Source organism: Erigeron canadensis, chromosome 1 (assembly GCF_010389155.1).
Source record: "Erigeron canadensis isolate Cc75 chromosome 1, C_canadensis_v1, whole genome shotgun sequence".
Lineage (NCBI taxonomy): Eukaryota > Viridiplantae > Streptophyta > Magnoliopsida > Asterales > Asteraceae > Erigeron > Erigeron canadensis.
The window spans coordinates 41,971,177-42,043,265 of NC_057761.1; the positions used below are offsets into that span (position 1 = coordinate 41,971,177).

Here is a 72,089-nt window from a genome sequence, read left to right on the forward strand (position 1 = left end):
CTGCGCAGCTTGGGTCTTCTGTTTAATAGCTGCTGCGCAGCTTGTCTTGATTCCAGGTTTGACTTTCGTTGACTTTCACCAAACTTCATCCAAACGACCCGGAAATCATCCGTAAGCACTTATTTCACTCAAAGAATGTCGTTTTCTTCCGAAATACGCTCAAGTATCTGCTACTAACCTGAAACACTAACAAATACCATAAACGCAACAAATGTATATAAAACGACTCATTAAAGATGCTAACTTAACTATATAAGCCGTGGGAAATGGGTATAAAATACGACATATCAGGTGGGTTAGCTTGGGGTGGGTCAGCTTGGGCTGAGTCAGCTTGGGGTGGGTCAGCTTGAGGTGGGCTGAGTCAGCTTGGGTTGGGTCAGCTTACTAACATAGTGCATAACTAATTATCTTTATTTAAGTGTTTAACAACAAATTCATCAAAATCAAAATAATCATGTTTTTTGTTTTGTGCATCCATCTTGGATGCATATTTATCAAAATAATGCATCCAACAAAAAACGTAATTTTTTGATTTGATGAATCAATGTGTTGTTAAACACTTAAATAATAATTAGTTATGCACTATGTTAGTTTTATGGACTTTTAATGCATCAAAATGATATTTTTAAGGTGTTCTCACCATTCTTATTTGATTGTTTTCATATATATATATATATATATCACATAAAATCCAAAAAAATGCAAATGATTCAAGTCGGAACCTTCTACTGTTCTACATCTACGTACATATATGATGAATTGACCACCTTTTGCGGTCCAAAGTGTGATTAGCTAGCAATTAATTTCATGATTTTGATCGTATGTATAGTTTTGTGACTTTGTCATATACGACTTTAGCTTCATTTTTTTATTACCATTACCATACTATTTTCAATCTTAATTGTATCATTTGAGTGTCAGGTTGGTTTAAATTTTTAGTACTTGAAAATTTGCATTTAAAAAATTAGGATAAGAGAAGTTCATGTGACTTTAAATTGTGATCAAATTTAATTCAAAATTCTTTTCTTTAAATCTTGAGTTAATTGCAAGATTGGTCCCTGTGGTTTACACCAATTAGCAAGGGGGGTCCATTTTCAACTATCGTTGCAAGGGGGGTCCCTGTTTTGAGAATTTTTTGCAAATTAAGTCCAATTTTGACAGAATCGTTATCAAAGGGCGTTAACTGGCCACGTGAGCCCCACGTGCAGGGGTATTCTCGTATTTTGCCAGACAGTTGTCCACCACACCCACCTTTTCCCCCCTTTTTATATCCCTAAAAACCCTAAATTATCCCAAACCATATAAGAACCGTAAATCTTTTCACTTTATATCATCAATCAAATGCAAAATTCTCATTGATAATCAGATCCATTTGCGTAACATCATCATGAACTAGGTATTTCGAGAACACGATAATACTCCTAATCTGGCTGCAATATATGGTTAGTGATTAAATTTATACCCTTTTTCCCTTTATTTAATTTTTGGGTGTATCTGTTTATACAAAAAAAGTAGTTGTTTGTTTATACTAAAATTCTGTTTAAATCTAAATTTTTATAGGTAAAACCACTACACACTTTACTTTAAAGATTCATCATGGAGGGTGGTTTACCAAGTCTCCAATGAGGAAATATATGAATGGCAAGGTCAACTATTTGATGCTGTGGATGGAGATCAGTTTTCAGTTCTGGAGCTAACTGATATGCTTAAAAAAATAGGGTATGTGAAAAAAATTCCTACTTGGTACCACTTTAAAGAACCTAAAGGTGATCTTGATTTAGGACTGCATTCTTTAGGCAGTGATGATGATGTTAGGCAATTATTGAAGTTTGTTCCAAAACACTTAATCATAGAAGTATATGTTGAATTATGGAAAAGTAATTTAGAGACTAATGATGATATTATTAAAGAAATACCAACAATTGATGTTAATGATGATACTATTAAAGAAATAGATGATCCTTTATCACAACCCTTTGTGCCTGCTAAAAAGATGGTCCCTAAGAAGAAGTTGTTTACTGAATCACAACCTGAATCACAACCTGGGATGGGTATAAATGAAACAATGCAACTTGAATCACAACCTGGGATGGGTACAAATGAGGTGAATGATGTTCTTGTCTTAACACCTTATGTGCCTAAGCCAGTTCAAACAACTCCTATTATGGCTACAAATGAGGTGAATGATGTTCTTAATGCTGGTGATACAACTATGAGTCATTTGATGAATGATGAGACCTTCATAGAGAACTTTGTAAATGTGGAAATTCAAAGTGAAGTTGGGCAGAAAACACAAAATGATGAAAGTGTTGTACATGAGGAAAATTATGAGCATGTAGGTACACATATTGAGGAAAGTGATGAGGAGGAGGATCATATGAATGAGGAAAACAATAATGATAGGGAGAGTAGTGACAGTGATAGAGAGAGTGAAGATTCAGATTTTATAATGGATGATGAACATAGGATTAATGATGTTGAAGTTGATATGACTGCCTTTAGGGATAACATAGATGGTGAAGTTGAATGGATAGAATCTAATCCAAATGCAGGAACTGGTAAAGAAAAGGAGATAGATGGTGATGTTGAAACTCTAAATTTTGATAATCTTGATAGTGAGACAGATGAGGGGGAGGATGATGCAGTTAGGAAACAAGCTTTGAAGAAGTTAAGACAAGAACATACCACCAATCGAGATAAGAAAGCACATTTTCATCTAGGGCAGATATTTGGGACTAAGGAAGAAATGAGAGACATGGTGTCCATGCATGCAATAGAAACTAGGAGGCAATTGAAAATTCTAAAAAATGATAAAAAAGATTCAGGGTTATATGTGAAGGGCATATTCCAGTTTTTGATAAACAAGTGCAGCCCAATTTGGATGGCCCAGGTGAACAAGTTCAGCCCAATGTAGATGGCCCAAGTGAGAAAGTGCAGTCCAATGTAGACTGTCCAACTGTGGATAAAGAAGGTGGTCCCAAAATGAAAAAAAAGGCCCCACCAAAGGAAACAGTGGGTCTTAAAAAGGTTGAAAGTCCAACTGGGGATAGGTGGGTAAAGAAAAAAACAATTGAAAAGGAATCTAGTCCTAGTGGGGAGGAAAAATGTCCTTGGTTATTGTATATTGGTAGACCAGATTCAGAGGCTACTTGGACTGTAAGAACTTATAAAGAAACACACAAGTGTCAACAATCAAGATAGATAAGAAAATACAATTCTGAATTTCTGGCAAAACATATTCAAGAGGACTTAAATCCAGATTCAAAGGTGCAAGCAAGCTATCTTAGAGACCAACTACAGAAGAAGTTTCAAGTAGGTGTCTCTAAATACAAGATCTATAGGGCTCATCATAAGGCAAAGGCAAGAATAATGGGTGATTTCACACAACAGTATGAGATGTTGAAGGACTATATCCTTGAATTGCAAGCATGCAACCCAGGGACTACTGTGAAGCTTAATTTTGAGAATAATTATGATGTTGACTCTAAAACAAGACAATTTAGAAGAATATATGTGTGTTTGGGTCCTTTGAAAGCTGGTTTTAAAGCAGGAAAAAGAGATTTATTAGGGTTGGATGGGTCTTTTATGAAGTCTCCTGCTACTGGGATGTTATTGACTGCAGTTGGTGTAGATCCTAACCATCAAACCTACCCACTTGCTTATGGCATTGTGGAGTCAGAAAACAGGGCTTCATGGACTTGGTTCCTTGAATGTCTTGGAGCAGATTTAGAGCTGGATCACATGTCCAACTTTACCTTCATAAGTGATAGGCAAAAGGTACACTTTCATAAAATAAAATTGAATTAATTGTATATTATGTACTAGGTACACTGTGTTGGTGAATTGAATTAATAACTTGAATTAATTACTTATTGATAGGGGATCATACCTGCAATTGCAACTTTATACCCATGTGCTGAGCATAGGTATTGCTTAAAGCACATTTATGACAACATGAAAGGCACATTCAGGGGACAGGTTTACAAGGACTTTCTTTGGAAGGCTGCAACAGCACCAATAGTTACTGAATTTACCAAAATTATGGAGGACTTGAAAAAAGTAAAGAAAGAAGCTTATGACTGGTTGAAGGAAATACCACCAAGGCATTGGGCAAGGTCTCATTTTAGTGGTATGATTCTTGTTACATTCTGTTTATTAGTTTAACTGTATAATCAGTGGTATGATACAAGGTATACTCTGTTTTGTTGTATTATAGGTAGGTCAAAGTGTGATATTCTGTAGAACAACATGTGCGAGGTGTATAACAGGCAGTTGATAAATGGTAGGGAGAAACCAATAATACTTTGTTTAGAGTTCATTTGAGAGTATTTAGTGAAGAGACTTGCTAAAGTGCAAAAGGCAATTGACAAGAGTACTGGCCCTTTAACACCAAAGGCAACTGAAATATTTGTTGCAATCCAGAAAGAAGCTACAAGATACAATGTATGGTTTGTTTACATACTTTTATATATAACTTGAGAAATATAACAGTTAATTTCATAATTTTATGTATTTGTGAATAACAGGCAACATTTAATGGAGATAACTTGTTTCAAGTAGTTGGGCCATGGATGGATCAACATGTGGTTAACATACAAGAGAGGACATTCTCCTGTAAAAGATGGGAGTTGACTGGCATGCCATGTAAACAGGCTGTGGCATCTATTTTCAACATGGCAGACAATCAAATGAAGGTACCAAGTCCAGAGTCATTTGTTCATCCTGTGTATTGGTTGAAGACTTGGAAAACTATGTATAGTTTCAAGATTGGTCCAATAAAAGGCAGACCACATTGGCCAAAGTCTGGGTGGCCCATCACAATTACACCACCCAATAAGAAGAATCCAATTGGAAGGCCCAAGAAGAATGAGTGCTACAGAGTTTCAAATCATCAAGGAAAATAAGATATCTAGGGCAGGAGCAAAACTTAAATGTGGAACTTGCAAACATGATGGCCACAATAAGAGAACATGTCCAAAAAACAAGACTGCAACTTCAAGTTCACAAGGTGTTGGACCACAAGCTACTTAGAAGCTAGTTTAAATTTTATGTCACTGTCTTTATGTTTTGGTACTTTTATGTATTAACTTTGATGTTAAGTATGCTGTTATTTTGGTCCTATATGGACTTGTCTTTTGGATGATGGTATTAATGATATTATGTACTTTCTTTTGAAATGAATTATGATGAAATTAGTGTAGGAAAGGCACAATTTTTGTAACATAAGTTGTTTATCACCATGACTATCTTTGTGTTTCGTGAATTATGAATAAATTACGTTTTTTGTAACCATAAGATTGTGCAGAAAATTAGTGTGGGATATTAGTGCAAGAAAAGGCACAAGATTGTGCAGGAATTTTGTGCAGAAATTAGCGCAAGAAAAGACACAATTTATATTTTCAAAACACTGCAATATTGGTGGTTTAGTTTGGCATAACCATTCAATACCATTGAATACCAAATGCACCATTTCAAACAACAATTTGAAACAACCTTTTCAAACAACCATTTTCATTAGTTTGCAGAAGTGCGAAAACATACATTTATTATAACAAAACTAATACAGAAACAACTGCAATTAAGCCTACAAATATACATACATTTAGCATTCAAACAACAATTTATACTTAAAAAACAGCCAAAAATACAGAACTACCTAAATTCCTCTTAATCAACCTACAAAGATAACCCATACAATGAAAAAGACCCAACTTATGACCAACATCCTTCTGTATCTTCTTGCTTGATTATCCTTTGCTCTAACACAATCTTCTTTCTTGTTCAAAGATTTTAACAAACCTGGAATTATTTCTTTAGCTCTTGCACACATTGGTGGATCATACCAATTGATAAACCCACAACTTGATCCCTGTTATAAACTGAAAAATCAAATTTTTTTAAATAAAAAAGTGGGTAAATACCATGTAAAAAACTTACCTTTCTACCACACGAATAAAATCTTCTACCATGATTGTTACATGTCCAGGAAGTGAGAATAACAGAATGAGAACCACACCGACATACCAACATTCTTTGATTTTGCATTTGGTTGTTGTAATTTAATTAATTTTGGGTTTAGGGTTCGTGTATGGGTTTTGGGGGAAAATTTAGGGTTTTAATTTTATAATTTGTTTACGGTTGGGATATAAAAAGGGGGAAAAAGGGTGGGTGTGGTGGACAACTGTCTGGCAAAATACGAGAATACCCCTGCACGTGGGGCTCACGTGGCCAGTTAACGCCCTTTGATAACGATTCTGTCAAAATTGGACTTAATTTGCAAAAAATTCTCAAAACAGGGACCCCCTTGCAACGATAGTTGAAAAGAGACCCCATTGCTAATTGATGTAAACCACAGGGACCAATCTTGCAATTAACTCTTAAATCTTTAATTCAAGAAGATTGTGATTATTCACAAATAGTAATTGATGTTTTGATAATATCAAAGGAGATGTCATATTTTAAAAGACAATAAGTCAATCAAGTTTTCATTTATCAATTTTGACGTTTTCTTAATATATCCTTATCATAAGGAAAATGATTAATCAATCTAACTCATATGTCTACAAATCAACATAAAACTTTAAGAATTTGATATGTGGATTCCACTAATTATCCTTTTTAATCATGCCCCCTGATTTTTCCACATGTCATCATCTTATGATTAGGTTAATTTGTAGACATACAAATTAGGTTGATTTATCATTATCTGACTTGCTATTTAATTGAACTACCTACGTATGTAGGCTGATGTGAACTATAGCCACACATAGCGTTTCTTTATCGTTAACGCGAATGACGGTTTGTTATTGTCGAAATTTCGTAACATGAAATATAAGTAGAGTATTCATTGTTCTACATTCAAGGGGTTGGACACCAACTTAGTAGAAAAAATTAAAGTACATTTTACTGGTTCTATTTATCCTTTTTTTTCAAGTCAAATTAGAATTACCGATGGTGTACTAGTTTATCCGATCATCTTCATTTCTCATCATAAAAAAACCCACCATAAAAAAAAAAAAAAACAAACCTTTTATCTAACATGAAACTTTAGATTTGTGTCACAGAGACTTGAACCATTTTTAATCTATCAGCGCGTTTATAATCCATTTTCCTTCTAGATTAATTATCACAAATTAAAAATATTAAAACACGTTACATATCTATTTGCGTAACGCATATTATTAACTAATTGAAAGTTTATAGGAGGAGCCAAAGAGTCAAAACTGAAAATTCAATGGCTACATAAATGCAAATTTCCCATTATTTTGTCAATATATATAAGCAAAGAAATAATAAAAAACACACAACTCAAACTCATGTATGTATGTGATTTCAGTTCTTTTAATCAAACACATCATCATTTCGCAATTCTCATTCTCCGCCGTCGCTGACACCGGAGCAGCCACCACCATCACCGCCACCAATCTTTATTACTCGTACTTAATTGGATAAATAAACACAAAATGAAGAAATCTCTATCTTCTTCATCTCATGATCAAACCATTTTACATGTACTGACCATAATCTTTTTTCTCATCATCTCCGTCACCACCACCGCTGGCGCCGGAGAAACATCCGTCACAACCTACCGCCCCCACCGCCGTAACCACTTCATTGATCACAATTCTTGCACCCCCATTTACAATCAAAAACACCCATCATCTCGTTTATGCAATTCCCACCACTCTCTGCCACTTCCACCACCGAAACTCCACCACCCACCGCCGCTGGTTGACGACGAAATCGATCCAAGATACGGCGTTTCGAAAAGATTAGTCCCTTCTGGACCCAACCCACTTCATAATTGACAAAACCCATGTCATTTCACTTTTCAAAATCCTATCTTTCAATCTTTTTAATCCATATCAAATTTCTTGATTAAAAGCATTACAATTAGTCCATTTTTCGCATTTCCCGGATATTCGTATGCGTTTCTTTTCAGACTGTTATTACTATTCCAGTTCTTGTTTTGTTGAATAATGATCAATATATGCAAAAACACAAGAATGGAAATATTGATGATTCGGGTCTACTTGTTAGTAGTAGTAGTACTAATAGCTATAAGAGTTGTACATTTCTATTTTGAATGTAAGGATGAAAGTACTAGAGGTTGGTATCAAGAGAAGTCCATGATTTGCATTAAAAGTTTTCAAGGTTTCATGCTCAAGGTACGTTACATGGTGATGCCAATATTGCCAATATTAATGCAAGTGTTTACATTTTTAGAAGAAGGGTAATATTGTCTTTTTCTTGTTGAATTTCTTAATGTAAATATACTCCGTGGTTACTATGGTTATGAATGGATGAATGAAGAGGTGAGTAATTTTTGACTCAATTTCACTTTTGTGTCCTTTCAAATACTGTATTATTTATATGTTTTTTTGGCCAGTTAATATAAATGGGCCGTATGTGTGTGAATTTATTGAAATGCCATGAAATGCATGATAGTATGATACTTACTATAGCACAATTGAAGTTTGCGTGTAAGCATTAAAAGATAGAAAAAAAAACTACGGATATATAGTTAAGTACGTTTTTTCAAATGTAAAAACTAGCTAGTTTGTATATGAGATGCTTAATTTCCTATTCACATATTGCAATTTGTATCCAAACATGCATTAAATTCAATGAGTTGTAGTTTTCACTTTTCACAAACAAATATACATATTACCAAATACCAACCCATTGAACCAATTTCTATTTAAATATAACCCTGTGGTTCTAGTGCACCAACAATAATTATGATGTGAAAATGGAAAAAAGGAAAGAAGCTTTTTAACAAGAAGAGTAATGATCATATGATCTTTAAAAGATTTTTCTAATATAATCCCGTGTGGTAACATTTAGACCAATTTAATTATTTTAAATAAAAAAAAGCATTAAAAAGGAAGAAGAAGAAGCGGATCTCACTTGTAAAATGACTAAATCTATCCATATATGTGATGTAGACCATTTCTAATTGGAACAATAATTTCTCTTTTACGGTAATAATTTTCATTATTTGACTAGTTAATATAGAGCTAGAGATTAGGTATTGTAATATAAGTATTAGAGTAAAATAAATAAAACATGATCTTGACCTTTAAATCATGATTAAATTGATGCATGAAAATTTTTGAACCAATTGATTCACGGTGATTTATAGTGAAGAAGAACTTATTGTTTTACTTTAATACTTGTTTTAATTTACCTAAAACCTATAGAGCTAATATAGAGTATAGATGGATAACGTTGACTAGAAAGTCAAATTTATTACCATGTCCTTTAACTTTCTAAAACTAACAACAATCATCCTTTATCATTATAAAAGATAGCCTTGCTTTCGCTTGTGCAAATGACAAATGTTTTAAGAAAAGTTTATTGTTGGTTTTTTAACTTTTGTAAAGCAACAAAATCATCCTTGCTCACTAAAGAAGGTGGCTTTATCGTTTTCCCACTCATTTAAAGGGAAGCTTATGTACCGTTAACAGCACAACCAATAATTTTAATAAGAAAAAATTTGGAGATGCCACATAAGATTTATCATATGTGGCAATGTTATAAGCTAATTTTAAATTGAAGATGCTTTGAAATCGTTCGGTTAACTACTGTCTTAATAATTATATAGATATAGATACGTAGAAATGTAGAATAAAATAGTTTATATATCACTTAAGACCATGATTTGATAATCATGATTTGTATCATAATAATATCCTCTTCACACCATCATATAAAACCAGAGATAATTAGAACCCAATAGCCGTCAACACTCTATATCTGCTAACATTCACTCTATTGTATGAGTACATTTATAGTATAATAAAATAATTATCTTTATGATTTTAAAAAAGTTTAATGTCTCAAAATGTAATGAACTAAACACAAATGTCTATATTGTGTAATGAATTACCTGGGTATTCATTTGTATATAATGAACTTCTTTTAAATCCCGGGAAGTAGATGCAAGTGAGTATATGTGACAATGATGAGCAAAAAAACAAACCAGAAAACCTAAAATCGGAAAAACAGAACTGTTAAAACTGAAAATCAAAAACCGAATAAAACCCATTGGTTTGGTTCTCTTTTTATAAAAACTAAACAAATCAGTTCTGAAAACTAAGCCAAAAAACCGAATCAAATTAAACCAAACTTTTCACCTACTTAGCATTTGGATAAAAATTAATTGTATGTTTTAGATGTAAATGCATAAAAAGAATTAAAAATTGTTTATTAATAATAATACTGATTTTAACACTTAAAAGATATAATTATTTAATAAAGGGCATGTGTATATTTTATTTATATTCATTTTATTCCTTAACAAGTGAACGTTGAATTTAAAAGTCAATAAGCGTTTAGTTTTTCTTTTATATATATAAAAACGAAGCCAAAACCAAAGACCGACCAAAATTCGAAACGAGAAAACAACAAACTTAACCAAACCAAAGCCGAATCCAACAGTTTTTGGTTAAGCCGAAAAGATCCGTTCGGTTTCGGTTGTAGGCCAAAACGACCCATGCTCACCATATGATAATCACGTAAGTTGTCACGTAACGTTGTTAGTTTGTAAGTATTTGGATAGTTGGATACATCCATTAGATAAAATTTAAAAATTCCTTATAACACTAAACATTTAAATACTTCATCACACAACATAAATATTCATACATATTCTCACATTTGAGAGACCTAAACCATTTTATAAAAAGGTAAATGATATATCCTTTCAAAGTTAACCTAAAACCCTCCTAAAAGTATACGATTTTGTGATATATAAATTTAACTAATTTTCTTTCATGATCTTATAATTTGTTTTGCTACTTGTCATCATTCGATAATTAAGATTTTTTAGGTTATTTAGTTAAAATGATTAAAAAAAGTTTAAAAAAAAACTTTGATTAGAAAAATGAATTAATGTGTGATGGCTGCAAGAGTTTGGCATGCGATTAGTAGGTGGTGTAACACAACACCGTTTTTCGTTTTCAATGTCAAATATCTACTTGAGTTCCATGATCAACACGGGAAAAGTTTGGCTGCAAGAGTTTGGCATGCGATTAGTAGGTGGTGCAACACAACACCGTTTTTCGTCTTCAATGTCAAAGATCTACTTGAGTTCCATGATCATCCCGGGAAGAGCTTGGCTGCAAGAGTCTGGCATGCGATTAGTAGGTGGTGCAACATAACACCGTTTTTCGTCTTCAATGTCAAAGATCTACTTGAGTTCTATGATCAACCCGGGAAAAGCAAAACCGGAAAGAAAGTCTTGAAAGGCATTGTCATTATTAGCTGCTAATCTACTTGGAAGCACAAAACGATATTATTTTCAACAACGCTTCAATTAACATACGGAAATTATTTAAAATATTAAGTTATTAGGTTTTTTACGGTACAAGATCGAGTAGTGGAAAACATAGAAGTATTACATGGGAAATTGGGGTAACTTTAATTTCATGTGAATTCCTTGTATTATTATACAGGATGAATGTGAATATAATACTATTACTTAAAAAAAAAAAAATTTATGAAAGAAAAAGAAAGAAAAGGAAAAAATAGAAAAGAGTAAACTGGAGTTATAAATGTGAGGAATTGGGATCCAATCCACCACCGACGATAACAGGTCAATTTACGCGGTTTTTTATCACTGCTGAAGTGCCGATTGCCACTTAACATCTGTGCCTCTACACACACACACACACACTCCCTCTGATCTGCAATAATGCTTCGTATTTCACTAATTCTACTACTCGTTTTCATAATTAATAATAACAGCATTCATGTCCACTGCAAGACCCTTAAAAGAGACGGTAATTTTCTCTATTTTATTTACCCCTTTTGCATTTTCAACCGATCCATTTTTATGTTATTACTGTTGTCCATATATATATGACCTAGATCCATAAGATTGTTGCTGGGTGTAAAGGGTAAGATTCAATATCTATCATGAATCTTGTAATCACTTTCCCATTAGTACTTATTAATATAGATGTATATATATATATACACTTTGATCTTAGCCAAAAGATATATATATGTCTGGGTATTAACATCACTTTGGGATAATTCAATGACTTTATGTTCTTGATTTTGTGATTTCACACAAATTCGAGAACTTGGCTAAGAAAAAGTTCCGAATTCGTCTTCATACATATTATACCCAAAATGCTGCCCACAAACGGTTTCCAGCGGTTACAAATGGTTATGGGTAGTTTCACGCTAGAGTCCCTGATCGGCATATAGTTACACCTAAAACCATTCAAAGGGTGCGATTGTGCGGGACTCTTTGACCCCCTGATATTTGGGTTTTAATAAAGGCATGCACTTTTTACCGTTTCACCCATTTCCAAGTTTAACTTAACTCCCACAATTCACTGTTATGTGTTTGTTGGTGAGAGTGTGATAATTAATGTGTACTGAGCGAGGTAATGAGATTGTTGATGATTGTATGCAGTGAAAGCTTTGAATGAAATAAAAGCATCACTTGGATGGAGAGTGGTGTATGCGTGGGTTGGAGATGATCCATGTGGAGATGGCGATTTACCTGCTTGGTCTGGTGTCAAATGCTCCACACTTGGTGATTATCGTGTTGTTACTGAACTGTAAGTCTTTTTATATGGTAAAGATTGAACACGGCTTATGTCATCCAATTTCTTATTTTCGCTTGTGCGCGTACTAATTATCTACATCTATTCTAATGTAAAATTGCAGAGAAGTTTACGCCGTGTCAATTGTTGGGCCTTTTCCTACTGCTGTAACCAATTTGCTAGATCTTACTAGGCTGTACGATTCTCCGACCTATTAGCTTACTACTTTCATGCTTCAATTTTTTGATTATGGGTGATGGGGAAGTTAATTTGTGGTCGTTGGTACTATCTTCTGAAATAGTAATCTGACTTGGATATGGGTTTTTATTGTGCTTATCTTTTGTTGACAGGGATCTTCACAACAATAAGTTGACTGGACCAATTCCACCACAAATTGGGCGTCTAAAGCGGCTTAGGATACTGTATTATGTTTTACTTTAATACCATAAATCATTTATTTGTTATGCTTTCACATTTAGCTAATGATTGACAGTTAAACTTTAAAGTCATTTCTTTGCTGATGTGTCTTGTTTCTTTACAGTAATTTGAGATGGAATAAGCTGCAGGATGTCATTCCTCCTGAAATTGGCGAACTAAAGAAGTTAACACACCTGTGAGTATTTTTTTATTATATGTTTATGGCATGGATAATTTTTTTTGCATAATATAGAAGATGAACGTATGGTTGAATTACTTCCTCATATGACTACAGATACTTGAGTTTCAATAGCTTCAAAGGGGAAATACCTAGGGAGCTTGCTAATCTTCCCGAGCTTCAATATCTTCATCTGCATCAAAATCGTTTCATTGGGCGTATTCCAGCAGAATTGGGCTCCTTGCAGAATCTTCGCCATTTGTACTTTCCATTTTTCACATTACCATTTTGTCTGTTAAAGTCCGCAAATATGAATCCTTCTGATTAGAGGTTGCATATTGGGTGGGTTGGGTAACATTTTTGGGTCAGGATGGGTAACTTTTTTAGATAGAGGTCAAATCGTCAAACTGTTGTGGGTTTGGTTGAGCAACCAACATGCTTTTTCCCTTGAATTTATAAACAGTTAATACATAAAGGTAATATAAAAAAAGGCTATTTAGTGAGATTCTAGTGTAACTTCTTTTTAAATAGATATAGATAAGAGGTTGTTAGCAGTAAATAAAACTTCAGGTCAGTTTCGACATGCTCACTGCATTAGATTTATGGACCCATTTTGATCCTAAGTTTTTAAGTGTTACAAAATATAACCCATATTGACCCATTTTTAAGTTAATGGCTCAAAATGTCGACCTATATCTCTGATGATCTGATTGATTGTGGTTCTAGGGATGTTGGTGACAATCATTTGGTTGGAACAATAAGGGAACTAATACGTTTAGAAGGATGTTTTCCTGCTCTGCGCAACCTGTATGTCCATTTTCATTTGCTAATTCAGAGTCAACCATCTCAACTCCTGTTTTCGTGTATTAGTGCTAATGTGCTATGTTTAAGATTTTACATGTATTTGCAGCTATTTAAATAACAACTATCTGACGGGAGGTATTCCTGCACAGCTTGCAAACTTGACGAAACTTGAAATTTTGTGAGTATTGAATATTTAAGATCTTTTCTGAAACTGGTTTTCACCTAGGAACTGGTATCGTATAAATTTTGCTAATTTTTTAATGTTGGTTTCAGGCATTTATCTTACAACAAAATGTCTGGGATAGTGCCATTTGGACTTGCTCATATTCCCAAACTAACTTACTTGTAAGTGTGTTCATTTTTTGTGATGTTTTGTGTAAAAGTATTCTGTTTTCAATCACTATTAAAGTTTTGCAAACTCATTACTTATCATTACAAAATTTTGACACAATTTATTTTAAAGATTCTGTCCCTGAGGTTTTTTGATTTTTGTGTCCAAATTCCAGGTACTTGGATCACAATCAGTTTAGTGGGAGAATTCCGGATGCCTTCTACAAGCATCCTTATTTGAAAGAATTGTAAGCTTACTCTCTTCTTTATCTGTACCATAGTTTACTCAAGTAATTGATGTATGCTTAAGATAACCTAGAGGTTTGAGCCTGAGCCTGATCCCAATACTCGTGGTTACTTAGTATGGCGGGGCATTTTGATTTATCTGCTAATGAACAAATCAGTTCTGGATATGTTTTATCTATCGGTCGAGCATGTAAAAATAAATAAAAGATGACTAAAATGGTAACATGTCAAGTGGGTCAAAGGAGATGAAAGTCACTTGAATTGTATTTTAATGTATACAACGCCAAAACACATATTCAAGGAAATATACTGTTATTGTATTTATTTAGTTTTCGTTATCGTATTCAACACCAACTATAATAAGGTAGCTTACAAAAAAAGGTTTGGGCAAGAATGTTTTAGGTCAATCCAATTGACTCAACCATACAAAGAATCATTGTTGTCTCACTCTCACACCTATTAACCAACCAGCCTGTACCATTTTGCCACCCCTATAGCCTAGTAATAATTCCAACAGGCGTGAAAAGTCATCACCTGTCATTTACTTGCATTATAATGAAATTGTCATATTCAAATGTCATGATTCTTGTTTCTCATTACTGTATATCACTATATTGCAGATACATTGAAGGAAATGCATTTAGGCCAGGTGTGAACCCAATTGGTATTCACAAAGTACTTGAACTTTCAGACTCAGATTTCCTGTTTTAATCAGCTTCATTACTCAATTTATCTACTGAATAGTTAGCTTACTATACACCACCACGAAAACAAGTATTTATCAGTGACTCTCCGTGATGATTCGAGAATTTTGGAGTATGTGTTCTTGTAATCTTGTGTAGCTCAGCATCCAATTCTTAAATGTTCCAAAGAATTCAACTGTATAATACATGTAATGCCTTTTTCAAGTTGTAAGGATTGGATCACTGCATTATTCAATACATCTCTTTTGTTTTCTTCTTGTCTTGTGGGTCGTTTAAAGTTTTAGATTTATTGTCAAATAGAAATAACAAAACTGTTTATGTTTCATATACAGAAAGTCTCAAGTAGCACCAACAGAATTCAGGTACCTAACCAAAACTAAATTAAATCAAAAATAATTTGAATCTATCTGCCACTAGACCAGAAAGATCAAATAACTTGCGCTTGATTTTGAACTCTAACACTGTCACATTCAAAGAGATACCTTTACTTTGATGGTTCATTGAGTTTCATTTCCTAACTATTCATCTCAGAATGAAAGGTAAATCGGGTTGCATGGTTTGTGCATTTGGATTTTTGATCATTTTAGCTGTCAAATACAGTGTCCAAATTGTGGTTACGGTGTTCTCCTGGGGCAATCTACATGCCTATTTAAATCTCCAAAAGGCATTGAATTTCTTCTATCTGTTAATTTTTTTACTCATCAGCTACAAAACTACATCAGCAGCATCAATGGAACTGCAACTTAGTACTTCATCCACCTCTCGGCCTCTCGGGTTTTCATCAACTCTCTAGTCTTTTGCAAGCTATCATGATCGTTTGTGCTCGAATATAAATTAGATACAAGTACATAAACCTCACTATAACTTTATAATTCTATTAATCTATTTGCTACCATTTGTATAAAGTTCTATCTCTATAGTCTTTATGACTCTGACAAGCACCTGATAAAGGTCGTCGTGCCACTGCTGCTCTTTTCCAACTGTTATTTTGACATGTTGGGTTATATAACTATTTATCAAATCAAATCACAAAGCACGCAACGGAAGACAAGATCTATGTAGTTTAATTAATTAACCAAAATATAGAATATGTACCTTAAATTGGAGAGAATTAAGCAAGAAACCTTAGTAAGAAGGTTTGAATTAAACCTCTCTACGATTGCACACACAACGTTGGAATGTATGTATGCTAGTACTTGATCACGAACCGAACAACCCTTTGTTCCTTGCTCTTGAATTTCGACCCAAACAAAAAAACAAAACCCTTTTCTTTTGTAGTAGTCGACCGAACCAAGAGAGAGAGAGAGAGAGACGAGATTTTTAGGGTTTTAGAAAACCTAATTAATTGTGTGTGGAAAACAATTAGGTTAGGTCTCTATAGATAGTGTTTAGGAAACTTGATGACCAAGTTTAGGGTTTTGAAACCCCTAGGTCGACCTTCCCCCCTCCTAGAACATTCTAGAGGGTTTCCTAATTGTTTCCTAATTTCAACTCTTCTCCGTTAAGTCCGTTAGTTTTTCGTGATCAAATTAATTAATAAATTACATTTAATATATTAATTAATTTATAGTTACATTTACGTTGAGATGTGACCTCGTAGGCTTAAATGCTTTTCGGACATACGTTTATTTTACGTGATCATATTCTAACATGACAATCGTTGAATTATATTATAGGGAAAAAAAACCCAAATAACGATTTGGACCAATTAACTTCTTCCCTATAAAAGGAAGAGTCGACGTCTTCACAACCAACGCCAAATACACACAACTATATACATTCACGATTTCGAAGCGTAAAATGTGGCTTGACCCTACTAGTTGTACAATCAAAACTAAATTTAAAAGTAAAATTCGTTAAATAAGTATAGGAATGCTCAGCGGTAAGGAAGTACTCTAATATGTTGTCGTGCCTTTGAGCTGACTATTAGTGGCTTTGAGGGAACTCTCTAGCGTGTACCCGATTTAAACAACATAATCTAGACTTTCCATATGATATTCTATGAGCACCAATGTTTTAAATAACAGTATTTTAATCATACCGGAGTTGTCCTCAGGAGGCCGGTATTACCTGGTATTTCGTAAATACCGACCGGTATTTTGTATGGCGTGGATATAATATATTTTCCTTAAAATTTAACATAATACCTGTAACAAATCTGTTGTTCTTAACATGAAATACATACATATGAGGTACTTTTGACCATATAACAAGATATAACCAGATTCATACTTTACTTTAATAAACTAACATATAAGTATATAACAAGATTCAATAAGATATATCTTAACAAAGTCTTATATTCCAGCAGAAGAAAATGAAACATTTAAAAAAAATTGGCCCGAGATTCATACTTTAATTTAACAAGATTTCAAAGAAATTCATAAAGAATGAGACTTAGTAAATAATTTAGCTAATTAAAGTAGATTTCGTATAAAATACCGGGGTACCATCCGGTATTCCGGGTAATACGCGGTATTTAAAACACTGATTTGCACTTGTAAAAGAAAAAGGTAAATATAGAAATGCCGTTAGAAAGAAGTGGTAAATTTTGGTAAAAAAACTATACTACTAAAATGGTATCAACAAGACACATGTGAATAGCATAGATAGATGAGGTAGAGACTAAAGAGTACTAGTAAAAGTAGAAGAGTGAGATGAGGAAGTTGAGATGGGTCCGGGACGGCGACGGGTTATGGGACATGGACGTTTCAACTCCGGTGACCCTCAACGGTGTGGCCCGGCCCATACCCGGTGACCCAATCCCATCGGTGCTTGGATTGTCAAGAGGAATTCGGTTATCAAGACCCAAACAAGTCGATTTCTTTCAGCGATTTATGTTCATGCCCTTCATTCCTTGTCACTCAACTCCTCCAAGTTCTCATAATAATAATAATAATGGCGGCGGCTTCTTTCTTCAACGTGTTATCACCCTACCTACTTTCTCCCTTGATCGCTGGTCTGTCTCTTTTATCCCCACCCCCCTTTCTCATTTTTTATTTTTCGAATTTTTCGTTATATAAATTGATATATTGATTGACAAAATTAGCTTGTTGCTCATAAATGTACTAGGAAAAACATTATTTAAGGTTATTAAAAGTATCATGTCATCATCTGTTCCTCGCACACTAAGAACGTGATTCATTGTGCATCTCTCCATCTTACATCACCACCAGACACGTAATACTAATGCGGGTCCCTGATCTTATAATTTAGAAGGGTTCCCGTAATACTACTGTATATGTTTGTTTTGAACCGATTACAAAACTAATGCAGGTTTGGAACGGTGCTTGGTCAATTCAATGTACAAAAGTTTGTATCTGGTATCAAGAAAAATGGATTCAGACAACCTACTGATCAATCTCCGTGGTTTCAAAGCATTGCCAGACATCTAAGCGACAAGTCTCTATATGCGGTTGATTTCTGTTCAGAGTTTTTCTTATCAAATGATGATTCCCTTCTTCTTAGCTTAGAATCTTACGGTGATGATGACTTCAAGACGTCACGAAAGAAGGCAGTTTTCCATCACAGGGTAAGCATTTCATCCGTCATGTTACGTGAAATGATTTATGCACATGTTTTTGTTCATCATGTTCACATTGTTTCCTGTGCAAATTGACCTCTTTGTATTGGTTTAGGGCTTTCACGTAATTCAACTGAAATGTTTACAAGTTTGAGAAAGTAGCATTGTTGTTGCAGTTCCCGCATCATAATCTAACTCTAGAAGCAGCTTCTCCTGGACTGTTTGTTGACAACGGTGGGAATTTCTGGGATGTCCCTTTGACAATGTCAATTGATCTAGCATCTGTTGCTTCTGAAAGTGGCCCAAGCTACCACGTTTGCATCAACCATAATGCTGGTCCTCCAAAACAATTTGGAAACCATCAAAATGGTGCAGTGACTGCCTCTTTACAGCCTGGTTTCTCTGCCACAGCTGCTTTGTCTTTTAAAAATGGAATCGACATATGGAGAAGTGAAGCACCAAAGTTGAAAATGGTGCAACCATATGATGTATTTCTCTCCAATCCTCATATATCAGCGTCAGGAATCGTTGGTAAGCAATACACGCACTACTCCCTCATTGAATTGCTGTTGCTGATGTGTTCTAATGTCAATGGTTTTGTATATATAGAATACGGTTTCTTGCTAAAGATTGATGGGCATATCCATTGAAAATAAAATTTGACTATCTAACACATGTCTTAGGCATTGCACCAGTTTAAACATGAATAGAAATCTAGATATAGACTCTAAAAACCAAGGGGTTGAAACTAACTTGGGTTTGGTGATCTAGAGCATAGGTTAAAGTGTCAAATCTTGCTTGAACCTTGGAAATCCATGATAGCAGTATAGCACCCCACATGAACCAGCTTTACAGAAATCATCAAACACTTTGCTTGAAGATCTTGCATGTTTGACCTATTCGACCTTCTTATTGACATCATCAGTGAAGTTGGTAGGCTTCATTAATGATAGTTGGAATGGACCCCAACTCACGCGCACCTACATTTGGAACTCTTTTAGACTTTTGGACCAAATTCGCAGAAATTTTGAGTGTCACATAACAGGGGTTACAGGTTCAAGCCATAGACCAACAATCTTGCTATACTAAGAAATCTATTGCATTGAGGACTGAGGAGGGAAATCATCTGTTGATTTTTTTCTAAACTCACTTATCAAAAACATTAAAACCCAGCTGAAAGTACCTTGGTTTCCATATCCATAGTAGAGCTGAAGCAAAACAACACTGTAATCAGCACTCTCAAAATACCAGCTGGAAATGACTATCAAGATCAATAGGAAAAATAGCTGTTAGCACTAATAGTCTAATACACACCACCGCTGGTACAAATGACCCATATTACCAGATGTGGACTTGGTCTCCAGCCCTGAACTGTCATTACCTTCTAGATTGACGAAGGTTTTACTCAAATAAATAAGGAAGAAACACCCTCCGATCCTAGTGAGCCATCTTTAAGAACTTAGTCCTACCCTCTTATTAGATTATCAAATAATGATATCCAATGATACCATATATGAGGAAATCATACATTAGTCGTTCATTCATAATTTGCATCTGAATACAATTAAGCAAATAAAACATGAATCCCCTTTTAGACTATATAGATATCCAAACATATACAATCGAGTCCATTTCATCCCAAACAGTGCTGATCAGTTGATGTGCTCCAATAGAATGCAGAACAAAAACCTAGTTTTCATCTCGTTCCTGTAGTTCACAGTTCACAGTTCACACGTTCTCTAAGAGACAATTACAATTTTTTTAAATCCAATCTCATGATCTAACACATTCTCGTGCAGGAGCTGTAATGACTGCGTGTTTTGGAGATAATGCGGTTAAAGCGGCACCAGGAGATCGCTTTAATGGTTCTAACCATAAAGGGTTTGGTCTTGGTGCAAGGAGGGGCAAATGTGCTATCTTAGCTGATTCATTTGCGACTGTGTCACTCTCAGCTCAGTATGGAACTTTTCAGAAGATGTTCCTTGATCTAACACGTGTTCAGGCTCTCCTCGATTTCCCTTCTGGTGCAACTTTTGTTTCAGGTGCTGCTCGTGTGACAAAAGATCTGTATGACAGCCGCACACCTGATCTGGATATAGTTCAAAAAATCTGCCCCAGTACGACCCTTTCATTTCAGCAGCAGGTACATAACTTAATTTTGCGATTGATATGTTGTGGGCCTTTTATATACTCCGCACGTATGTAAACATTGTAACTTATTTGGTGCATGCAGTTGCATCATTTTTTTGCATAACTAGGACATTATAATTCTAAAATGGTTGTGTCATGACGCTTGTGGGTACCCATTTTGAATATTCATATTACTCTGGTGCAGCTTGCCGGACCTTTCAGCTTCAGAGTGGATTCTGGTGTAGAATTAAGTCTTAAAAAGGATGACAGACTTGTGAAAGTGAAGGATCCTGTATTTGCTATAGAGTATGCATTACAAGTTCTTGGTTCTGCGAAAGCTGTGGCATGGTACTCACCGAGGCAGAAAGAGTTCATGATCGAGCTGCGTTTTTTTGAGAGCTGAATCATACAGTATCATGTCAACCCTACTGATATACTACTGTAGTTTCTTGTTTTCTTTTGACTGTCTAGTGAATGGCAAACTGTTGATCTGCATATTACTAGCAATTAGGGAAGTGATGACGGTTTGTGGAGCTTTAAATGAACACCCACATCATATTGATTGATGAATATGCCTTTTATTGGGCCACTGACTCACATATACACCTTTAAATAGCGGTTTCTGTTTATCTTGGAGTTGCGCCCCATAAATTACTAGAGAAACCAGAGAGCAGCTGAAAGCCATTACAGATATGTGTCTGAATGAGTGACATGAGCAGATTGAACTTGTCCGGATTTAAAATATGATAGGGGTCTTTATGGGTAATGTCTAATATATATGTACACCGAGTATAAATGATTGTGATAGCTTGCAAACGACTTGAAGTTGATGGGAACCGAGGTAGCCGAAAGAAGTACCGAGGTAAAGAAATGCATCTTTTGAGTGTATGCTACAGTCACAAACATGTGAAACCAACAAAGTGATAAGGCATGAATGCATGAATCCTACAGAATGAGTGATGATGACAAAAAAAAAACACCTTCCAGTTACTTGACCATGTTTAGCTTTGTAGAATCTCTTTCGTGTCCTTTTCTCCCATGAATAGTAAAAAAAAATTTGGTTATCATGTGCCCAATTTGAACCTTGCACGTTATCAGATGCTTAAAAATTGGGTTTAATGAGAATATTCCACCACAAACATACAACCTATGGTAAAACATATCAAACATTATACTTTTAAATTTCTAATTACTCTATAGAAGAGTTGATTTTATTTCAAATCTTTTATGACTTAGGAAAAGTAAATATTTACTCGGAGTAAGACTATCAAATATACCGTATGATCTTCTCATCTAAACCTTATTTATATCTATCGAATTTGAATACTATCCGAAAGATTCCTTGAAAGGTTTCTTCTAAGGCTCATAAACATTTCTTACAAGTTTAATACAAATCTTCTAGCTTGTCTCACACATTTATATGATTAACTTTGTGCTTGACTTAACTCAACCACACTATATTTTAGACTCTGAATAGATCATATATGAAGTATACTATTTATATAGAAAAAATGAATATGGTGCTGTTATGCATTCAAATTGGGTAAAAAATCTCTCATATACTAATATTTTAATATTTTAAATAAATATTTAGGGATTTTTCCCAAACATACCAACCTCATATTTGCTTACATCTATATATATCATAAACGAATATCAATGAAATTAAAGCATAACAAAGATGAAGGTCGATTCCGACGAGTGACAACATACATCTCGGCTCTCGCAGTCAAAAACCAAAGATAATTAGATAAAGACAACCAAGCTTGAGTTGTTTTTATTTTAATTTATAAAAATAAAACAATTTATTCATAGAATTTCACTCAAGCTCAAACCAAATAATTGTCAATTTCCTTCTCTCTCTCCATCTTCATAAACATCCCCAAATCTCTCTCGCCCATTTTCAGGTATCTATCTTTGCATATGTTTTTTTTTTATCTATCTATAATTCTATATCTATTCAATTGATATTTCAATTCATTTGTTCTTGATTTTTAATTATAACAATAACAAAAGTTTCTCAATTTCTGCTTCTTAGCTTCAAAACATATATATAGGATTATGATTACAATCTGATGTTAAAATCTTTATCATTTACTTAATCCACCCAAATTATTCAAATTTTGATGATTTTTATTATTAGAACTAATTTTAATTCTGCAAAAAGTTTGTTGATTATGATGTAATTATGCAATTTGCTCATAACCCTAATCTTCATTCATGATACAATGTGTAAAGTTTTAACCTTTTAGGGTTTTAAAGCTTGTAAGATAGTTTCTTGAAGTTGAATGAGAAAAATGAGATAATAATTGTAATTATTGTTGTAGTGGAGAGGAGGGAATTGGAGATTTGACAAGAGAATAAATGTACCGGCATATAGCGGAAAGCGAGTCCATGACTCGTGGTGGACAACCCAGTGATAGTGGAGATGTGGTGGTGACTCTTGATCAAGTACCTAGATGGAGTGATGGAGATTTTAGATATTCTTATGAGATTGAAGATCCTAGTATGCATTTTCCTGATCCGTTAGCTTCGTCTTCTGGGGTAGAGAATAGTGGCAAAGTTTCTAGGTTTCCGGTTAATCGTGATGTTAATTCCAAGATTTATCTCTGGAGAGGGAATCCGTGGAATCTTGAGGTCGATGCTGTTGTCAACTCCACAAATGAGGTAAGCGGTTAATAATGCTAAGGAAGATTCATGCATTTTTCTTTCACAAGGATAGTTATGTATGTGTATTTATTACTCTGTATACATATGTAACGAAACTAATAAGTTTGAGGTTTTGTATGAATGCTCAAATGGATTAAGAATGTTATCAATTGACATCTGTTTATCAATTACAGAACTTGGATGAAGCACATTGTAGTCCTGGTTTGCATGCTGCAGCTGGGCCTGGTCTTGCTGAAGAATGTGCGACATTGGTACCACACCCTTCCTCTTTTTAGTAATTATTTGAAATAAGAAGACATTCTTTGTAACAGATTGTTAATTTCAAAAGAATCATAGAACCCGATATTATAATCACATTTTTTAAAGTATAGGAGAAAAATGTCATGCAACTTTTATTGCCTCACAGGGTGGTTGCAGAACAGGGATGGCAAAAGTCACTAATGCATACGATCTTCCCGCAAGGTGAACTTTCATTTATTTTAGTTAAATTATTTACTCGTACTTTATATGTGTCTGCATTTATTGATAAGAGGTTTTGAAGTAAAATGAATTCATATAGCAGTGTGTATCTACCTAAAAAGGTAAATAACCAGCATAAGGTTAAATAATGCAAATTAATAAAGTATGTGTATGTACCATTGTACAATATATGGTTGTTAGAAAACAAAGTATTTTCTATAGTATATAAGATAGTAGCTCCATAATCTTTGCCGGCATACCAAATGATCCGTTCTGTATTCTTTTGTAGGAGGGTTATACATACAGTTGGACCTAAGTATGCTGTAAAATATCATACTGCAGCGGAAAATGCTTTGAGTCACTGCTATCGTTCTTGTCTAGAACTCCTCATTGAGAACGGGCTTCGAAGGTTGTTTCAAGCCCATAGACTGCGTACAGTTATTTTGTTTTATCCTGTTTCACCCAGTGTGTTCTATTTATGGTAGCATTTGATTCTTACCCCACCAAAATCTGTGAATGCAGTATTGCTATGGGTTGTATATACACAGAGGCAAAAAATTACCCTAGGGAACCAGCAGCCCACGTGGCAATAAGTAAGTAGCTTTTGAAGAACGTAATGTAGACAAAAACATGTAATTATGTATGTGCTTAGAGAAGTTGCGTATCATATATGTTATTTTATATCTTTGCGTATCTGATACTCGCACTCTACTGCTACCTTATCTTTGCCAATACTTATTTTATTAGGAACTGTGCGGCGGTTTCTTGAGAAACAAAAGGATGAAATTACTGGTGTAGTCTTTTGCTTAACAACAACAAATGATACTGAAATCTATAAGAGGTAAGCTGGTGGATGATTGTTGTTTACTTGTTTTCCATGTATAGTACAGGTGACAATTTTGACCTCTTTATCTATAATTAAGTTGATTTTAGGCTGTGCTTTATTTTAAACGGCTCAAATATAAAACTTAGCTAACAGGGGAACAGGTGAAAGTCGTGTAAGGTCTGTTTTTAATGCATACAATGTTCTAAGTTGGTTATTTCAACATGGATTGTAATTGTTTTACCATGTTTCTATAATCATAATTAACTCATTATTTTACAAAGGGTTTAGGACTTTAGGGTCTCCATATGTAATGAACTATACACGAATGTTTATGTTGTGTAATGAACTACTCGAGTATTCATTATATAATGAACTTTCAAATCCTGGTTATTGGATGTATCCTGATATATGTGGTAACCATATAAGCTGCCATGTCCAATGTCACGTTGTCAGTTTGCCAGTTTTTGATTGGCCGGGTACATCCAATAACCGGAATTTGAAAGTTTGTTACATACAATGGACACCCGAGTGGCGAGTAGTCCATTACACAACATAAACATTCGTTATATATTGAGACCCTAAACCCTTTTACAATAAGGCATACAAAAGTGTTTATCAATCAACTTGCTCTTTTGCTCCTTATTATGACCCATGTTGACCTGACCTTCTGACCCCGCCAGCATGCCACCTCTACTATATATGCAAGATGTGTTTTCAGTACATCTGTCCTTTTACAACTTACAGTAAATCTTTTTCTGATATGGCTTTGATGTAAACACGTATGACTTTATTTGTGTTACAAATAGATTACTTCCTCTGTACTTTCCCCGAGATAAAAAGGAGGAAGAGATTGCTATTTCAAAGCTTCCTGCTGATGTTGGAGATGAAAACGGTGAAACAGTAATAGACGAACGAAAAATCAGAATTAAGCCCTTGCCGAATATCAAGAAGAATATTCCTAAACCTCCACGAGCTTCCCTAGATGTTCCTGTTAGTGATCAAGGATTAGCTAGGCGGTTAGTGACCTGTAAATCTCAGTTATCTAGCACTTTAGAATCACAGCAAATATTTTTCATGTAGGCATGTACGGGGTGTTTGGATTTGTATTTCAGAACTGATTATATGAAGTTCCAGTATCTGGATAATTAAAGTCTGCTTTCATATCAAACTGCAACAAAAATGATTATTTAAAATAAATAGTTGTTTTTACTTCCCCTTCTTTTAGAGTAAATTTTTTTTTTTGTTTCACAAGAAGTTTATGCTTTTCACAAAAAAATTGATGTTTTGGTTATTTTATCTATTAATACTTCAAATAATCAGAAGTTGACAAAAACTAATGAATATCTGTTATTGGATTATTGCAATTTCAACAGCGGAATTGCATCCAAACACTTTTTCCTACAGCCAAGTACCTGATTCTATTTTATAATTTATAAGATGATCAATCATCAATGACAAAATGCACATCCAAACACCCGTTGAGGTTTGTACTTCATGTGACAAGAAATAGAGGTGGAACTACAAAATAATGAATTGGGAGTAAGGGACTTAAAAATTTGTTTTTATTTGTCTGACCTAATATCTATTATTCTCATTACAGGAACTCATCATATTTAGAATCGTATTTAGATCCTGCTTTTATGTCCATAATTAAAGATCCTGATCAGCGGCGTAAGGAACAATGGGAAAGAACTGCTCGAGCACAAAATGGGTTTAACTTCGCCAAACTGTTAGGGTTTGGTGAACTGGGGGGACCACCGCTTTCTGCTGCTGAAGAATACTCGCTACATTCTAGATACCTCGCCAAAGCAAATTCTCTTAATCTTTCTGAAATAGCAGAAATGAAGATTCTGTAAGTAGCTTTAGATATAAGATTAAGGTTCTGTTTGTTTTGTATTACAATTTACAAAAAATTAAAATTAATGATCCCATTTATTTGTGAATGAATATCTCTTACCAAAACACGCACATTCACACACATAACTTTTGCCACCTGCACTTGAATGCTTACATTCCGCGCTTATAATTCAGCTACCGGGGAGGAGTAGACAGCGAAGGTCGTCCTGTAATGGTTGTAGTTGGAGCACATTTTCTGCTTCGTTGTCTTGATCTTGAAAGATTTGTTCTATATGTAGTGAAGGTAAAAGGGATCTTGGCACATCTTCTACAACTAATGTGATGTTTTTGGTCTGAACATTCAGCCAAACAGTTTATATACAGATTTTTGAACACCAATAAGCAATTGAAATTGTAAATTTGAATTTCAGGAGTTTGAGCCCTTGATACAAAAACCATATAGCATTGTTTACTTCCATTCTGCTGCATCTCTACAAGTGTGAGTAAAAACCATTTTTCTTTTTTCATATTGGATTATTTATTTTAAATTCACTTAGTAATGTCATGTTTCTGATTTGACAGGCAGCCAGATCTGGGATTTATGAGGAGGTTGCAGCAAATACTTGGTAGGAAAAGCCAACGGAATCTTCACGTAAGTTAAATGCGGAAAACATATACTCCTACAATGACAAAGGAATTTCAATGTTTGACCTGAGAGTAGTTGAAGTAACATTTCTGACTAACCCGTAACTATCTGTAATATCTTTCAACGAAATGTATAAAGGAATATTGGTTACCTAAATCAATGTATCTGATAATAAGGGTAACAAGATTGGCAAGTTAGATGATGGATCAAAATGGTAGGCCAAATAGTGTTAGACCTGGTTATGCTGCCAAAAAGTACAACCTATACAACAAAAATGCCATAGCACTTCTTTTTACAACCCGAGTTAAAAAGTGGCACATAACCCCCCCCCCCCCCCCCCCCCCCTTTCCAGCCATCCAGCCCTAGAGTTTTTATATCTGATATTTAATTGTAAATTTAAAAGAACCACCACCTAAACTTATCCGCTACTGCTGCATTACGCAGGTGCTTATAGATTACTCATTATCATGTCGATTTTCCATTCATGCAGGAAATATACATCCTCCACCCAACTTTTGGACTGAAGGCTGCCATACTTGCATTGCAACTATTAGTGGATGGCATGGTATGTATCATGTCAATATACAAACCTGCTTATTATTCTTACGTCTTTTGAACCTTGTAATATTTGATGGTCTTTTATAGTTGGAATAAGAGTAATATTGTTCATGAAGAAACTTTAGTTCCCTTTCGAATGGCAAACAAAATAGGGAAATCTTGTGACTATAGATGTATATCAGCACATTTAATATTAATTTTGTCTCCACATGAAAAGTTTATCACACAAATGAATATCCATTGACAGGTCTGGAAAAAGGCTGTATATGTTGATCGACTTCTTCAGCTTTTCAGATACGTTCCTCGTGAGCAGCTAACCATCCCCGATTTCGTGTTCCAGTTGAGTCTTAATCTTTCGCTCCTGCAAGTTTAGTACTAATCGAATAAGATGAGACCCTTGTCTATGTTACGAATGTCAACTTGAATACTCCCAAGTAGAGATGGTAAAGTGGGTGGTTCCAGTGGGTGGGATAACATTCCTGAATAGCCCAGGTCAATTTTTCTGAAGGCCAAATCGGGCTGGGTTGGTTTGGCCGCAAACACTCACGGTCCAAATATTAGGTTGTTTCTAGTGTTGCATAACTTTATCTCAATATAAATATGATTTTTCAATAAGACAGGTTAACGGTTTTTTCTTTTTTAAAATTATAATTTGGGTGATTTTCAATCCTTCGCCTGATATCCCTATCAAACTTTTTTTTGTTTTACTCGTTAGAGATATAACCTGAATCGTCCCTTACAGCTGCTATGTGTTTTCGTATGCAGGCATGATTTGGAAGTAAACGGAGGAAAGGGGCTTATTGTGGATCCAAGAACAAAGTATGTATATCAGCGACCTTAGGCATCACATTATTCATGCAAGCCCAAGTTAATAGTGCACTAAGGCTCTTCAGATTCGCAAGGATTGGGGAAAATAGCCTTCACACGGTCTATCTTTTGTATATCCGCACAGAAGCCGTGATGATTCAGGTGTGTGACCTGATAGCGACACTACGAATTGCTCACATACACACACGCTATAGCAAGTTCCTATGTGATTTATGCCAAGTTTCGTTCAGTTGCAGATGTGAGTTGTGATGTATTTATAATTTGCGATTCTATTTTTTTCCCTGTAAAGTTTTGAAGTTTAGCTTGTTCTTGTATCAGAATCAAATTTGTTATTGTTTAAAAAAATTCTGATGAATAAGTTTGAATGTCAATTGTCAATGCTGTAATGTTCATTTTCTTAGGCCCCTCCTTATAAGCAACGGCGTCTAACCCACGTCTAACACTATTCATCAGTTTATCTCTTTTCTAGACACATCAAGACACACCCTCCTTATAACCCCCACTTCTAACCCATTTATAACACTATTCATTCATTATTATATCCTTTCATTTTACCTTTTCACAAAATTAAACAAACACATTTTATCATAATTAAAACCCATTTTATTAGTAAATAAAACATTACAACACTTAAAATAAAACATAAAACAATGAAAATTCTTTAAAAAAACATTAAACACATAAACCTAAGAATTAAAACACATTAAATTAAAAATACAAAGTAAAACTAGATATCCTTAAAATACGGTCCGTACTTCTCGATGAGGTTTTTGCGCGTAGCCCATATTTGCTCTAGCTCGTCTTCATCTATGCCGGTGGAAATTGGCTGCTGCAGAAGTGCGAAAGCCGCCCTGACCTTCTTGCGGAAGCGCTCATCCGCTCTGAGCTGACGCTCCTCCTCCACTTTCCTCCTATCCTCATCAATTTTTCTGGTCTGCTCTTCTTGCAACAGGAGCATTCGATCAAGGGTGTGCAAGGCCTGTTCTGACCCACTCGATCCACCACGGCTAGAAGTGGCATCCGAACTACTTGACATTTTCCGGCTAACATTACGACCTGGTGGTCTACGAATTGGGTCGTCTCCAAACAACCGGTCTTGAGCTACATCCGGGTTTCCACTCGACTGCCCCAAATCAACAAAATCACTCACGCCTCTTCTGGGAACACTATGATCTTGCCAAAAGGCGGGACAGTCTCTCAGCACATCATAACACTCCTCAAACTGATACTTGGGCGGTCCATAAACCTCCAAGTACTGAAGGTGAGCTTGTTTGTACACTTGCTTCTCATCTGCACTCCTCTGCCTTCCATGTTCTTGCAGCTTCTTCATAATTGATCCAAACTTCTTAGTGGTACTTTTGATCTTGTTCCACTTTCCTTGTAACTGGCTTTTGTTTCGTTCTCCGAAAGGGGGGTTTTGGTTGTACCATTCGACCACTTTACGCCAAAACATACCCTCGTCTTGGCTAATACCAACTTGAGAGTCTTGTGAAGCATGTGTCCACGCCATGGACAACAAAACACATTCCTCTATTTTCCACTTTGTCTTCTCAGCTACAACCACCCCTTTCTTTGTCACTCATCTGGGCGGTGCAGGAACTTCTTGAACTTCTTCTTCTTCCTCTGCAGATGCGACACTAGTTCGTGCCGGTTGTGAAGAAGTCTCAGCTATAGGCCTCTGGTAGGACGAACCCGCAGCCTGGAATTGGTTAAACTGTTGCATCAACATGAACGCTTGAAGTTGTTCGTTAAACGTGGGTGTACCTAATAAACTCGTAAATGATTGGTTCATCGGACCAAAGCTGCTAGAGCCCCCCCCCCCCCCCCCCCCCACACACACACACACAATATTAGACAACGACATGGAGGGGGGAGATCCTACTGGTGGAACGGATCCCAAACCTAGAAGCGCATCAAATTCATCTAGTATATTTTGGGATGGGCCAGGGTTTTGGTTTTGGTTTGCAAGATTTTTATTTCTCCTAGGCATTTTGATTGATGAAATGTTGAGAAAAAGATGTGTTTTTGAGAGTAAGAAGATGAAAGTTTGAAGTAAAATGTGATGAAATGGTAGTGAAATGGTGGTGTTTAAATAGGGAAAAAAAATAAAAAAATATAAAAAAAACATAAAAAGGAAAGGGGGAGCGGGCTAGCTAGCAACGGCTAGTTTACAATATTCAAAAAAAAAATTGTTTTTTTTTTTAATTTTCACTGATGACCGCAACTCGGGCCTCACACACCCACGTTCACCTGCGTTCGAATTCAGACGCTGGCACCAGACGCCGGGCCAGACGCACCCCGTGCTAATAGCGTCGGTGGCGTCTGGTGCGTCTATCACAACCCTAAAAAAAAAAATACTCTTGTTTATAACTCAATCCATGTATGTGCAATATGCCAACATGTTTAGCTTAGTTAAGCTAATATTTACTATATATGTTTCTAATCAAAAGTTTCTATATTAATTTTGTATGTCAACTTCTTTGGATACTAAACCTTGATGACTAACAACTAAATAAGTGATCATGATCTTTAAACTTAATAGCCTTGCAAAAACTATATATTGGTAAACTATGTCTAAATTTTACTATATTTAAAATCTTTAAAACAAGCAAGCAATTAAGCATCACAACATGTAAATTAAGCATGACAAAATATTAGAGGTTGACTAAATAAGAATTGAAATGTGTCCCTCATTTGGTCTCCTCTTTATTTCCGTACAAAACAAAGAAAAGGGGTAGAAACAAAAGTCAAAGCACCTCCATATGATATTTTAGTTTTTGATTCATCATCCTTTTAGCCTTGAAATTCGGCTGATTGACTTCCCTTCATATTTCAAACACATCACCTTCTCCATCCAAAAATTTGACACCTCTTATGCTTGTTCTAATTGATCACAGCTATTTACATCTCCACAAGCACCTCAATCTTTGGCTATAAATAGCCATCATGTATCTTAATTCCAAACCACACCAACATCGATTCTTTTCCTCCTCTTGACATTTCTAGCATTCAAAAATAGGTTCTTAATTAAGAATCTTCCAAGCAAACATAGGGGTGGTGGTGTTTACACTACTAGAGTGACTTTGATCCTATACCCTCAAGTCTTCTTGTATGTGTAAGCAAACTCTAATCTATTTCAGTTATAAACTCATATTGTTATTATGATAATGCTTGTCAACCATTTTTAATACAATATAAAAAGTTTTACATAAGGTTATCATGCTTGAAATAATTTAATCATACTATTTTGTATTGTCACCATGTATAAATCATTTTCAAAAATTATATGGTAATGTTATTTTTAACATATTTTTACTAATCTGCTATTGGGAAACTTTGGAAAATAAATGTTGACAAGCTTAAAAATATTTTTAAGTACTTATTCAAATAAAATCCAAGGCCATTAATTGAATCCTAAACATGTTTAGGTGATACATAAATTTGGAGAATCTTCTTTGTTTGTCACTATAAACTTGCTGCTAAGGTGAGTCTCGTAGCCCCTCTTTTACACTATTTTATATTTTGGGGTGAGAATACACTGCTCATTTTTGTGGACACAAGTACTTTTAATAGTTTGTGTATGGCTATGTAACAATCACTCATGAAATCCCCTTAGAATCTTGATGTCGTGAAACCATTGCTCGAATATTATGGATAGTACTATCGGGGGTTGACACCCCTGCTCGAGTTAGTCATGCCAACTTGGGAAACGGGCATATAATATTTGAAGTAGTGTTTGAGTGAAACACTACTAGAGGGGTAAACAATATGTTAAGGCATCGGCACTCAAGGCATAGCATACGAAATTTTTGGTCTTTTAATATTTGTTATGATATTTATACTAATACTGAAATCTTGTGGTCCATGTCAATTTTTATGGTAAAAACCTATGAACTCACCTACATTATTGTTTGACGTATTTTAGTGTGTATTCTCAAGAAACTAAGGTAAATCAATGGAGCATACTCTAAGAGTCACATTTGCGTATTTCCGAAGAAAAGGAGATTTCTAGTATTATAGTTGCTTTGTATAGGAAATCTCTGTCAAAAATTGTGAACTCGTTGTTATAACTATGTAATAAATAAAGAAGTTTTTATAATAAAACATCTCATTTAGAGGTCGTTTGTTATAATTTGCATTGTTCTCCCAAGAAGTCACCCTCTGCTGAGACCCACCCTGGGCGGGGTGTGACAGCGTTGGATTTGGCTTAGACGCACGACGATGTGCTTATAAGGACCGGTCTTAGCTACTCTTTTATTGATGTACCGTACTTTAGATTTATAAAACAAATTAAAATTGTCAGACGCACTGTTGTCAAGAAAGTCTGAACAACAAAATTTTCAAAGTAATACTTGTCTGTATCATCTACTTTTTACTATTGATTTAAGAAAGGTGATAATTCAATCTCTCTGTTATACGGAGTACTTCAGAATATACCAAGTAAATCATGTAATGATATTCAGTTATATCAACTAAAGCTTACATGCTAAAAAGAGTTAATTACAGAAATCGTCCTTAACGTGGACCGCCACTTGTAACTTTTATTTTTAACTTTTAAAAATTATATTTTTGGTCCAAGGTTTTTCCCTGTCAACGCTTTTGATCCTGACTACTAACGTTCGTTTAAAAATCTATCACATAACTTGAACATGACCGTTGTTTTCTATCCTCACCTTTTTTTTACCAGGAATGCTTCATCTCTCTTTCTCATCCTTTGCTCACATAGAAAAAGACAAAAAGGAACAAGAAAAAACAAAAAATAAATAAATAATGAAAAAAGTAGTGAAGAATGTAAGGATGCCATTTACCGATTGACTTCCCAACCTTTAAGCGTCTATAGGATGGGACGTTATTCGTTTAAGCAAAAAGTGGCGAACGACTTTTTCCCATGGCACTCCATGTGCCCTTATTGATGGTATAATCAAAAAACAAAGATATAAGAGAAACAAAAAATGACCGGGACGAGAAAATATCATTTACACGAAAATATATTGATGTTTATACACAAACTACATTATAACGCTAATGATTTACATGTTAGAAATTATTATTTGGGAAAGGGAATATGAGACTGTTAGGAACCTAAGTTGGGTGAAAAACCCCTCACATGTTTTTTTTAAAAACCATAAAAATCATGTGGGGCTAAACATTTATTCAAAATATTAAAATATTGATATGTGAGGGGTTTTTCACACAAATTGAATGCATACAGCCCCATATTCACTTTTCTCTTATTATTTTCAACTAAAAACTTTTGAAAACAACTCATCTATAAATTTAATTACAGATATCATAAACATGTCAAACAAAGAATAAATAAAATTTTCCTTCTATATACTCGTAACATATAAAAATGAAAATGAGTGTGCCAAAACTAGTTGACAGTGAGAGAGTGTTGTGAGGCTCAGCTGAGCTACCAAATACTCGTATTTATTTATATACACCAACATAATTCATATTCATATTTCTGAGGCTGTAACTAAAGCACACACAAAAATTAGGGTTCTAATAAAATTAAATCCGTTTGTTATTAATTTTCAGCTTCCATTTTTTCTCGTAAGTAATCTCTCACTATTCATATATATATATATATATATATATATATATATATATATATATATATATTGTTTATATTTTATTTTCTTTTATATGTTTTTGATAGTCTTCCAAAAACTGGGTAAGTATAGGTTTTAATCAAGTGTTAAACACTAAATTAATATACTTAATTCATTAAGTTGCTCAATATAACTATATATCTGATTTTTATATATATACATGTGTATCAGGTTCATATACATAGTGAAGATTGTAAGTTAGGAAATTTTTGGTTAGTTAGAATGTCGGTGACCGCTATTTCAGGTTCGACAAATAGTAGTTTGTGTAGTGGGTCTGCCAATGCTTTAAACAGAAGTTGTTTGAGAACCAGAAAAGGACAAATGATGTTTGGGACCGAAAAAGGGTTCCTTTTGCATCAATGTGTAAGGAATGTAGTGTTTACGGGCCATCAAGCAGATGTGCCTGGACGATGCGGTATGAAGAGGGTTGAAGCGGGTTGGCTTTTTAAAGGTGGAGGAGGTGACCAGGGTTCTGAAGCAGGTTTAGAGCGTAGTGAAAGCGCTAACGAAGATATTTTGATTTTCTTTTATCAGTTGGATTTGGCTACTAGAGTGCAGGTTTACACTTGCTTCCTTCTTTGTATAGTTATTGTTAGGATCAGGTTTTTTCTCTGATTGTGCCAAATTGGCAGATTGGGTAAGAGGTCACATTGGGTTTAAGTTGAAACAGGCCACTTATAAGTACGGGTAAAGATGAACGGTGCAGGGACAAGTTTTATCATTAAGTACGGGTTTGGGTTGAAACATGCCATTTACAAGTTTTATAACAATATCAAACAAAGTTTTGACCAGGTTGAGATCAACACAATCCAAATTGGCCCATTTATAAGTAAGCGGATTATATTAGCCATAAATCATCACTAAGTTGGTCTAGTGGCTAGGAATCTTGTTTCCTCGCAAGAGGTCTCAAGATCGAATTATGGCCTAGGCATATCTTGGAGGTGGCCAGGGAAATGGATGGAACCGTCCACGGGCAAAGCCTAGATAGACCTCTACAATGAGCCAAAAATGATTCGCCATCCCTGGGTAACCCTTAACCAAGGGAGAATCTTTTAAAAGTGAAACAAAATATCATGTTAGCCATATCTAATGCTTTGTATTTCTATTTTTGTAATGATAGGGTTCCTCTTAACTAAGTAGAGAGACTTGTTAATAAATTTATATATTGCTTAACCAGTTATATGCTTTCTTTCCTTTGCAGTATGCTTTGAATTTGGAGGAGTATGATATTGCAAAACAATTGAGAAACAAGCTCAATGAGGTTTGATTTTTTGATCCAGCTCATGTTACTTGTTTCTTTCCTAATAGGAATATTTCACTTAAAGGAGTAGTTTAACTTTGTGCTAGAAACAAAAGTAAACACAACACCTGGGCCCATATTAATATTATCAGTTTACTAATGATGAGAACTTCAATTGGAAATCATATAGCAATCTAAGATTACCATGCAATGCTTTTATCAGGTTGAAGCAGAAGTTATTAAGCAACAAGAAACAAAGAGAGGTTTATCTTCAAAAAGTGAAGCTCAAGACAAGGGTATAAGTTTGTTGCGTTTGCGGTAAGTTTCACATAATATCTTTTTGTAGCTTTGTTGGTGTTTCTTTAATTTGATATTATACATCTGCTATCTTTTGTTATTTGTTTTCATTTGCATGTTACTTCTTCTCCAGAGCAGACCTGCAGAATGCAATAGAGAATGAGAACTATGCAGTGGCAGCTGATATACGCGATCAGATGTCCAAGCTAGAGGCAGATTCATTGGCTGCGTCAATAAAAGCCCAAGCCTTTGAGAAAGCTCATTTTGAGTTCCGTTTAGGCCAGAAAGTGAGGCACAAAAAGTTCGGTATACATCTCCCATCCCCTTTTTTTTCTTAGATGCTATTGATATATCGGCCAGATGGGCCTCTCAAAACCACTATTCTTTGTAATGGGTGGTCCAGGATATGTTTACCCAAAGCACTACAGTCGAAATTACTACAATACCAGTCTACTTTCTTATTTTTATTTTGCATAAAGCGATTTAGGAGGTTGTATGCATTATGATTACCCTTTAGGCACCTTTCATGTTTTGTTGCTTTGAACTTAATTGACTTATTACACTTTTAGCTACTTGTTATCTTTGGCCCATTTGACTCGTGAGAAATTAAGCTTAACCCAGTATTGACCCATCTATAACTAAATGGGTAGAGATTGCTTCCTCTGATTATAGTGTGAGTGGGGCTCTGACGTTTACATTTAATAATGATAAACGCTTCTTCCTCAATTCTAGATCGTAAGGGCAAATTCACCAAGTTAATTCTGGTAAAACTGAGAAAGCATTACGCAAAACATCCGTATTATATATACAGTCATCTTGGTGCCGTTGCTTTTTTTGCTGGATCAGTTTGGTGGTCAGAGTAGTTGAGCTGGATAGTTCTTTCTCCAGTATCTAAATTTAGTAGAAGCTCATCTAAGTGATGAAATTTACTTGTAAATTGTAATCACCCCTAACAATTTGAAATTACTTTGAGAATCTTTTTTTCCAGCATTTACAGTTCACCCCTTATATCTAAACTATAAAATACTATTATTTACTCAAAATTTGTTGTGGTCATAGGATACAGAGCCGTGGTTTGTGGAATGGATCCAGTGTGCTGTGAAACAAGTTTGTGGATGGAAAATGCACAGGTTGACCAGTTGACTCGTGGTCCTGATCAGCCGTATTATCAGGTCCTTAAAATTTCCCTATATCACTTAGTTACCGTAACTGAATGATTCCACTTAGCTACCAAAATGCACATCCTTTTCGGCTGTTTTACCTTAACTTTCTATTCATTTCTGCTTATATATCGTCAACATTGAGGTGGATTTTAGTTTTTCTTCAATTATTTCATGCAGGTTTTGGTTGATGTGCATGAAGACCCCAATCTATTGGTAGCATATGGTAAGTAGTTGATTCTCAGTACTTTTTTTTTTCTCACATAATTTTATAACGTACTTTTATTGTTAGAAGTAAACTTTTTCCAAATTCTTTTACTTCTTCCAATTTGTGAATAAACTACCTTTTTACTTAGTTGAGATGGAAAATATTATTTGTTCTGATATTTGTGGAGATAAATTCAGTTAATTAATGAATCATAAAATAAGTATTGTGTGCATATTTTGGCACTTTATGATGTACGAAGCAGTTGACTTTTTGTTGCAAAGTCCACACAAAAGTTATCTAAGATTGTTATCTAGTATGCTACTTTTACCGGAATGATGGATAATTTTTAATTTTATCTTAATTGTTTGCTTATATTGTAATATACTAATATGTATATGTTGGATTTTTCTAGTTCCAGAAGAAAATTTACTGGCTCCAGAGGAACCTGATAAGGTAATTGTTCCTATATCAGTGTATCACTCCTATAAATGTACAGCATGATAATGTAAGGACCTTGGAGTGCATGCAAATGAAGGATTTTTAGTTAGAGCCTTAGATGTGGCAAAATGGGTGGGTAACAGATAACCTTTTAATTCAGATTGATCTACAACCCCTTTTTGTTAAAGAAATGTGAGATTTTATAGATAATTAATGTACTACGTATGGTTAAAAGAGATTTATTACAAAATTATAGTACTTTTTTATTACTATAGAAATTTTTCAAGTTTTTGTGTAATTGGATACACTTTGGATGACTTCTAACCTGTTTGATCCACATCACCTCTTTTCTTTCTTCTTAACCCTTATGGCCTGTCTCCCTTTTTTCTTAACCTATTTGACCAGTTTGAGCTGAAACAGAACCCAAATCAACTCAACTATAGGTAATATGTGGAGATAGCCGCCTCTAATCGTAATATATGCCACTTGATTCGTTATGGTGCAGGCTAGATTTGATCATCCGTACACTTCCTTCTTATTCTATGGTATGGATTCAGCTGGAGACTTCATTCCTGTAAAGCAGCTGCGTGAGAAGTACAATAGACCTAGACATGAGGTGCCATATGATCCACAAGATGATGTTTGAGCTTGAGCTGACATAATTCAGTCTGTTGATGTGATCTTGCCGTTGTGCTATAGCATCTCCCGCCTTGTATAAATAGAAAGTATATATAATTTTATATTTATATGATACAATTGAGCATGGTTTTTCTATAATATTTTTGAAGACTAACAAGTTGAATGCTGGAATTCTCGAGCTATATTCACGATATTGACAAGATAGCTAAAGTGATGCAAAGTTCATCTCTTTATACAAGGGAGCAGTTGACTCTCGACCCATGACCCATCTAAATGTGTTTTATGTACTCACAGACTGCTGTGTTAGAGACTTAGAGCTATTATTATCTGGTGTTCTATATTGGTACCAGAAATTTATACAGCTGATCCTTATTGTTTTTCAATTTTACAAAAGATTGCCTATTCTTCATATTTATAAAATTTCGAACCAGGGGTGACGGCATTTTACCGAAAAAATATTTTATTTTCCTAGACCAAAAAGTAAACAATTCTTTTTTATTTTGGAATGTTACAGTTTTGCACTTTTGCCTATTTACACTTACCAAAATTTCGACCCTGAAAATCCATTCTCATCATACATTCAAACATTGACTAGCACATCTCTTAAACTTATTAGTTGAGTAGTTGACCACATCGGAAAAAAAAAAAAAGAAAAAAAATAATAGAAAGTCGCAGTACTTGAACAAAGAATATATTCATCAAGAAACCTTCACAAAACTTCATAGCTACTTTCTGCTCATTACATGTACAACAATTACTTTCAAAGTTGATAGATACAACAAAAACATCTACCAAAAATGACACAATACATGCCTATATTCAGATCATGTTGCACCATAAAAACACTCACTCAACTTCATGCCCATCTATTAGTAACAGGCCAACACACCAGCCATCTTGCTTCAACCAAACTCATTGATTCATATGCCAATTTTGGTTCCCTCAATTCTGCAAATCTTGTATTCAAGTCATTCCCTTATACCCCTGATTCTTTCATGTATGGCGTCCTCATTAAACGTTACGTTTGGCACGGTTTTTACGAAAAGGCCCTTGCTTTATACTGCAATATGCTGCAACAACTGACCCTTATTAGCAGCTTCATTTTTCCGTCTGTTTTACGCGCTTGTTCTGGTTTTGGTGATCTGGGTCTTGGACAGAATGTTCATGGGAGGGTTATCAAATGTGGGTTTGAGTCGGATCCTGTTGTTCAGACTTCGTTGCTGAATATGTATGCGGATGCGTCTTTTTTGAGTTACGCATGTAAAGTGTTTGATGAAATGCCTCAACGAGATGTTGTGTCTTGGAGTTCTGTTATTTCAATGCATGTTCGTAATGGGGAAGCTAGTCATGGGTTGAGATTGTTTAGGGAGATGGTGGGAGACGGGTATGAACCGGATTATGTGACTTTGCTTAGTGTGGCTGAAGTATGCGGTGAGCTGGGTTTGGGGATGCAAGCGAAGTCGGTTCATGGTTATGTAGTGATGAGAAAGATTGAAAGCAGTGATTTTAGTATGTTGAATAACTCTCTTATTACAATGTATGGAAAATGTGGAGATTTATATAGTGCTCGGTGTCTTTTTAATCGTGTTACTAGTCATTGTACGTCATCATGGACCGCTATGATTACGTGCTACAATCACAATGGTTACTACCATGAAGCATTAGACCTTTTCAGTAAAATGCAAGAATCTAAAGCAGAACCAAATGCAATCACTATGATGGGCATTCTTTGTTCTTGTGCTAGACTAAGTTGTTTAAAACAAGGCAAATCAATTCATGGTGCCGTTATCAGGAAACACCTTGACCCTGATAATGATATACTGGGGCCCACGCTGGTGGGGTTGTATGCTAGCTGCGGAAAGTTGACTACTTGCCACAATATATTTGATATAGCTAGGGATCAACATGTAATTACATGGAATATGCTCATATCAGGTTATAACCGAGAGGGAATGTCAGAAGAGGCATTGAATCTATTTAAACAAATGCTGTCACACACGATATCACCAGACCAATTCACAGTAGCAAGTGTTGTTTCAGCCAGCGGAAACATAGGTTTCTTTAATCTTGGAAATCAGATTCATAGCTATGTTACTAAAGTAGGGGTTTTGAATGAATTTGTTCTGAATTCATTAATTGATATGTATGCTAAATTGGGCTATGTAGATGCAGCAAATAGCTTGTTTAGCAGCCAGCATATTAAGAGTGTAGTAACTTGGAATTCTATGATGTGGGGGTTTTGTAATAATGGTAACTCTGTTGAGGCCATGAATCTATTCGACCAGATGTACGCGAATGGTCAAGAAATGGATGATGTAACTTTTTTGAGTGCAATTCAAGCTTGTTCGGATTTAAGAGATCTTGCAAAGGGAAAATGGATTCATCACAAGCTCATCACACATGGTATCATGAAGGATACATATGTGTACACAGCTTTACTTGACATGTATGCCAAATGTGGTGAACTATGGATGGCTGAAACCGTTTTTGACATCATGCCACTCAAGAGTGTCGTGTCATGGAGTGCCATGATTGATGCTTATGGGATGCATGGTTTGGTTGATATGGCTATCTCAGTTTTTGATAATATGCTAGAATCTAAGATGAAACCGAATGAAATTACCTATATGAACATCCTATCTGCTTGTAGTCATGCTGGATATGTTGAAAAGGGCAAGCATTATTTCGACTCAATGAAGAAGGATTTTGGGATTGAACCTAAATTAGAACATTTTTCTTGCTTGATTGATCTTCTGAGCCGAGCTGGTCATCTTGATGATGCATATGATACTGTAATTTCCATGCCATTTCCACCCAATTCTGGCATATGGGGTTCTTTGCTGAGTGGTTGTCGGATTCACAGGAGACTAGATATGATCAAATTGATTCAAGAAAATATTGAAAAGATTGATGACACGGGATATTACACTCTGTTGTCTAATATATCTGCTGAAGGAGAAGACTGGAAACAATTTCAGACTGTGAGATCAATGATGAAAACTACAGGTCTCAGAAAAGTTGAGGGATGCAGCACCGTTCAGACGAGATGATGAGTTATGAAGTTATACGGCACATATATCCTTGCTGACTAGGCCCAGGCTACTTACTCAAGTCTCTATGCTTCATCAAACTCCCTTTATATAAAACCTGACTCCATCTTCCATCTGAAGTATACATAATCGACAAGAGCACATAACAGGAATAATGAGGGAGATGCTGGTGAAACATCATTTCACCAAGGTCAAATCGATGATCAGGATCTTCATCAGAATCAGTACTGAAAAGTTAGAATGGATTGGAGCAAGCACCCGGAAATTCCAGAAACTTCAGTAGAGTTGATGATTACGGAACAGGTTAGTTGAGAATAATGAAAGTTATTAATTCTCTGTGAGTTAATGTTTGATGTATTCTATTATCTATATGACTGAAACTTCATCTCCGGTTTTATTTTGTGTGTCAGGTTCGTTTGGTCAATTTTAAGATAGCAAATCTAAAGTTCATAAAGAAGATTTGAATTAATCTCCCGTGGAAGCTGGTATTCTTAGTTGTTACTACTCTTATTACTGTAAGTTCAGAGAGATAGACATTTTCTCTCTTATCTATTTATACTTTATTATGTATATGTGTAGCAAACCTCTCATTTTAAGATTAACAGTTTAGGTAACCACAACAAAACTCATAACAATCCAAAACATTGCGACATTCTGAGCCCAATTAAAAAGGTGAAACATAATCCCTCTCTAACACTGTGACCTTAACAGCCAGTGGCGCTACTGGTCGCCTGAACATAACAATCCGGGAATTATTTCCTCTATATTAATTGTTTTACATGTTTCCATCCAAAATGTTTGGTCAAGTTTTGTTTTGTTTCATTTGAGAAGCATATTCTCTTCATACATATATTATCCTAATAGAAATGGGTTTTGTTAAACTAAGTCCATAGGCTGCAACATTAAATAGTTGTATATTTATGATAAAAATTCAGGGGTGAATTTTTGATATGGAAAGCACAAATATTTTGTACACGTTAAGTGTATTTAGCATTTTCTAAAAGAAATATGCATGTACATGTAATGTTTGTCTATAACTAGTTATTAGTCTTATCTTTGAACTCCAAGGCCTTAATTTGATCCAATCAATTATAAAATCGATAATTGATTTTCTTTCTTTCTTGGATACAACAACAACAACTGTACCCAATCCCTGCGGGGGGTATGGGGGAGGTGAGTTGTAGACAGTCTTACCTCTACCCAAAGGTAGAGAGACTGCTTCCATAAGGACCTCCGGTCAGGAAGATATAAAAGCCGTAAAAAGGTAAAGTGTTTATACCTGTCTGTCGAGAACATGATATGACGATAATACCTGTCCGTTGAGTCCGCCGGGTATGCCTCCTGACGAGTAGGGAAGGGTAGCAAACGTACGATAACAAAACCTTAGCACATAACATAAACTCTAGCAACCATGTTACGCAAATAACAACATAAAAAGTAAGAGCATAATAAACAAAGCCTACCTATAATAAGAATTGACTAAAAACTAATGGGATTGAACTATTTTCTAAACAACCTACGGAGCAAAGTACCTTAGGCCGCTACGGTAAACTAAATCTTAGTCTACTCACAAAACAACAAAGATAACCTACACACCTAGTCCTCTCGAACTGTCTGATGAGTACCCCGACAACAAAAGAATAAGGGAAAGTAGTAACAAGCAGAGTTCAGAGTTCAGAGTTCATTGTTGGCTTATTGTTTGGTACTTTGGTTGATATATTTGTCCTAAGAAGATTCTGTTTTATAGAAAAAAAAAATACTAATTAAATGTTGTATGAAATGACCAAAACAACTTTTGACCATCCAAACAAATTTCTTTTCCTCTTCTTTCTTTTGGGAGTGTGAAATCAATCAATTGAATGGATTAATTTCAACAAAACTTCCAAGTTTCTTCTACTCAAGTTACTATTTTTTAGTAGATGTATAGTTAATGTATATAATTTTTCTAAAGGCTAAACATTCTATCATTTCAAATTCTACTAGTAAAATATCACAAATGTTACTATGTCTATGCTAGACTGCTAGTTATTGAATCTTGGACTTCTCCGGAAGAGGCATGAACATCTAGTGGGCTAACCCCACATCATTATTATTATTATTATTATTATTATATTATTATTATATTATTATTATTATTATTATTATTATTATTATTATTATTAAAATCGCTCAACTTTATAAAAGAAATTTCTTACCTTCTTCTTTAGTCATTGTGAATTGTGGGTACATCAATAATTAATATAAGCCCTTTCACGCGTCTTCAACATGTTATTTCTTTTTAAGTCCCACAACACTATCACTCAGTTAAGCTTTTGATTGCTACTTCATTATTCTTTCTTTGTTTCAGAATTATTTTATTATTAAATATTTATATTTATAATCAAAACACAATGTCATCCACAGTTGAATTACCTCTCCAAGAAGTATTGCTAGCAACTAAAAATTTTGCCGAGGAAAATCTTATTGCCTCTGGTGGATATGGGCCGGTGTATAAAGGCGAATCTGCAAGCCATGGAATGATCGCCGTGAAGCGATTGGATCCAAAGAGCAGTCAAGGAGATGTTGAATTTAGAAAAGAGATTTCTTTGCTTTCGGAATATAAACATAGAAACATTGTCTCTCTTCTTGGATTTTGTGATGAAAATGACGAGAAGATACTTGTTTATAAGTTTGAAAGCAATGGGAGTCTTAACAAACATTTACACAAGAAAGATTTAAGCTGGATCCAACGTCTTCAAATTTGCTTAGATGCAGCTCGAGGGTTGAAGTACCTTCATGATGATGTTGGGCTGCAGCAAAGGATTCTCCACCGTGATGTCAAAAGTGCAAACATCCTGTTAGATGACAAGTGGAATGCCAATATTTCTGATTTTGGGTTGTCAAGAATAGGGCCTGCGAATATGCAAACTACTCTTCTTATCTCCAACCCTTGTGGCACGCCTGGATATATCGATCCAGAGTACTTGCTTACAGGTAGTCTCACACAAAAATCCGACGTTTACTCTTTTGGGGTTGTATTGTTTGAAGTCCTATGTGGGAGGCCCACATTCGTTACCGCTTACAAAGACGAGCGTCAATATTTAAGTGTTTTGGTCAGAAAACATCACGAAAGACAAACATTGAATAAGCTCATTTATTTTGATATACAAAATCAGATAGACGCTACTTCGTTGCGTATATTTACAACCATTGCATATCAATGTTTGAAGACTGGACCAGAACGTCCAACAATGAACAAGGTCGTGCAACAACTACAGCAAGCTCTTGATATACAGCAAGGGTATTTACTAATTTTCCTTTTCTTATATTGATTCCCCTTATATATAGTATTTACTGAGAAGTTTATTCAAATATCATTTTTCTTGACATAACTCTAAAGCCATTTAAGGTTCGAATCTCACTTCCTGCATTTGTAGGGGTGAATTATTATTTATTAGGGGCTTATAAAAAAATATCAAGTTAATCAGAGTAAAAGCTTTACCCAAAAATATTTTAAGTAAATAACTAGTTTAAAATGCCGTGACATCTTCACAAGTTAATGGTCCAGATTCTTCATATATTAAAAATTTTGTTTACATGTGAATAAAACCACCATCTAGGTGTGATAAGGCGTTGTGTTTTCTCACAAGAGGCCACATGTTGAAACTTCTTTAGGTATATATCTTAGGGAGTTGGGGTGGCTAAGGAAATGGTCAAAAAGGGTCATGGGGTACTCCGGTTAGCTCACATACATTTGAGTAGAAAAAGATTCGTTATTTGTGAGTAACCCGAATAAGAAAAACTTCAACCATTTACCCTTTTTACATGTGAATAGAAAGTCTACTTTATTATGTTTTTAACTTATATATTGCTCCGTATCATTTATACGTTCATTATCTCATACGATAAAATCAATCACATGTCATATATATCCGCAAATCATGCTTTAGAAGTATTGTATTTATGCATTGAAATGTTGCACTTTGGGAAATACGTAATGATATCTCATAAGTTGGATATATATGTAAATTTTTCTAATTTAAAAGGTTTAAAGTTTTTTGAAAAGAAAAGGTTCTCTAAAATAAGCTTAGGAACTGGATTGCTGCAGGTCATCTTCCAAGCCATGGAAATATGATGTGTATCTTAGTTTTAGAGGAGAAGATACCCGCAATACCTTTGTGAATCATCTTTCCTCTAATCTTTTACAACAAGGGATTCATATTTTCAAAGAAAATGAAGCACTTCCCCGGGGTGAAGCCATCAGTCCAATCATGCTCAATGCTATACAAGAATCCCGTATTGCTCTGGTAGTATTCTCTGAAAATTATGCTGATTCGTCGTGGTGTTTGGATGAACTTGTATACATTATGAAATGCAAGGTCGAGAAAAACCAACTCGTTATTCCTATATTTTATAATGTGGATCCATCAGATGTGAGAAATCAGAGAGAGAGATTTTATGAAGCTTTTTTTAAACATAAGTCGACAAATAATGACAAAGTTGAGTCATGGAGAAAAGCACTTGTTGATGCAGGTAACATTTTTGGATGGCAACCCAAACTCATTGCCGATGGGTAATTGTCTTCTTTCATCTCTCCGAATTGATATCTATATGCATAAACGTAAAATATATATTTTATATAGATGATATAATATATTCAATAAATAATCTACTATTTCAATTATATTTAAATCTCATCTCCTTCATAGATTATAAAAATTATTCAGCATTTCAATCTGTTTGTAACTTTCTTTGAAAGCTGTAAATATAAACTGCTAAAGGTATTACTTATTTGCCTTGTACGTGTTATTGACTGTTCTTTTTGTCAAGCTCAACTGTAATATTCAATCAAGGATATGCAATCTGTTTAATTTATTATCAATATCTATATCTATTCTGTACTACATTATAAAACATATGTTCTCTCCATTTTTCAACTAAGTAGTTGATAATCCGAAAATACCTCTTTCTTTTATTCACTATTTTAAAAATCTTTACTTGAAGCACCTATAAAATATATTTGAAATATCTATAATACCTTTAATGAACTTAATTTATAACATCTATCATTAACTCTTAAATAACTACATTATCCCCTTATAAATCAATTATTTTTACATTAATAACCACGTAGCCACCATCGCCGCCACCGACACTACCGCCGCCAGTCACCGCCACCACTGTCGTTGTCACTACACAGACCGGACGCATAGCGCGGAATCGCGGATATATGACTAGTATATTTAATGTGTGGGAAAGTGAAGTATTAAGTACTGTTTAGTAAAATCAAGAATGCACTTTACGTTTTGACGAATATATATGCGCTAATTACCATTTTATGCAATGTGCAGGAATGAGGCAAATGCAATCAAAATTATTGGTGGCACAGTTTTATCTAAATTGCTTAGCTTAATGCCAAATGTGGAAGCTGCAGAAGGTTACGGTGATGATGACGTTGATGCTCTTACCAAGGCACACCGAGGGTAATCATTTTCCTTATTTTTATATTGATTCCAATTTGGTTCACCAAAGTATTATGGATTTCTTTCCTTGTTATGTTGGGCCTATAAGACCGGCTTGCTAAAACACATCACCACAATTTTAACATATGCATTATCCTGATCCAATGGCCATATGAACATTTATATACATATGCTTTGATATTAATCCAAACAACTGGATTGCTACAGGTCATTGGCATCTTCTTCAACTCATTTCATTCCCGCTTCTTCTTCTAAGTCATGGAAATTTGATGTGTTTATTAATTTCAGAGGAGTAGATACCCGCAAGACCTTTATGGGTCATCTTTACTCTTATCTTTTAATACAAGGAATTAATAGTTTCAACGATTTTGAAGACATTCCCCGGGGTGAGTATATCAATCCATTCCTGCGCAACACTATACAAGAATCCCGTATTGCTCTCATCATATTCTCTGAAAATTATGCTCATTCGTCATGGTGCTTGGAGGAGCTTGTATACATTATGAAATGCGAGGAGAGAGGCCAAATCGTTATCCCAATATTTTATGGCGTGAAACCCTCTGATTTAAGAAAACAGGATGGGGATTTCTGGAAAGCGTTTTTGAAACATGAGCGGGTGAACAAGGACAAAGTTGAATCATGGAGACAAGCACTCAAAAAGGCAAGTAACATTGCTGGGTACATTGCGGAAGGGTAATCGTCTTCTTTCATCTCTTCACATTTATACGTATATACATAACATATAAATGCATCAGGTTAGTATAAAAGCTAAAGTCTTTATCAGGTTTATAAATGCACAATACACACACACACATATTATGAAACCTTATAGGTTATTGTATTTGATTATTATTCATAAGGATTACAAGAGGCTATATTTATAGAGTAGCCTAAATCAAAGGAAGGAAACTAATACTATGGAAACATGATAAATGGAAACTAATACTATGTCTAATATCCCCCCGCAAGCTAAGGACGTGGAGCAACCTTTAGCTTGGATCTTATAGTGGCTTTGTGAAGACATCTGCAATCTGGTCATATGTAAATATGAATTGTATCAATAATTTTCTTTCTGCAACTTTTTTCTCGAACAAAGTGAAAATCTACTTCAACATGCTTCGTACGTGCATGAAAAACTGGATTTGCTGAAAGATATGTCGCACCTAGATTATCACACCACAACGTGGGAATGTTCTTCATTGGAACTCGGAGTTCATGTAGTAGGGCTTGTATCCATCTAAGTTCGGCAACCGTATCTGCCAAGGCTTTGTATTCAGACTCTGTTGACGACCTAGAGACAGTTTTCTGCTTCCGTGCAGACCAGGAGATGAGATTTGATTTAATGTATATAGCATATCCCCCTGTGGATCGACGGTCGTCAGGGCAACCAGCCCAGTCAGCATGAGAAAAGGCACTGAGGTTATTGTGTTGGGCATCAGTGTACGCATATAAGCTGGTTGTCGAATGTTGTTGTATTAGTAAACCATACTTAATAGTCCCTTTTAAGTATCGAAGTATGCGTTTAACCGTAGAGTATTGGTTGACCGTGGGAGAATGTATGAACCGGCAGACTTTGTTGACCGCATAAGCAATATCAGGACGAGATAAAGTCACATATTGAAGGGCACCAACAATTTGACGGTACTTGACAGGATCATCAAAAAGAGGACTGTCACCTAGAGAGAGATTGGCATTAGGAGTAATCGGCGTTGGCATCAGATTGGCTGTAGAAAGGTTTGCACGATCAAGAAGCTCAAGAATGTACTTCTGTTGTGATAGAATGATATCATCTCCACGTGGAGTAATTTCAATACCCAAAAAATAAGAGAGTTTGCCCATGTCTTGAATTGCAAAGTAGTGGCCTAAGGAGCGCACCACATGGTCAATGGCACTGGAGGTGTTCCCCTTTAATACAGTGTCATCAACGTAGACAAGCATGTACACTAGTGTGCGGCCCATGGAATAGATGAATAGAGATGGATCTGTTTTTGAGCATGTGGATCCAAGGTGTTGAAGAGTGCTTGATAAACGTTGGAACCACACTGGGGGGGGGGGGGGGCTGTTTGAGGCCATATAGAGACTTGTGTAAGCGACATACATCATCCGGTTTGTGTGGATCAACAAAACCTTCCGGTTGTTCTAAATAAACTGTTTCTTCAAGATCACCATGTAAAAAGGCATTTTGGACATCAAGTTGTCGTAATGACCATTTTTGTGCAACAGCTAGAGAAAGAACAAGACGGATGGTGCCAGCCTTAACAACAGGGCTGAAAGTCTCTTTATAATCGATGCTAGGTTGTTGTCGAAAACCTTTGGCAACCAAGCGGGCTTTGTAACGTTTTACAGCCCCAGTTTGATCTCTCTTCAACTTATAGACCCACTTACAGTCTACCACATTAGTGTTTGGGGGATGGGGAACTAAAGACCATGTCTTGTTCTTGATAAGTGATGAGTATTCATCGGCCATGGCTTGGCGCCATTGAGGAGAAACGTTAGCTGCAGTAAAGGTAAGTATAAAGGTTGGATGCATGGGTTGTAAAGGATTCGACATTGTATTTCGTGTTAGGTTTTGGATTTTGCCTTAAGTTTGGAGGGCGTGTACGATGAGAGGATGGTGGAACAGACGTGTTTGAAGGTTGCGATGCAGGTAAAGTGACATTTGTGGGCGGCGGAGATGGAACAGTGTTAGCTGCTGACGATTGCTGGTAACTATCAAAGGCAGAAGTAGCGGGCTTATAATTACGTTGGTAAGTGAGAAGAGAGGGAGCTGGTACAAGGTTGTTTGTAGGTAGAGTTTCGGGCGAAGTAGAAATGGTCGTGGGAGTAGGAGTAGGTTCTGGACGTGTGTTTGTAGCTAGATTGTCGAGTGAAGTAGGAATTGTTGTCGGGGTAGGAGTTTGTTCGGCAGTCGTGTTTGGAGGTGGTGTTTGAGTAGTTATAGGTTCGGGATATAAAATTGGGTCGGGATATGATGAAAAATATGGTTCGGTTTGTATAGGTGTGGAAGTTTTGTTTGGCTGTGAAATAAAGGGAAAGTGGTGTTCATTAAACCTTACGTGACACGCAATGTAAATGCGGTCAGATGACGGATCAAGACAGCGATAGCCATGATGTTGAATGTTATACCCTAGAAAAACACAGGGTGTAGAGCGGAAATCCATTTTGTTTGGGTTGTAAGGACGAAGGTGAGGAAAGCATTGACAACCAAAGACACGAAGAAAAGATAGATCAGGTTTGGTTTTGAAAATGTATTCAAATGGAGATGTGTTAGAGCGGGTACGAGTAGGCATGCGGTTTATAAGGTAGACAACAGTTTCAAAGGCATAATGCCATAAACGTTGTGGAACATGGGATTGTGCCATTAATGTAAGACGAGTTTCCACCACATGACGGTGACGTCTCTCAACAATACTAATCAGCCCTTACCGTCACCAACATGTAGATTGTCGCAACCATAATAGGGTTGAGTGATATCAAAAAGTGACAAATCTTTTGCAACGTGCTTGTTTGATCCCATGTCGCAAAGCCATGAATTAGATGCCTGTGGACGATGGTTGACATAATTGACAGATGTTTGTCTCGTCCGGAAAGTGGATGGGTCACGATTTGGGCATTGAAATGGAATATAAACAATTCCACAGTTGTTACACGTCCCATAACTTTTATTTCGAAAACTAAACATAACTGAGTTTCGATTACCTCCTTGGTTGCTATTGTAAAATCTTCTGTGAAAATTGTCATTGTTTTTCGAGTGACTTGTGTAATACCCATGTGAGTGGGTATATATCGGTCCTATTTGTAGACCAAGTTGGGCAACCAATTATTGCAGTTGTTGTAAGGTCTCCATATATGTCTGCATATTCTTCAAATTAATAAGTCTATTTGATTGATTGGATGGAACTAATTGAAAATAAAAGAGGCTTGATTGAAAGAAATTTTATTTTTTTTTTGAATTCTGTATGAAAAAAGAAGAAATAACAAAAAAATCGAAAATTTTAGGATTCCGGTGGTGGACAGCGGCGGCGGACGACGACAGAAATTAAAGTTGAAGATAGGGTTTTGTTCGGAATTCAACAAGGATCACAATGGTGGCGGCGGTGTACAGTAACGCGCCGGAAAAAGGGGATAATTGCCGGATTTTCGAATTTTGCGGCGAGAATAGAGGCGACACGTGGAGGCGCGTGACGGTTCTGGAGGTCGCGAAATTTTTAGGGTTTTCTCGGAATTTGATTTCTAATCTAATGGTGGCGGAGGTGTAGTTTTATTTGAATATCTGGAGGGCTAATTGCACTCGACCAGATTTAGGTTTTTTTTTTTTTTTCTTCTTGGCGGAATTGGTGGCCGGAATTTGTGTCCGGATTTATGGCTCTGATACCATATGAAACCTTATAGGTTATTGTATGTGATTATTATTCATAAGGATTACAAGAGGCTATATTTATAGAGTAGCCTAAATCAAAGGAAGGAAACTAATACTATGGAAACATGATAAATGGAAACTAATACTATGTCTAATATATATATATAGGAAAAAGGTTCATGTAAGAACCATTTGAATCGGAAGAAACATGAGAACCTTTAAATTATAACTTAATGTTCATATGTGAACAAATTTGCTCACATATGAGATGATCAAATTATCCTTCAAATTACCTATGTTCACATGTGAATAGTTCTCACAATGAACTTTATATATATATATATATATATATATAGGTGAAAGTTATTTTAGAACCACTCCTTATTTTAGGACCAATTAGGACATGTGTTTTTTGTAACTTACACACCACCATGATCATCTCCGACCACCACCATGATTTTCCGGCAACGGTGACCACCGGAAAATCATTTTTAAGTTAACTTACACATGTGTAAGTTATATACAACTTATACATATGTAAGTTAACTGAAACATGATTTTCCGGCGATGGCGGTGGTCGCCGGAGGACCATGTTTTTGGTCGGAGATGATCGTGGTGGTGGTGGTGGTGGTGGTCGATGATGATGATTATGATGTGCTCCTAATTGGTCCTAAAATAAGGCGTGGTCTAAAGACACACACACACACACACACAAATCTCATCTTCCTTCAAAGTTTTATTAGTAGAAATTATTTAGCATTTGCCGTGACAATTTGTTTGCACTCTTTATTTTTGAAATTGGTAAAGCTAAACTGCTATAGGTATTGACTATATGCCTTGTGTTATTGACTCTTTTTTTCGTCAAGTTCTGCTGTTATGTAAAATCAAGGATGCAATATACTTGATATTCAATTTGTGGGGAAGTGAAATATTAAGTACTATACTATATGACATTTTTTTTTTTTGGTAGAATATGAGTTAATTACCCTTGATGCAATGTGCAGGCATGAGGCAGAAGTAATCAAAGGTATTGGTAGTGATATTTTATCTAAATTGCGTAGCTTAACTCCCAATGTGGAAGCGAGTGCCGAAACAAACGCCGATGTAGACCTAAACGGAACAGAGATGCACATTCATTAGCTGAAATTAATACTAGAAGTTTGGTCAGGTGTATGGTAGTATGTTGTGGGATGTGGGTCAGTGGTAAGTCTACTCTAGCATCTTCTATTAATGACGAAATAAAACATGAGTTTGAAAGTTGCTGCTTTGTTGGTGATGTTCAATCAGAATAAAAATTGAATGGCTTGAAAATGTTACAAGAGAAAATTCTCTCAAGACGTCAGAAGTGAGTATAGAGAGCATTGAACAAGGAACATCAATGATGAAGAGAAGACTGAGTTATAACAGTGTTCTGATAGTCCTTGATGATGTTAACCACATTGACAACTCAAGATGTTTGCTGGATCACATTACTGGTTCGCTGGATCACATTACTGTAGTTTTCAAGTATATGTATATAGATGGATTTAAGTAACTACTTCATAATATGTATTTATTATGGGTCTAATGGGTTGCAATCATCGTTCATCTACTACATAATTCTTTTGAATAAAAGGTTTGCATCATGTTTTTTAAGTTGGTTTTGTACGTTTTTCTTTATGAAAAATGTGTTGTAACAAGACAATTGGGATATACTCGTAATACATAATCATTAGGGCCCTCTTACTAAGGTTTGTCTCTTTTCCCACCTCTTCCTCACTGCCACTTCAGCATGTTTTTATTTAAGAACTATCCTAGCATTAAGACCTCTTTCTTACCTCTTCTCCACCTCTTCTTAATATTCTTTTATTTTATTTTATTTTAACCCACATACTAATAAAACTTTTTTTTTAATAAAAATGAACATTATACTAATAAATATACATCATAGCTTTTATAAATTTTAAACCTTTTGTATCTAGTGTGATGTTTGTTGTTATCAAAATTCTTGTAAACATATACTAAAACTATGAGATATTTATGTTGGGGGCTGAAATAAAACACTTGGGTTACTCTAGGGGCAAAAATATGAAAAATATATAAAAAAAATCTTCATGTTCCTATCCACTTGCAGTAGTCATCTACTAAGAAAGAAACAGGTGCTGAGCCGATGAGGGATACAGTTGGGTAGTCATCTACTATATATATATACACATTACACACAACATATATATACACGATCCAGATATATATATACACGATCCACATATATAATAAAGAATAGAATGACATGGAATGTCACATGAATTATATAGAATGACAATCTACTAAATTAGTTAGTAAAAAAAAGTTTGTAAATTTTGATTAATCATTAATTTACAAACTTTTTTTTACTAACTAATTTGGCATCTGAAGTGGCATTCCATGTCATTCTATTCTATATTACTTAAATTAAAAAATAAAATTAATCTAGGTTAAATAAACTCAAAGTGATTAGTCCGTATCCCCTAAAATTATGTTCACTCCCTTGAATATTCCTAATTTCTTTCTTCTGGACGTGATAGATATTATGTTCAACGTAATCTTCTGTACAACAGAAACAATCTATCAAACACAAATCAATTTTCATATTTTTCTTCTTTATTATATGAATGAAGAGACATTATCGGATCAATAATTTTTTGTTTCTTCCCCGTTAAATGACGACTGTCGACGGGTTGTTAACAGGTTCTGATCAAAGGGTACTATGGGATTATGATCTAGGGTTATTACCAGATGATGATTGAGACCCATCACAACATATTGATGAATACTATTGCAAATCAGTGGTTGTGATATAAGATAACTTATCAACATATAATGGGACAACAAATATTCTCACAAAATTGTGAACTCGTATATATATGCATCATAATGAGTAGCAGCAAAGTAATAACAAGTTTTAACAAACAGAAGTATTAGCTAGTAGAGTAGCAGGCAACGACATGCAGCCAATATGGATAGAGAATTTTCAAGATTCTTGAGTTATTATCACACCACCAAGTAGCTTAAAGCCATTGAATAATCTATTGATATGCAAGGTCTTCGTTGTAGCAAGTTTTAACCGGATGTTGTGTACTATTATATCCTGATTTGAGCAGTTGTGCGTGACTTTATTATGTGAGAAGAGGATTCCTTTCTTTCCAAAGAAAGTACGATGTGGCAGCAACAAGAAGTTAATTTGTCAATTACGCTTCTATGCACATCGATGTTTTGCTATCGGTGAAAGGTAATCGACAATGTCATCCCATTTGGCTGAAACATGACACATATCAGCAACACCTCTAAGAACAACAACTTTGCCAATTAGACTTCTATCAGATTGTTTTTTTCTTTACCATCTCATCATATCATTGCGAAGTGTCATTCTGGCTTTCGCACATAAGTTAATGTGTTTCCCTTTTGCTGATAATATACAAATCATAACCAACAAAGTAATAAAACTCGATCGAATATAATAGATTTTTCACGAACACTTGGTGTACAATCCATGACTTATAACATTTGATTGATCTATTAGAAAATTCAACATAAAAATGTATGCATGATTAAATCCTCTTAGGAAAGGAGAACGATTGGCCTTGAAGAAAGTCGGGCTACAATACCCAACTCCACAACGATCAACATCGTTAGGTTGTAGCCTTTATCTACTTTATGTATTTGAGAAGATCTTCAATTTAAAAAGATCGAAGTGCACCAATACCCACACACAATTGTTACTGATAATATACCTTCTGAATTATATATTTGGATTTGGGAAGAGAGATTTTTGTATTTGGATGAAAGAGAACGTAGCTATTGAAAAAAAAAATTAACGACAGTTAAGTTAGAGTTAGTTGATTAGTTAATGGAATAATGACATGGAAGGCCATGTCAGGTGACACGTAAAAAAAGAGTTTGTAATATATTGGTGAGTTTGTAATAGCATTCCTCTTCTCTAAAATAAAACAAGAAAAGAAAAGAACATAAAAAACAATTCTCTCTCTCCCTCTTTTTCTCCTCGTCCATCTTGTTCTTAATTCCGAACAACCCACTTTTCGACGAGCTTGGAATCAAATTGGACGAGATTTTAGAACCTCTACTACGACCGGCCTTATACCCCTTAAGACATGAGATGAATTATGGTTCATGTCCCTAAACTTAGTAGGAAAATGTGGCTTCTATACTGAGAAACCAATAAAAGTGACTCCCTGGATTCGCCCAATATCTGTGAGGTAACACTTTGACCGAAAGCGGGGGGTGATGTTACTGTGCCCGTGCCATGTAGAGGACACCTAACGGACCGATCACACATTCCATGTTCTTAGAACGTTATCACATCGAAAAATTTGTCACATCAGCACAACATAAATCCATTTTTCATATACAACAATCACACTGAAATTTGGACCTCAAGAACCTCAGATAACACACTTCAATTATACAAACCTGATAAAGACTTTGGCTTTTATACTAATCTGATGCATAGTTTCGATGTCAAATACGGGTTTGAGTCCGATCCTGTTGTTCAGATGTCGTTGCAGATTCTATGGTTAAGTGTTGTGCTTGAGTTACGCAGGTTGAGTGTTTGATGAAATGCCTCAACGAGATATTGTGTCTTGGAGTACTGTTATTTCAATGGATGTTCGTAATGGGGAGGCTAGTCATGGATTGAGATTGTTTAGGGAGATGGTGGTAAATGGGTTTGAACCCAATTATGTGACTTTGATTAGTGTGGCTAAGGCGTGCGGTCGGTTGGGTTTGGGATTGCAAGCTAAGTCGGTTCATGGTTATGTAGTGATGCAAAAGATCGAAAGCAGTGATCATAGTATGTTGAATAACTCTCTTATCGCAATGTATGGAAAATGTAGAGACTCATACAGTGCTCGGTGTCTTTTTAATCGTGTTACTGGTCATTGTACGTCATCATGGACAGCTATTATCTCATGCTACAATCACAATGGTTACTACCATGAAGCATTAGACCTTTCCAATAAAATGCAAGAAGCTAAAGCAGAACCAAATGCAATCACAATGATGGCATTCTTTGTTCTTATGCAGTTAAACGTTGCATTTATCCTTGCGGACTAAGCTGCATCCAGGCAAGTTACTCATGTCGTTGTACTTCATCGAACTCCCTTATTTGAGAAACCGGACTCCATCTTCCATCTGAAGAACCTAATAGGAAAAATCAGGGAGATGCTGGTCAAACATCCTTCTCACTGCCATTTGAGCAAGGTCAAACCGATCATCAGGATCTTCATCGGAATTGGTACTTAAAAGCTCAGAAACTTTGAGTGACAGGTCAGTTATCAATTCTCTGTGAATTATAATTTGATTTTTTAATCCAAGTTAGGCAATAAGTTGTTTACATGCTCAACACGAGTCAAAGCTTCTAACAGTCATGGTTACTTTTAAACACGCTAGCGATATATGGCATGAAATCAGCCCACTTTACAAACCAGTAGTTACAACTTACAATTTAAAAACCTATCGATTTCACTTACGGACAAATATGCCCCTCTAATCTACCGTATAAAAAAGAACCATTTGTTAACCTTTCATAATAAAAATGCATTTATAGTTTAAAGTAGAGGTTCATGATGTATGAGTCAAGTGGCAGGGTGGAAACACCCACATGACAATCTATAAAAGTATTAATTTAGAATATTATAAAAAGTCAAACCTGCAACTACTACGAATAGTTATTACTCCGTTTATATAAAGATAAACTACCAATTGTTTTGTTTATACTAACTATATAAAAACAGATAAAACACCACTATCTAAAAAGTCAAACCTGCAACTACTTTAAATCTTGAATTTTTCTACTGAGATACACCAATGTTCGTCAATCTTCAAATCTGCTAAACACAAGATATACGTACCAAGAAATTACATTAATTCTCTTTATCATGGGCGGTCATTTCTTTTCAAATCCATTACTCAGTACGTTTCTTATAGGCTTTTGATTGCTACTCTATTAACCTTTCTTTGTAAGTTCCATTTTTATTTTATTATATATGTTATATAAATAAATGAAAACACAATGTCATCCATAGTAGTTGAGATACCTCTCCAAGAAATTTTGTTAGCAACTAACAATTTTGCCAAGGAAAATCGTATTGCCTCGGGTGGATATGGGCCGGTGTATCAAGGCAAATCTGAAAAGCATGGAATGATCGCCGTGAAACGGTTAGATCCAGAGAATGGGCAAGGAGATGTTGAATTTCGAAGAGAGATTGCTTTGCTTTCAGAATATAAACATGAAAACATTGTCTCTCTTATCGGATTTTGTGATGAAAATGACGAGAAGATACTTGTTTATAAGCTTGAAAGCAATGGGAGTCTTGACAAACATTTGAGCAACAAACATCTAAGCTGGATTCAACGTCTTCGAATTTGCTTAGATGCTGCCCGAGGGTTGAAGTACCTTCATGATGATGTTGGGCCGCAACAAAGAATTCTCCACCGTGATGTCAAAAGTGCAAACATCCTGTTGGATGACAAGTGGAATGCCAAGATTTCTGATTTTGGGTTGTCAAAAATAGGGCCTGCCAATATGCAGACTACTCTTGTTATATCCAACGCTTGTGGCACGTTTGGATACATTGATCCGGAGTACTTGAATACAGGTTGTCTCACACAAAAATCCGATGTTTACTCTTTTGGGGTGGTATTGTTTGAAGTCCTATGTGGAAGGCCCACACGCATTATAGCTTACAAGGACGAGCGTCAATTTCTAACTGTTTTGGTCACAAAACACTACGGAAGACAAACATTACACAAGATCATTCACTTTGACATACAAAGTCAGATAGACGCAACATCGTTACTTACGTATTCAACCATTGCGTATCAATGTTTGAAGACTGGATCAGAACGTCCAACAATGAGTAAGGTCGTGCAACAACTACAGAAAGCTCTTCACAATCAACTAGTAAGTTGTGAGTTCATATAACAATGACAATAAATTTAGTTTTCAGACATTAAAATATGATTTGATTATAACCAACAATATAGTTGTTACATTGAAAAAGACACATAAAAACAAATACAAACACATATATTCCATTTATGGAAAGTGATTACAAACATCCTGACCCTTAGATTGAAATTAAGGGTCAAGATTTAAAGATGGACTTTAAATCTTGAGTTCTTAACCCTTGATTTTAATCCAAAGGCCAAGATTTAGCTAACATGACTAGCCAACTTTAAGGAATCCTCTTCCTATATATAGCCCTACATGTGACGGTTATTCCTGAACCATTGTATTGCTTCAAACCATCGTGACTCTTTGTCATGAGACTATGAGAGGGCTTAAAACTGCACTTCTGAACCATCACGATGGTTGTGCATCTTCACACCGATGACCGATCCCCTTTTCCTTTTAGAGCCTAAATAGCACACTTGGTCCCTAGACTTCAACAACTAATACAATTGTAGCCTAAACACATTTTTAGACTAACTACATATAGGTCCCTAAAGTTTTGACAACAAGACTTAGATAAGTAAATCTAACACAAACACAAAGACAAGGTCCTACACTCACTTTGTTCACCACCCCTTAGGTATAGAGCTACACTCTTGTTGAATTTGATTTTCGAGAGGATAATGTGTTGCTCTTTCAGTGAGGTTGGTGTTTTATTGAAAGAGTTTAACTGTTGAAAGCTAGTTTATTTTTGTCCTTTTTGCTACTTTTTATAATTGTAACAACTAGCAAGAAGAAACTTAATCTGAAAACTTTTTTTTCTATATGAAATAGTTAATAAACGGCAACTAAGCCTCTATTCGAGTGTCGCCTGGAGAGGAAAGTCAGTTGATCTTCATTTTCGGGCGGCTAATCTGCAGCCACACAAAAATTTACTTTCGTTTTTCAAAGCAACTAATTATATTCAAACTTATTTTGTTCGTCCGTTCATGATCTACCTTGATACTGCTAGAATAGAAAGTATTGATTATTGACGTTTATTTATAACTACTTATAAAGCAATTTATCCCACCCCTATTTGAACAGTATAAAAAGATGAAATATCTAAAATATATCTTTAGCATATTAATAACTGTAAAATTGCCACGAAATTTTGTAGTTGATACACCAATATCCCTTTCTTGTTTGATTGATTGTTTGTTTGTAATAGGAATCAAGTGGATCATGGCCTTATGATGTATACAATGGTCTTGGCGACTACGTTAATGATGACGTTGATACTCTTACAGAGACACAGCAAGGGTATTAATTTTTCTTTTTTTTTTTTTTATCTTTTTAAAACATTTAACAAACAGAGAATCACCTAATACGAAATAACCCAATGGCAAAAAGCCATTACCAGTTGGTCCAATTGAGCTGTACGGAGCTTTTAGATACCCCATGTTACTCCAGCTTCGAGGAAAAATTGCTAACTCATCCACCCACAGGCAAGATGACGAATTAACGGTAAAGCCCGGTCGTCTCAAAAATCGAATCTGGAGCTCCCCGGGTTTCCTATCTCTGGCCCCAAGTATAGTTGGGCGTCATTTACTATTTAGTTTCAGATTAATTTATAGAAGTTTATTTAAATATAATAATTTTTTAAGATAACTCTAAAGCCTTTTTTATTTTGTGTTGTAAATTTTGTGTCCGATTTTATTCACATAATTCAAAAAGGTGAAAATGAATATAAAAAAGGTGATCCTGTGAGTAGGATAAAATTTTGAATATTAAATCATGATAAAACCGATATGTTTTCATATTTTCATACGCATTACATTACAATACATTAAGGCTCAACCTTATGAACAGTGACACGTAGCACGTGACGCTGTTCTATTGGTCCACCTGTATCTCGCGTTTTTTCCCAGATTTTGCTATATCGAATTCTGTTAAGGTTATCTTTTTTTTTGTTTTTCTTGGTTTCCTACATAGTTTTTTTTGCTTTTGTGTTTTCTTTCTATTGGTCCACCTATACCCCGCATTTTTTCGGATTTTGCAATATCAGATCCCGTTAAGGTTATTTTTCTTTCGTTTTTTGTTGCTTTATTACATAGTTTTTTTGCTTTTGTGTTTTTTTTTTATTGGTTCATCGTATACACAACATCACTATTTAGATTTTGCCATTTTGGATCCGTTTGGGGTTTTTTCTTGGTGTTCATCATAGTTTTTTGGCTTTTGTGTTCCCAAATAATATATTGGAAACTTTTACTCAACATTTTATTTTTCTTTTGTTATTTCTATTTTCTTTAAGGTTATTTATCTTTCGGTTTATCTTGGTTTTTTGATACCTTTTTTTTTGCTTATATGATCTCTATCATATATCCCGCACCACTATTTAGATTCTGACATTACGGATCCCATTTGGAGTTTTTTTCTTTCGTTTTTTTTGGCATGGTTATCAATAGTAACCATGCTTATTAAAACTTGACACGTGGCATCGGTTATAAAGTGACACATCGCACGTTTCTTATAGTTTGGATTTTGTCATATTGCATCCTGTTCGGATTTTGTCATGTCTTTTTCTTTTTTACTTTTGTTTTTCCTTTTCGGATTTTTTATTACGGGTTACTTCTGTTGTTTTTTTCACACTTTTTATTTGTCATTCAACCTTATTGTGATACACCCCGTACCACTACTTGCATTTTGCTATATCGCATCCACTTGATATCTGAATTAATATATTGATATTTTTGTCATATCACATCCCGTTCAGGTTTCTACTACGAGTTACGTTTTGTTTTCTTGCATACTTTTAAACAAACATATTAATGACAAAATTATAGTTAATTAAGCTGTTGAAAATTCACGGCATATATACTAAAATAACGAACCGTTTCAACAAAGGAATTGAGACCCCGCAACGCGGGGTCCAAAATTTTGTAGTATCTATTATCAATTAAAGAAAAAAGAAATTAATAGATATTTTATTTCATACATAATTAACCTACCAAAGTAAATGATACGTTTGAAACGTGTGACATCTTCACATGTGAATAAAACCAACATCAGGATTGGTTAGACGTTTCGTTTTTTCACAGAAGGTCTTACATTTAAAAGATTTCTATATAAACACCTTGATGTGGCTAAGGAAATGGTCAAACACGATATATCCGGTTAAACGACATAGTATATGAAAAACCTTATTTTTACCAACATACATTTAATTAAAAGGACTCACTAATTCCTGATTACCGAAACTAGAAAAACCTTATTTGATTAAAAAGATTCACTATTTTCTGATTACCGAAACTAGAAAAAACTTATTTGTTTAGTAGCTTGTGTGAATATAATGTCAATTTTTTTTATTTTCCTAACTTTATATTACTCCCTTTTTAATTGTCATATTTTGACTGATTAAGTTTTTTTTTTCGACTTTGACCATAAATATCTTTATTTGAGTTATATATTAGTGGATGCGCATTTGCCTCATCCATGGGCCATATGAACATTTATAGACAGAAAAATGATTACATATTTTCCTAATAATAATAATCTTTCTTATGACCATATATAATAAACATGCTTTTATATTAATTCCGAATATAACTGGACTGCTGCAGGTCATTAGAATCTTCAACTCATTCCATTCCCGCCTTTTCTCCAGAGTCATGGAAATATGATGTGTTTGTTAGTTTTAGAGGAAAAGATTCCCGCAAGAGATTTGTGGATCATCTTTACCGTGGTCTTGATCACCAAGGAATACATATAAAAGTTTACAAGGATGGCGTATCACTCTTCCGGAGTAAGGCCATCAAAAGATCCCTGTGCAACGCTTTACAAGAATCCCGTATTGCTCTCATCGTATTCTCTGAAAATTACCCCGATTCACATTGGTGTTTGGATGAACTTGTTTACATTATGAAATGCAAGGAGGAGAGAGGCCAAACGGTTATCCCTGTATTTTATGGTGTGGATCCATTGGACGTGAAAACACAGAAAGGAAAATTTGGTAAAGCTTTTTCCAGGCATAAGTCGGCGAATAATGAGAAAGTTGAGTCATGGAGAAGAGCACTCATTGATGCAGGTAGCATTGCTGGATGGGAACTCAAGGACATTGCCAATGGGTAATTGTATATATATATATATATATATATATATATATATATATATATATATATATATATTTTAATTAAATAGTCTACTATATATATAAATTTCTTCTTCCTTCATTGTTTATTTAATAAAATTATTCAGAGACTGCCTTGACAATTGTTGCAAATTTTCTTTATTTATGAAAATTTTGTAAAGCTAAACTACTAAAGGTATTACTTATTTGCCTTGTGTTATTTGACTTTTTTTCGTCAAGTTCTGCTGTAAAAGGATGCAATATACTTGATCTATATATTTAAATTGTGGGAAAGTAAAGTAGTACGTATTATATGACATATTTGTACGAATATGAGCTAATTACCATTTATTCAATGTGCAGGAATGAGGCAAATGCAATCAAAGAGATTGGCAGCACAATTTTATCTAAATTGCTTAGCTTAATGCCAAATTTGGAAGCAAGTATCGAAACAAATGTTAGTGCAGACCTAATCGGAATAGAGACCCGCAAACAAGGGTTGAGATCAATACTAGAAGTTGGGTCAGGTGGTGTGCGTATGGTTAGTATATGCGGGGTGGGGGGCAGTGGTAAGACGACTCTAGCATCTTCTATTTTTGACGAAATAAAACATGAATTTGAAGGTTGCTGCATGATTAAGGATGTTCAAGCAGAATTAAGAATGCATGGCTTGAAAATGTTACAAGAGAAAATTCTCTCAAACATTTTGAAGTTAGAAGTGAGATTAGAGAGCATTGAGCAAGGAACATTAATGATGAAGAGAAGATTAACTTATAACAGTGTTCTGATAGTCCTTGATGATGTTAACCACATTGACCACCTCAAGATGTTAGCAGGATCACAAGACTGGTTTGGTGATGGGAGTCGAATTATAATCACCACTAGAAACCAATATCTAGCGAAGGCTGACGAGGAAATAATAACTCACAATGTCAGGATGTTGGATGACGAAGAGGCTGTTAAACTCTTCAGTAAGCATGCATTTAGAGCAGGCAAGCCTGCAAAGGGTTACGGGGAGCTTTCACTGAGTATGGTTTCTAAACTTGGTGGGAATCCTTTAGCACTTGTAACTTTGGGCTCCTGTTTACATGGTAAAGACATGAATGAGTGGACAAATACCTTGGCTAAACTCTGAATGGAGTCATGACCCATATTTCTTTCTGGGTTTCTTGCTTGAAGGCATCGGAACAAAGATGTGCGACAACAAAGATGCTGGATGCTTGTGGTTTTCAAGTATATTTTAAAGATTTTAGTAGCTGTCCCATGATATGTATTGTTTATGGGTCTAATGGATTGCAATCATGGTTGATTATGTAATTATTTTAAATAAAAGCTTCCTCTCATGTTTTATAACTTGGTTTTGAATGTTTTTCAAGAATATGTTCTAACTAGACAATTGGGCTTCATTCGTGTTTGACGAGTTTAGCAGTAAAAACTAAGCACTTGCCATGTTTGCAAATAGGGCAAAATATGGTTGATTTTTTTACGAAAATGTCACTTCTTCTACACTGAGAAACCAATAAAAGTGACTCCCTTTATTCACCCCATATCTGAGATCACACTTCAACTGGGTGTTATTACCCAACTTTGACAGTCAGTTTTAGTTTTCCAGTACTGGCACTAATTTCGGCACTTATGAATGGGCCCATTTCTTTTTATTTTTTTAGAATGGGTCGATGTTGATTAATGCTATTTATATACCTAGCTTAAAATAAAAAGGATCAAATGGGCCAAAAGTTGATGAAAGCTTCTTTCTATTGCATTAAACCTCCTGAATCACTTTGTTATAAAGGTTAGAATTTTTAATGGAACAATACAACTTTTACTCAAATCTGATCCACTGACAGTTAATAAACAAAATTGGACAACAAGTGTTACAGGTCAAACCAACCTGGCTCATTTTGACCCACAACACAAAGAGACCTGTTGCCCGACCCACCTATTTTCCCCTCCTTGTTTTCTGCAATAACCTTTGAATATTATGATACACAGGACACAACACATGTTATATGTAGCACAGGTAACTAGTACTACAGCCTTTCCATCAAAGCGATGGGATGGGGATAACACACCTGAAAGAGTAGGTCTGAATCATACTTGGTGAAAAACTATTTGGAAATATTGTTTTATTCACATATATTAGTGCGTGAATATTATTTGGAAAATTGAATAGAACAAAACAGTATAATGAAGAAAGTTGAATTAAGAGAATGGGAAATGTGAAATGTACCTTCAGGCGACGGGAAATTGCAATTAACTTTTTAGTATTAATATTATTATTAGTAGAACTGATGTGCATTTTAGGCTCCTTGCAATACCCTGAAGAGGCTCCAATTGTGTTACTCCTCGAGAAAAGATTTTGCCATTGAACATAAGTCAGAGCATTTTTTTCGTGCTTTAATTGATCTGGATGATGCAAATAACTGGTTATCTGGATGATGCAAATAACTTCGCTATTTCCATGCCATTTCCACCCAATTCTGGCCTATAAGGGTCTTTGCTAAGGGACTGTTGAATTCATAGGACTTCGGATATGATCTTGTAAAGATTGATGACACCGGATACTACATTCTGTCATCTATAATATCTGCTGTACTGCTGTAGTCAAAGACTGGAAGCAATCTTAGATTGGTAGATCAATGATGATATCTGCAGGTCTCAAAGAAACCTTCAGGGGTGCATCATGATTCAGACCAGATGATGCGTTATAGTACAATTGTCGTTACTAATCAGGCTGCATCCAGGCAGCTTATTCAAGTCCTTTAGCTTCATCAAGTCTCTTATTTGAGAAACCTGGCTCCATCTTCCATCGGAAGCAAACAAATTCGACACGAGCACATAATAGGACGCATTGATCGGATGTTGGTCAAACATCCATCTCACTGCCATCTGACCAAGGTCAAACCTCGAGTGCATGCTGCAACCATGAAGAAATGACCCAAACAAGCTCACATCAGGTTGCTCCGGTATCTTCTTGATGAAGTCAAATGCTTCTTCGAGCTTGCCAGAACGAGCCAACAGGTCAACCATACATCCATAGTGCTTCATTTTTGGTACAAAGTTAAACTCTTGACACATCATATTAAAGAATTTCCATCCTTCAACTGTTCCTGTGTGACTACAAGCAGATAGAATTACTGTGAATGTTGCATCAGTAAGATCCAAATTTCCTTTCACCATATCATTGAAAAGTGCAATAGAACCATTGCAATCCCCTTGCATTCCATAGGCATTGATCAATGTGTTCCATGAAATTGTGCTCTTCTCACCCATACTATCAAAAACACGACGGGCAGTTTTTAATTCACCACAGCTGGCATAAAAATGCAAAAGTGCTGTGTTGATATATACATCGTCATATGAAACTTTGATGCAATAAGAATGGACAGAAGAACCAACATGAAGATCACCAGCAGAAGAAAAACAAGAAAGGAGGGTCACTAATGTAAATTCATCTGGGAGAAAGCCTTCTGATCTCATTTGATGAAATAACCTTGTAACCTCATCTTTATAGCCAGTTTGGGCGTACCCATTGATAATCGAGTTCCATGTAACCAAATCTTTCTTTGAAAATTTGTCAAATAAGTAACGAGCATCTTTAATCATCTGACACTTTGCATACATGTCCACAAGAGCATTTACCACATTAGTATCTTCTAATCCTAACTTAACCTCATGGCAATGTATGGATCTACCTAAGTTCGGATTGCCCATGTGTGCACAAGCCGATATCACACTTGAAATTGTAACTGAATTGGGTAAAATTTTCTTATATTTCTCGTCGGTAAACAATGCAATTGCTGCATTAGGATAACCATTTTGACTATAGCCCACAATCATGGCAGTCCAAGTAACAAGATCAACACCAGAAAGCTCATCAAAAGCGTATCGAGCATCACCAATAGCCCCACATTTCACATACATATCCACAAGAGAACTAACAAAATGCGAATTGAGATCAACCCCATTCTTAATAGCATACCCGTGGACCCATTTCCCTTGATGTAAAGCTCTTAACTTTGTACACGCCGAAACAATGCTTCCAAAAGTATGTTGATTTCCTTCAACTAACCCACTCCTCATCCTATTAAACAACACCAACGCTTCCTCAGCACAACCATTTTGCACATACGCAGCAATCATAGAAGTCCAAGAAACGACATCTCTATCAACAATACAATCAAAAACACTCCGCGAACACTTCACGTCTCCACACTTAGCATACATATCAACAAGACTAGTCAAAACAAAACCATCACGACATCCCGCCTTGACAACATCACAATGCACCTTCCTTCCTACACTCACATCTCTCATCTCCGTACACGCCTTCACAACAATCGAAAACACGACATCATCATGTTCCCTAACACATCTCCTCATACACTTATAAAACCCAATTGTTTCAAAATGTAAATCATTGATAAAATACCATCTAATCATAACTTTACATGAAAACATATCTGGGTTAGGCATTTCATCAAACACTAAGCGCGCATTCCGTAAGTCCCCGAGAGAACCGTATTGGCTTACGAGTTTGGTTTGTAAGTTGAGCTGAGTTGACTGCCCATCTACTATGAGTAAAGAATGTAATTGTTTGAGTGAGTTTAGATTTCGACATGAACACAATAGGGAAAATAATGGGTTTGATGAGATGAAATTGAAGTAACTAGATATTGTGGGGTCAAGATTTTGAAGGGCTTCTGCTGTTGTTAATGAATTTAAGGTTCTGTAATAAATCTTGGGGTGGAAATATTTGGAACGATGAAATAAAGTTTTCAACTTTAGCATAGTAAAACTTTGTTCGTTTGCTTTGTTACGGTTGGCGGGTAACTGTCAAAAAAAATTTTATTTTTATTTTAACGAAATTCAGTTGAGGTACTAATAATCTTTCACAATCTAGTATAGAGGTAGTGGCAAATATATATATATATATATATATTTTTAAGGCGTGGATTATTTGTTCGTAAAAGAGTATTCAGCTTACGTTATATAACCGGGTCCGTGCTAGAGAATCTCCTCACCCTCAATACCTAATAAGAGGAGAAACTCTCAACTAAACCGTCCAAAAGCACACATTTAGTTGGAATAAAACTTTGCTCCATCTGCATGACTCAAACATGTTTCACTGTAAGACTTTATTTGTGAAATAGCTTAAAATATTATTTCTATGTCTCGAACTCGACACCTCCGTAATTATAAATAAAATAAAATAAAAAGGACAGCTAGTGGGCCTAATGGCAAATAATTAAACAAGGATAATTATGCTCATGTTTCATTGGAGTTTTAGTTGGTGTATATTTGAAATGGCAGAAGAATAATATTGGGGGACTAGCCCACAATTAATTAAAAATGGATAACAATGCAAATAATGTCAATGTGTGATTATTCTATATTGGAAACTAAGAGCCGAGTAATTTTAACTCATTATCAATTCACAAATTAAATCTAACTAATATATCTTTTAAATAACCCTTAACTAAGCAGATTATTTTTTTTATTAGCTAATTTTAATATTTTCATCTAATATACATGTAATGTCTTTAATGAAATTATTTACAATATACATTCTTCAATCCTTAAAATAATTATATTATTCATTTTTACATCAATTACTTTTACATTGATAATCAAACCGTTACCGCCAACGCTATTACCCATTGTCGGCACATTACACATGTAGCCCCATAGCAATACAAATACTCAATCTTAATATATACTATAAGACAGTTGAACTAATGACTAATTAACCAATCACATCGTTCGATTTCATCAAATTAACTTTTGATGATGTCATCATTTAGATAAACTACAAATTAAAAATCCTAATAATCATTATCCAAATATATTATTATATTAATATTTATATTAATTTTTAGAAAAAGTCTCATTAATTTATATTTTTTTGTTTTCCATCAATAATTTACACTTTTTAGCCCTGAATACTTAATTTATATTTATTTTTAGTCATCAACTTAAGAAATTTTTTTAAAATTTACAATCATTTAATTAAATAAAAAAAATTTAACATATATATGAAATATTTTCTACAAAAAAATATTTATTTGAAAACCTAATGACTTATTAACAAATATTAGAAGAGTCATAATTGTTATCAAAAAATATAAAAACAATCCTAATTGTTATCATATTATCATAGAACAAGTGATTGAAAATAAACATATGCATGTTATGAACGCGCATCATGATTAAATACATATACTTGAATGTCAAGTTCGGGATCACAAATATGTTTATATTTCAATTCTTAATTATTTTTCCTAATAATATTACATTATGAGTACATCTGTTTCAAAATATATTATAATGGAGAAATTATTATATATAGCATGTGCCTTGTGAAATGACTACGGCAAACAATTCCATCAATATGTCTAGGCTAATAATGACAGTGAGGAACCTATGATTATTGTACTACAACTTGCAAAATATAACACTTAAAACCGTGTTTTTTTAAAATTGTAAGCTTTTGTGACTTAAATGTATGAAGATCTAATATTGTTAATATTGTAAATCTCGTGTCCAGTATTGAACACGGGTCTAAAATCTAGTAACATACTAAAGTTAGAAAAGAAAATTTTAATTAAAGAAGGTGTATAGTACCTTGAACGGACATCAATATAATTCATTTAAAGTTCGAAAAACGAAACAAAATTTTTTAATTAAAGAAGTTGCATGAGATTATGTACCTCTAATTTGGATATTGAAAAAGTACGAAAAGTTTAACTTTACTTAAAATTGTTATTGCTATTTATTAAAAACTCATCATAATAATAAGTTATTATTAAAAGAGTAGGGCTCAGCTAGTATCTCTACTTCCTACTCAATTTTTGTAAATTTTTTGAAATTTTATAAAGTGAAAATATTAAATTTCACGTATCAAGTCTATTTCTAATAGTCACTCAAATAATGTTGAGTGATACTTTTATTTTTCATAGAGTATGTTTTTGTATTTAAAAATGAGTGGGAGCACAACTTGTATCTAGACTCTCATCCAACTTCGTGTAAAAACTATTTTATATTGAATGAAATTTATTATTTCAAAAAAATAATAATAATAATATATGTTTTTTATATTTAATACAAATTAGCCGTATCTACCAATAAATATATGTTTTTTTATATTTAATCTTATATAATAATACAATAACAGTATAATATTATGTACTATTGCTGTTCAAAAAAGAAGAATGCTACGTACAATTATATATAAATTTTGCTGCTGGTTAGTATTATTTTCCTTTAATCTTGATCATCGAATTGAAGTTTCTTTTTATCTTAACCGTAGAAATTGCTCCTTTTAAAACGGAGAGGCTGTTAAATGGATAAGCTAAAGGCGGGTTTATATATAAGCTTTAGTATAAACAAATATATAATCACTCACATATGAACATCAAGTTATAATATAATGGTTCTCATGATTTTTGGTATCCATATATAAATATATACAAGAACAAATTATAACTTGATGTACATATATGTATTAGCTTATAACCCGCATGAAACGCGTAAAAACCATATAAAAATAGTTAAATTTGTACATACAAAAAACAAACTAAAAAATAAAAATTAAAAGGTATAAAAAACTAAGAGAAGAAAAAATATACCGTAATGAGGAAAAATATTTTATTTGATGTAACACCCGTCATTTTAAAAACCTGGATTTCAAAAACTTTTGCCAAATGGCGTTTAAAACGTAGCGGAAATAAGATCACTTAAAAACTGACCCAACCGAAACAGTTGGTACTTTCAATAAATGGTGTTACCAAGTGCATCATCAAAAAAATATCAATGGAATCCAAGTCATGGCACCTACATAAATGTCATTCATCATTACAAGTATCATAAATGTAAATAAAGTAGCCGAAACATAGGCTAAGGGAAGTCTAAGCATTTAATAATCTATACTAGTCTTCTTTATTACATCTACCCCATCTCACCAAGCTAATCCTTTCCTAGCTCAAACCTGCTTATCCTGAAGGACACAACATTTTCATAAAAGCAAGTGTTAGCTAATAATATTAGCTAAGTAAAATACACACAATTAATAAATAATCCGTTCTTCATTTTTACTTTTATAAACTTCTTCGTATTTTGTATATATCCAAACATGATAACATTACATATCATATCAACATATACATAAAACCTAATCAACATGTCATGTTATACATATCTCACTTAAACATATAACACATATAGGTATAGCACATGTAGAGTGTTTACTCCTAATTGTGCCTATACAATGATATATCATGGTCATCAACATATCTTATCATTATCTTGATCAACTTATTCTCTCGTCTTACATCTTTACTCAATTTACATATTACGCACTAGCTTTACAACGAGCACGATTTACCACGTCTTAACTTTTAGAAAAGGCAATGTCATTTCCATAGTATCCCGTCATGCTTTTAACATTGGTGGTTCGTCACTCCATCCGGAAATACTAGTCCCACGTAACTATGCCGCAAGGAGCCACTCAAGCGACCACGTACGCACTAGCTTGGCATAAACTAGCACGGGTTAAGCTTAACACTTCCCACGTCAATCTCACATATTTAGCTATAGCATTTCCCGCGTATTTATATCTTTCTTACATTTTACGCACTAACACTAAGGCCAGAACGGTTTCCCACATCTTATATTTTACTTTAACATTAGGTACAATCGTTACCTAATTAGTCCCACGTCTACTTTTTATTTTGATCCAACTAACGTGCATAACTCATAGCAATTCCCACGTGTATCTAGTGAACTAGACATATCATACTTAAGTCTCACATACAAGCCATCACATGTCAACATTAAGGCATATCAATGACATTATCTACAACACATATCTTAAACATATCATGGCAACGTATATATATAATCATCATACTTCATATGCACATATTTACTTCTACTTTAAACATTATCATATCAACATTAAATAATTTCAACATGCACATTCCCACATAACCTCCCGGAAAACCCAACACATATAAGATAATCCGATTAAGAAGTTAATTATAGAAAATTACTTTTGTTGTGCTTCCAGCGTGAGAAAAGTCATGTATCTTATCCCAAACGATATGATAAACTAGCTTTACTCTTTACTTCTCGAATGTCCGAGCACCTGATCAATTTTATAAATAAAGACGCGAACATCAAATACTAGACATTTCAAACACGTCCAAAGGAAATATATTACAGTCATAACCTATTAAGTAGTCTCGTTACTTATTAAATAATACTGCTATATGGCTCTTCATGACTTAAATAAATATATCTCATGAACTACCACATTAAAATTCAAGTAGGCATTAAAGTACGGCATTTTCTCATTTGCACTAGCTCACGACATATTCTAATTCATGAATGACAAATCAAAATCTATGTACCTTAAAACTCACGTGTCTTTTAGCTAGAAGGGAATGGGATTCAAGTTCATGACATATATATAATATATATTGAATACTCCTTTGACAAAATTCAATAATTAATCAACCCATGATAACTGACTTTACTAGGTTCATGCACCTCATATTAGTAGCTCATGTGTACCCAGGTAAACATATTTGTTTGCTTAGGATATTGCATATTTTATTAACTAATTCACCACCACATCTATGTAATTATCATTTAATGACAAAAAGTAAAACCATCTATCAAAGTTTACAGCTATACATCATGCATTAGTACCTTGCCATATTTTAGAATACCCTTTACGAAAATTACAATGCCAATTAACCGACTCATATTTTAGAATACCTTGCATTAGCTATGATGATAAGGAACCCCTCATAAACCGATGACGAACACGTAATTTAGTCATAGAAAATTACTGCATGTTTTAA

General features: G+C 34.8%; 7 protein-coding genes across 7 annotated transcripts; 6 read left to right on the top strand and 1 right to left on the bottom strand.

The window, feature by feature from the left end:
- The first annotated feature begins 11,541 nt into the window (after positions 1-11,541).
- LOC122599922 (receptor-like protein 12) lies at positions 11,542-15,499 on the top strand. Its single transcript, XM_043772541.1, has 11 exons — positions 11,542-11,786; positions 12,431-12,578; positions 12,688-12,759; positions 12,914-12,985; positions 13,105-13,176; positions 13,276-13,419; positions 13,885-13,965; positions 14,069-14,140; positions 14,236-14,307; positions 14,469-14,540; positions 15,159-15,499. The coding sequence occupies exons 1-11, from the start codon at positions 11,699-11,701 to the stop codon at positions 15,247-15,249; spliced, it is 984 nt and encodes a 327-aa protein (XP_043628476.1). The 5' UTR covers positions 11,542-11,698; the 3' UTR covers positions 15,250-15,499.
- A 2,353-nt stretch (positions 15,500-17,852) lies between these two features.
- On the top strand, positions 17,853-21,465 carry LOC122599915 (protein TRIGALACTOSYLDIACYLGLYCEROL 4, chloroplastic). Its single transcript, XM_043772529.1, has 5 exons — positions 17,853-18,201; positions 18,519-18,774; positions 18,942-19,296; positions 20,565-20,908; positions 21,101-21,465. Exons 1-5 carry the CDS (start codon positions 17,900-17,902, stop codon positions 21,296-21,298), a joined length of 1,455 nt encoding a protein of 484 aa, XP_043628464.1. The 5' UTR covers positions 17,853-17,899; the 3' UTR covers positions 21,299-21,465.
- Positions 21,466-22,629: 1,164 nt separating this feature from the next.
- Positions 22,630-29,083, top strand: LOC122579047 (protein GDAP2 homolog). The gene is made up of 15 exons (XM_043751138.1): positions 22,630-22,802; positions 23,223-23,562; positions 23,739-23,816; positions 23,972-24,027; positions 24,314-24,433; positions 24,547-24,617; positions 24,772-24,865; positions 25,657-25,866; positions 26,451-26,702; positions 26,882-26,990; positions 27,118-27,185; positions 27,269-27,338; positions 27,823-27,897; positions 28,138-28,229; positions 28,656-29,083. Exons 2-15 carry the CDS (start codon positions 23,260-23,262, stop codon positions 28,729-28,731), a joined length of 1,674 nt encoding a protein of 557 aa, XP_043607073.1. The 5' UTR covers positions 22,630-22,802; positions 23,223-23,259; the 3' UTR covers positions 28,732-29,083.
- Positions 29,084-34,164: 5,081 nt separating this feature from the next.
- On the top strand, positions 34,165-38,486 carry LOC122580996 (clp protease adapter protein ClpF, chloroplastic). The gene is made up of 9 exons (XM_043753142.1): positions 34,165-34,274; positions 34,505-34,891; positions 35,535-35,594; positions 35,797-35,891; positions 36,004-36,176; positions 36,930-37,042; positions 37,211-37,256; positions 37,651-37,691; positions 38,182-38,486. The coding sequence occupies exons 2-9, from the start codon at positions 34,556-34,558 to the stop codon at positions 38,320-38,322; spliced, it is 1,005 nt and encodes a 334-aa protein (XP_043609077.1). The 5' UTR covers positions 34,165-34,274; positions 34,505-34,555; the 3' UTR covers positions 38,323-38,486.
- Positions 38,487-39,033: 547 nt separating this feature from the next.
- LOC122580986 (putative pentatricopeptide repeat-containing protein At1g69350, mitochondrial) lies at positions 39,034-41,525 on the top strand. Its single transcript, XM_043753133.1, has one exon. The coding sequence runs from the start codon at positions 39,113-39,115 to the stop codon at positions 41,363-41,365; it is 2,253 nt and encodes a 750-aa protein (XP_043609068.1). The 5' UTR covers positions 39,034-39,112; the 3' UTR covers positions 41,366-41,525.
- Positions 41,526-43,743: 2,218 nt separating this feature from the next.
- On the top strand, positions 43,744-45,781 carry LOC122592716 (probable receptor-like protein kinase At5g59700). Its single transcript, XM_043765010.1, has 3 exons — positions 43,744-44,645; positions 45,453-45,702; positions 45,776-45,781. Exons 1-3 carry the CDS (start codon positions 43,756-43,758, stop codon positions 45,779-45,781), a joined length of 1,146 nt encoding a protein of 381 aa, XP_043620945.1. The 5' UTR covers positions 43,744-43,755.
- Positions 45,782-64,824: 19,043 nt separating this feature from the next.
- LOC122592733 (pentatricopeptide repeat-containing protein At2g03380, mitochondrial) lies at positions 64,825-67,014 on the bottom strand. The gene has a single exon (XM_043765031.1). The coding sequence runs from the start codon at positions 67,012-67,014 to the stop codon at positions 64,912-64,914; it is 2,103 nt and encodes a 700-aa protein (XP_043620966.1). The 3' UTR covers positions 64,825-64,911.
- Positions 67,015-72,089: the final 5,075 nt, after the last annotated feature.

What these genes read in the sequence shown, in the direction of transcription:
- LOC122599922 (XM_043772541.1), top strand. Translation starts at nt 11,699, where the DNA reads ATGCTTCGTATTTCACTAATTCTACTACTCGTTTTCATAATTAATAAT. An exon ending in CAAGACCCTTAAAAGAGACG is followed by an intron (nt 11,787 to 12,430) that starts GTAATTTTCTCT and finishes GATTGTATGCAG; the next exon opens with TGAAAGCTTTGAATGAAATA. An exon ending in TTGCAGAATCTTCGCCATTT is followed by an intron (nt 13,420 to 13,884) that starts GTACTTTCCATT and finishes TTGTGGTTCTAG; the next exon opens with GGATGTTGGTGACAATCATT.
- LOC122599915 (XM_043772529.1), top strand. Translation starts at nt 17,900, where the DNA reads ATGAGGAAGTTGAGATGGGTCCGGGACGGCGACGGGTTATGGGACATG. An exon ending in AGGCAGTTTTCCATCACAGG is followed by an intron (nt 18,775 to 18,941) that starts GTAAGCATTTCA and finishes TTGTTGTTGCAG; the next exon opens with TTCCCGCATCATAATCTAAC. An exon ending in ATCAGCGTCAGGAATCGTTG is followed by an intron (nt 19,297 to 20,564) that starts GTAAGCAATACA and finishes ATTCTCGTGCAG; the next exon opens with GAGCTGTAATGACTGCGTGT.
- LOC122579047 (XM_043751138.1), top strand. Translation starts at nt 23,260, where the DNA reads ATGTACCGGCATATAGCGGAAAGCGAGTCCATGACTCGTGGTGGACAA. An exon ending in GATCAAGGATTAGCTAGGCG is followed by an intron (nt 25,867 to 26,450) that starts GTTAGTGACCTG and finishes TTCTCATTACAG; the next exon opens with GAACTCATCATATTTAGAAT. An exon ending in TCTGCTGCATCTCTACAAGT is followed by an intron (nt 27,186 to 27,268) that starts GTGAGTAAAAAC and finishes CTGATTTGACAG; the next exon opens with GCAGCCAGATCTGGGATTTA.
- LOC122580996 (XM_043753142.1), top strand. Translation starts at nt 34,556, where the DNA reads ATGTCGGTGACCGCTATTTCAGGTTCGACAAATAGTAGTTTGTGTAGT. An exon ending in ATTTGGCTACTAGAGTGCAG is followed by an intron (nt 34,892 to 35,534) that starts GTTTACACTTGC and finishes TTTCCTTTGCAG; the next exon opens with TATGCTTTGAATTTGGAGGA. An exon ending in ATAAGTTTGTTGCGTTTGCG is followed by an intron (nt 35,892 to 36,003) that starts GTAAGTTTCACA and finishes CTTCTTCTCCAG; the next exon opens with AGCAGACCTGCAGAATGCAA.
- LOC122580986 (XM_043753133.1), top strand. Translation starts at nt 39,113, where the DNA reads ATGACACAATACATGCCTATATTCAGATCATGTTGCACCATAAAAACA.
- LOC122592716 (XM_043765010.1), top strand. Translation starts at nt 43,756, where the DNA reads ATGTCATCCACAGTTGAATTACCTCTCCAAGAAGTATTGCTAGCAACT. An exon ending in GCTCTTGATATACAGCAAGG is followed by an intron (nt 44,646 to 45,452) that starts GTATTTACTAAT and finishes GGATTGCTGCAG; the next exon opens with GTCATCTTCCAAGCCATGGA.
- LOC122592733 (XM_043765031.1), bottom strand. Translation starts at nt 67,014, where the DNA reads ATGCTAAAGTTGAAAACTTTATTTCATCGTTCCAAATATTTCCACCCC.